Here is a 72,089-nt window from a genome sequence, read left to right on the forward strand (position 1 = left end):
TCTCCGCTGTCCGGGGCGATTTAAAAGCCCCTGGGAAGGCAGGCAGGGGGACAAATACTTTTGCCCCCCGCCAGCCTTCAGAAGAGGTCCTGGACCTCTTCTGAAGGCTGGCGGGGGCGAAAGTCTTTGCTCCCCCCCGCCTGCCTTCAAAAGCTGTCCGGCCAAGGCTGCTGCTGGCGGAGAGTTGCCGGCATGCCGAAGCCTGCGCGCGCTGACATCAGCGCGCCCAGGCTTCGCGGACCTCTCCTGCCTTCAAAAGCCGTCCGGGATAGCGGGAAGCGCTTCCCTGCTATCCCGGACTGCTTTTAAAATGCTGGCGCTGGGGAGCAAAGCCTTTCGGCCCCCGCCAGCCTTCCTGGACCTCTTCTGAAGGCCGGAGGGGGGGGAAGGCTTTGCTCCCCACCGCTAGCATTTAAAAGAGGTCCCCGGAGATTTCCCTATGGGCTTTCATCTTGCGAAGCAAGCCCATAGGGAAATTCGTTTTGCGAAGCGCCTCCAAAACGGAAAACCCTTTCGTCTAGCGGGTTTTCCGTCTTGCAAGGCGTTCGTCTTGCGGGGTACCACTGTAGCTAGCTTTCATCCAAAAGCCCAAGGCAGAGAGGACAAAATCCTGAACTGAAGCTGTGCATTAAGACTAGGTGGTACTACAATAACAGCCACTATCCATACAGAAAGTTGTGTGTTGTTGTTAGATTTGTGAGTTACTTTTTACACAAAGGTATGCAGGCTATTTACAAAGTATTAAAAAACATTAACACATTAAATACTGAAATGTTCATACAAAAACATATGCAATTCATAGCCCCACCCCTAACAGCTGCAGGAGTGGGCCCACCTACCAACAATATGCAGACCCCAGCCCCAATGCCACACACTCTCAGAGATGTATTTGAAATATTATCTCAAATATTATTTGCCATATACAAAAGATCTCTTTACACTGGCCATTGAAAGTTAATGGTATTTTTTGTGGGACTCCCCTCTTTTGCTGAATTTATACTGCTCTGTTCCATCTGCAATGGTTTGTTAATAATTTTTAGTTTTCAATTACAATCCAATAATGGCCTCATTATAACAATACCAATTTGTAATACAATTACGGTTTTACTGGTATTTCTAACTGTAACAGTAAAGTCTGTTTTTAAAACTGTAGGTTGCATTGTTGGAACCCAGCCTAGGACTTCATGGTGAAGGAGATGTATGCAATCTCCAGAATAAGAGTGACTGACTAGATTCAGCTACTTGTTGAATCATATTCCATTTAGCTGATCTTCCATGTATCATAGAATCAATTTCTGACCATGGCCTAGAATGAAAAAAAAAGAAGAGTTTGATTTCTGTTTCTTGCATAGTTCTTCGCTAGTTTTGTCTGCTTGAAAAGTCTCAATTGGAGACAACTCTGCTGCGATCAAAGGCACGAGGATGGCAATTTATCTTCATGCAAAGGGTCAAACATGACAAAAATGGTTGATAACAAAGGGTCTGATTTATCTTCATTAGTAGTAGTCAGTGATTCGTTGTGCTTCTGTTTTCATTCATGATTTTCAAAAGCTCATTATGATTATGCTGCAGTCATGGGGAAGTTAATCTAACAGGATTCCAATTCTGCAAAGGGAGGAAGGAACCATAAAATATAAGTCAATGTGAACTAATTGTTACTGTTATTGTCTCAAGCCACAAAAATGTAAAACCACCAGCTCCAGGGATTCCAAATAGATTGAACAATATTTTTAAAAAAGAAGTCCTTCACTTGTTTTATGCCAGAATAATGAGTGTAAGTGCCTCCAGGACAATCTTGAAAGGAGCTAATGAATCTTAAGAGCTGATTTCTTTTTTTCTTTTTTTTTAATCTAACAACATTTTAGCTGTAAAAGTGCCCCGATTCAAGCACTCAGGCAGGATATCTTACATAATCTACCTGTTCAGTGCATTGCTCAGCTGAAAGTGGCTGTTTAGTCTTCTGAACTGTCAGGTATATTTTCTTCTGATTTAAAAAACCCCCAAACCCTCAAACACAAGGCATGACATACACAGTGGTACCTCGGTTCTCAAATGCCTTGGTACTGAAACACCTTGGTTCCCACATGCCAAAAACCCAGAAATAAGTGTTCCGGTTTTCAAATATTTTTTGGAAGCTGAATGTCCAGTGCAGCTGTTGGCTATTGTTTCCAGGGTGCCTGCACCAATCAGAAGCTGCGCCTTGGTTTTTGAACATTTCTGAAGTCAAACGGTTCGCTTCCCCGCTCCTCCACATGCAGCTGCTGGGTGACCTTGGGCTAGTCACACTTCTCTGAAGTCTCTCAGCCTCACTCACCTCACAGAGTGTTTGTTGTGGGGGAGGAAGGGAAAGGAGAATGTTAGCTGCTTTGAGACTCCTTAGGGTAGTGATAAAGTGGGATATCAAATCCAAACTCTTCATCAAAAGTATCAAGGTACATCCACAACAGAGATGAAGCTGACAAGCCCTGGTCACTTTGGGAAGAAAGAAAGAAAACCCCTCTGAAAAATAGGATGTTCTACTTTTCTATCTCAAAACTCTGGACTTGAGGTCTGCCTTGGAACAGAATCCAACATGTCAATGGCAGAGCAAGTCAAGGCACAGATGGAATGGAACGTTGGGCTGTGGGAATTCCCCTTTCATGAACTCAAAGCAGGTTTAAATCAGGGGAGAGCAGATTTGCCACCATTGCATAGCCTTCTGGCCAGAAATATACATCTGAAAATGGGACAAACTATGCATGTGTGAGATTGCACTTGAAATATGTCTTATTATTATTATTATTGATGTTTTGTGGGGGGAATTCATATATGAAATGAACAAAGAAAGAAATTCCATCTTCACATAGTGTGGATGACTGGTAGGCAGCCAAGATCATATAATAGTCTCTATTGAGCTTAATCTTTACACACACACACACACACACACACAGCCCTCTATATGCTTCATCCACAGACACACATAATTCGCCCCATGAACCTACTAGGATAACTTACCCTTAGGGGGGAAAGTCCCTGGGAACTGTTAATATATTAACTATAACAAACTGGATGGAAAATTGTTCAGTGAAAAGCCTGCTATAGGTCTTATAGGTTTTGCAAGATATGTTATTGTATTCCAGGATGCTCTTGTATTGTAAAGAAAGATTTCTTCCTTCTCTTCCCTCACTCTTGCCATTTTTTTAATAAATAACTTTTCCCCCTCTACTTCAGCAATAAATTTTCTTGTCTCCAGATTTTTATTTATTTATTTATTTATTAAAAAATACAGTGTGTAATGTGGGGAAGTACTCTCTGAAAATAATACAAAAAGAAGTCAAACATCCTGAGAAAAGTTGCTTTGGCTGAGCCACCCCAGGCTATTCTAATCCATCATAATGTGTTGACTGTTTGATTTTTCTATATACAGGGGGAGAAGAGCTCTGCCAATGTGGAATGTGCAGAATGCATCTGCAGAAGTACAAGCCATTCTGACAGGACAATTATAGGCTTTTTCTCTCTCTTATTGGCTTCATGTTGGGTCCTCCATTGAGCCACCCCTACAGCCTACCTGTTCCTACCAATCAGGTTTGTTGGGTATAACTGTTGAATTCATCTGGAGCTCTTAATGGTGGCTTTTTTCCCCCATGGGAGGAAAGAAAAGTCAAATGTGTCTACTTCAATCTGTGTTCCACCCTGTCCAAGATGCTCAAAGTGAGTAACCTATGCACACCAGAGTTCTGGCATGTTCAGGCCTACCCACTTTTCTGAATGGAGGGGTGAGGAGATGGGCCCATTTGGAGAAGAGGGCGCACAAAAGTCATATTTGCCATGGGCCCTTCAAAACTGGAGCTGACGCAATTCACTGTAGAGCTTTTACCTCTGCTAGAGGATGCTGGAACAACGTAACAATGGTTTGTGGTTGTTTCTCTTTTAAAAATGTAGATGCATTCTATTGGCTAGATCTAGCTGAAGGAGCAAAAAATGTATATATGTGTGTGTGTGTTAATCTGAGGATCACAGGGAAGTTTACAATATATACAAAAACAAAAATACACAACAGAGGAACAAAAACAAAAACAATACCACCACAGTTTTAAAGGCTATAGATTGTTTAATTAGTCAAAGGCTTGGGAGAAGAGGAATGTTTTTGCCTGGCGCCTAAAGATATGTATCGAAGGTGCCAGGTGAGCCTCTCTGGGGAGAGCATTCCACAAATGGAGCCACTGCAGAAAAGGCCCATTCTCAGGTTGCCACCCTCTGGACCTCTTGTGGAGAAGCCAAATGAAGAAGGGCCTCAGATTATGACTGCAGGGTCTGGGTCGTTTCATATGGGAATCTTGGAATGCATTTGACTGTAAATGCCTATTAGGTTTGAAAGAGGCACCAGGCACCAGCAATAATAATAATAGTAATAGTAATATAACAACAACAACAATTTATATCCCTCCCATCTGGCTGGGTTTCTCCAGCCACTCTGGGTGGTTTACAGCATACATAAAAACACAAGAAAACATCAAACATTAAAACACCATTAAAAAAAACACCAGGATATCCTATACAGGCAACAAACAAACCAATAAATCAATAGACACCAATAACAACAATAATAAAGAGTTTACAGTTATACTCAAATTAAAATCACTGCCAACCCCAACTTAAACATTTAACCAACACCAACCTGACAAAAATAAAACAGAGGAACCAAAACCAAAGCAAGGCTTCACTGTGTCACCACCACCATTGCCCCCCCCCCCAGCCATTTAATAATAGATTGAACCTACACACACAATATGCACACAGTACATTACAAAATGGCAGTGCAGAGGAAATCGTGGCAGTGGTGGCATCAGGCTATGTACTGAGGATGGCACTTTGACTGGGGCCTGTGAAACCAACTCTCTGGGTATCAAATATGAGCACAAATCCTATTCCCAGCAGTCTTGTAAGAGCTATGCTATTGAGGCTCAGTAGAATCTTTATGAGGATGGGTTATGATTCCATTCTATCACTTCTTCTTCTTCTTCTTCTTCTTCTTCTTCTTCTTCTCCTCCTCCTCCTCCTCCTCCTCATTATTGCATTTGCATCCATATATAACTTTTCCTGTTTTCTTCTCTTTCCTTTAGAGTGTTAGAGTGTTAACCAGTCAAACTTATATTTGCTAGAAGCATTGGAAAGGAGGACACTAACTCCTTCTATCCCACCAAATTCGGACGGCAGGAAGAGATAGCCTGCCACGTGTCCTTCTTTGCCTATTTCATAAGGAGGGAGTGAAAATGAAACTGAAGGCACTTTTTATCACCTTTGGTGGACGTGCCCGAAGATTAAGGCTTTCTGGGAAATGATATATAATGAAATGAAAAAGGTACTTAAGTGTACTTTTCCTAAGAAACCAGAAGCCTTTCTTTTGGGTATGTCCGGCCAATTGGTGTTAAAGAAGGACAGGATTTTTTTTATGTATGCCACTACAGCAGCAAGAATTCTCATCGCAAAGTATTGGAAGACGCAGGATTTACCCACTCTGGAAGAATGGCAGATGAAGGTGATAGACTATATGGGTCTGGCTGAGACCAGGGGAAAGAGACGGCGGAAGAAGATTGGAAGAAATTTAAAATTTATCTTAAGAAATATTGTAAAATAAATGAATGCTAAAATGTTGACGTTTAAGAAAAAGAGGGATTACAGCGGTAAAGATTAAGTAAAAGAAAAGAATAAGGGAAAATTTGATTAAACCAAGGGGCAGGATTTGCTGAAACAAAGCTGAAACTGGGATGTAGAAAGGGGAGGTATGGGGAAGTCGGTGAAATAAGGTTTAAGAAAAAGAAGGATTTGAAATTATACATGTTTGTTTATGTGTTTTATTTGTTTGTATTGTGTATTGTCTGTGTTTACAAAAATTGTGAAAAATCAATAAAAAATTATATATATAAAAAAAGAAAATGAAATGTACAAAAAAATCCTACTAAGCTATGCATCTGATCCTTTAAACAAACAAAAAAAGTAATTTTGCCCCAAGCCTCAGTCTGCCTTTTACAAATTGGAGTGTTCTCTTCTGCATATCACAGAATCAGGTGCTGATCTAGTTGAGCCAATGCACTTCCCAGGCTGTGAGCCCATGAGCTGACAGAGACACTTGCGGCTGCAACTGAGCTCCATTAAACAAGCAGGAGATCAGGGGAGCATACTAACCAAATTTCACCTTGGTGCTTAATGAAGAAGAGCTGTCCCAGGTATCCAAGATACATGTAGCTTTTCTTTTTAATGAAATATGCTTTCCAAGTTCACTATGCTTCCTCCCAAAGGTTGACTAAGAGACAAACTGAATGCAATGCTAAACAGCTATGACAAGGTCCTATAGTGCAGGGTTGCCATATTTTGAAGAGCAACAAAAGAGGACGCTATGGTGACCCATTTTAAATACCTCTACTATATGTAGGTTATAGAAGCTGTGATACATTGCTGAGGGCAGGAGAGAAGAGAAGAGGAAAGCAAATCTACAACCACCAGTTATGTCTGTGTCTCAACCAGAAAGTATAGCCAGAGACCTTTTGGCAAAAAAAAAATCCGGACAAAGATTTTACCCCTGGAAAAAGAGGACTACATGTAGTCTCCAATCTGGACTGTTAGCCACAGCCTGAGATGACAGGAACTGGGAGCCAGAAGCTGCAGGAAGCCAGTAGCCTGGACCAAAGGACAATTAGAAATGATGGGAGATGGGATCAAGGTGCAAAAAAGGGCCAAAAAAACCCTACCAAGGATACAAGGATATTGTCAGGGACTGGGCAGAGGAGGAATGATGGGGAGGAGGAAGAGGAAGATAGTATAGATTTACAACAGTGATTTGAAGGAAGTAGCAGCTTAGAGGCAGATGAGGGGGAAAGCTGGGAAATCATGGGAGAGCTGGGACAACACCCAGCTGACACATTGTCCATAGAAAGCATTCCATACCCTCCATCTCCCAGAACCCTGTGAGCCTTAAAAGTAGGAGAGCAAAGAGCTCAAAGACAGAGGGCACATAGCAGCACCAGTTTAGAGGAGACGGTGAGAATGACGAACGAAGAAATGGGAGAGATGGGGGGGGGAGAGATTAACTTGGGACAATGCCACTATCCAAGAGGCTGGATTCTATAGCCTCTCTCTGTAAAGATCGAAATAAAGAAGGATGGTAATAAACTTTTCATTGTCTTTATACTTTCCTGGGCAACCAGCCGGGAGCTGCTGACAGCATCCTGACAGATCTACTAGAGCTCAGGAAGACCAAATTGCTCGAGCAAGGTTCAGCTGAAACAAGAAGCTTTATTTTATACTATTTCCTGCCCAGAAGGATCCAGTTGCCAGGCTGGGTGGATAGAGTCAGTCCAGGGCCTGAAGCTATGCCACTGGGAAGCTTGTGGTTGTTCACCACAGAAGGCAGCACCTCCTGACACATAGGGGAAGAGCTCTTGCATGGTTGAGGAGCACATGATTTGCATGCAAAAGGTCCCAGGAACAATCCCTGTTGTCTCCAGGGAGTGCTCAGAAAGTCTCCTAGCTGGAGAACCACTCTGGGATGCCAACAGTATTTTCTGGACCTGCCATCTTTTGACAAGAACTTCTGCTGATGTGCTTATATTGACTTAGCCTAGCTTACTCCACAGGGCTATAGCATATATAACAGCAGCAGGTGCCTACTAACCACAATAGCTATACTCTGCCTCCACAATCCATGGCAGTAGGCTTCTGAATTCTAGTTGCTGGAAACCTCAATAGGGGAGAAGGCTGTTGCGCTCAGGTCCTGTTTGTGAGCTTCTCATAGGAATGTGTGCTGCCTGAACCTTCTGTCAGTGGAGCCTCTACCTATCAGTGGGGACAATACTGAGCTAGATGGACCAATAATGCCTTGTGAGGCTATTAGCTGCTGGGGGATTTTCACCAGGGCCACAAGATGAGGGGAAGCAGTTATCGCCCTACAAAAATGCAAGTGGGAGAGTAGCTTATTAACATTTAAAAGGGGGGGACAGCACTTCAGTTGATGTATTTTGTGTCACATTTAGTCTAGCCCTTAATTGCCCACCAAGATTATGTCTAATGTTTTCCAATTTTTTTATGTGCTGTAAGCTGCCCAGAGTAGCTGGGAACACCCAGCCAGATGGGCGGGGTAGAAATAATAAAATAATTGTTGTTGTTATTATTAATAATAATAATCATGGAAAGCTCACCCAAACAGTCAGTCTCAGATTCTATCTAGAAAAAGTATTACTGTTGCCATTCAGTCTTATATAATAAACTCAAACCACCCTGTTTCCTCACTCCAGGGAGTTCATAAATGTTTAAGGGATCTCTTCACTGTGTTCTCGTTAGTACATCATATTTCCATAAATATTTGTAAGGCAGAAAGGACACAAAAACCATCTTGTCAAGCCTGCTCAGCTGAAGCCCCAAGCGAAGGCATATATTTCAGAAAGCCAGCTGACCTGTTTAATTAATGGAGTAGCCATTACTTTTCTGAGCAGTTCCTTCCACTTTCTTGAACAACCTTCCATTTTTTACCCTTAGTGATATTAATTCTTACTGAATTTATATGTGGGAAGGATACAGCTTTAGTTTCCAATTGCCTGTTAAATCCAAGAGAAGAATCCTATGCCCATAGCAAATCCATATTTGTTGTTATAAGTGCCTCCTTGCCATAATTAGATCAATAAGAGCTGTAAATAGGCAAAATTAAAATATTGCAGCTTGCCTTAAAAACATCCAAGTTGGAGCTGAAATGTTTGAGCCAAGACCTTCCAGGTTATATAGCTCATGACACCAATGCTTTTTATTCTGGGGGCACACAAGGGTAAAGGTAAAAGGTACAGGCCTTTAGGACCCCTGCAAGGTTAAGTCCAGTCAAAGGCAACTATGGGGTTGCAGCACTCATCTCACTTTTAGGCTGAGGGAGCTGGAGTTTGTCCACAGACAGCTTTCTGGGTCATGTGGCCAGCATAACTAAATCACTTCTGGTGCAATGGGACACCATGACAGAGGCCAGAGCTCTCAGAAACACCGTTTACCTTCCCACCAGAGCGGTACCTTTTTATCTACTTGCACTTTGACTTGCTTTCAAACTGCTAGGTTGGCAGGAGCTGGGACCGAGCAACAGGAGCTCACCTGGTCACAGGGATTTGAATCACCGACCTTCTGAACGGCAAGCCCAAGAGGCTCAGTGGATTAGACCACAGCGCCACCCGTGTCCCACACATGTTCTGAAGGACATGCACAGGCAGAGGAACAGGAGCACACCCACCCCCAGCTGATCTGTGCAGATCTGTTGAAGGGCAGATATCATCTTCTCCTCAGTCATCAAATGATTAATCTGAAGACCAGGGAGGGGGCAATTTGTAAGCTCAGTGCACAGGGCTGGACAGAGAGGTTTAAACCTCTCTACCACTGTGTCTACCTTACTTTGATTTCACTTCTTTCCTTTCCGATGCCACTATCAAAATCAGCAGGGCCTTAGCAGGCCAGAGAAAAAGTGATTGGGAAGCCCTGCCAGGCCCCCAATCCAATGGCCAGCCATCCCCGATACAATAGGATACCAAAAATATTAAGGCATTGTATTGTTGCCAAAAATTTTTTTTAAAAAACAACAACAGACAAACTGAACCTCCACATGTAAAAAAAAAAGCCTGTCAGAGACAAACGAGAAAGTGAGAAACACACTTTTTTAAAAAAGTTAATCAAAAGCTGAAATGATGTTACAATTATTTCATGGGGAGGAAAGCAAGCACAGCTTTGCAGAGGCAAAATAACTGGGATAGCATAGTTTAATATTCAATCTTTTGAAAGATCACATCGCCTCTTGAAGTGCAGCCTGAAAAGCTTCTCCCAACAGGGAGACACACAGCAACAAAAGAAATTGGGGAGCTCTTTCCCCCGCTTGCACTGTAGCAGGAGCTCTGAAAGCTTTTACACACAAATGAGTGTAATATTCCCAGGTAGGGTGCTGCAGTGGCAATTGCAGAGCCACAAATTAGAAACTGTATTCTTGCTGTGAGAAAGACACCACTTGGAAATGCTATTGATCAAGCAGTATATAAATGGCTATAATAAATAAAATATTGGTTAGTAGTAAATAAAACCCAGAAAATATAAAAATTTGCTGTTTTGTCCAAAGGCAAAAAAAAAAAAAAATTACATGTGAGTAAGCAACTATGTTACATTGTGCTGCTTACTGAATGCAAAATGAGCTTGGCCAGGTTTCGAAGTATGCTTGCTCTCTAGAACAACAAGCAAAGTGGGGGGGGGGCGGGAAGGGGGGAGAATCCCCAGATGAAACAAATGCCATTGTTCTGAAGATAATCATGTCCCTTTCTCTTCCCATGCAGTCAGGTGAGATCATATTCTTAGAGGCTGTTCAGAGAAGTACTGGGCTATGACCATGATTAAGCAAGACATTAAGGAGATGTGCAGAACCCAAGTAGCAGGCTTTCCCCTCTCCAATAGTCGAGTGCATATGTAGTACAGTGGTTAGAATGTTGGACTGGGACCTAGGAGACCTGGGTTCAAATTCCCACTTGGCCATGAAGCTCACTGGCTGGCAGCCACAGTGTTGTTTTGAGGATAAAATTGGAAGCTGGAGAATAGTGTATGCAACCATGGCAGAAAGGTAAGATATAAATGTATTATTATTATTATTATTATTATTATTATTATTATTATTATTATTATTATTAAATTGATTAGCCAAAGAGTTGCAAACATAAATGTACAGGAGTCACGTAGAGGGGACTAGTGCAGGGGGGTTGTTTGATTTCCTGAAGGAGCACACAGGCAAGTTTACCTTAATTGCAAAGTGAATTTAACTTCTCCCCATCCCTAGATGGAGGGAGCATGTTTGTGATTATTATCTTCAAGGTGCTGCCTTCCTCCTGCTGGAGATCTAGTTTTCTATGCCCTGTATGAAAGCACTTCAAAGGGCAAAAGGAGGAGTCTGAGACTGGCCCTGCCTATTGATTTTGATGGAGTTGGATCTGAAGATGTGGTTCTTTCTCACACAGCAACCTGTTGCAGTAGATCTCCACAAAAACCCTGCCACTTCACCCAAGTTCTGTTGCTGAACTGGGGTGATTTATAATATGCATTAACTTTATGCAATTGAATCCTGCTTTTTTATTATTTGACTGCTTTTAATATCCTAATAACTCTTCTGTAATAAATTGCACACTTTTCAAATTGTTAATATGACTTTTGATGTAGTTTGGCTTTCTATCTGAAGTGGCCAAAAGTGTATTTCAGTGGGAAGTCGCACACTTCAGAGTTCAAAATGTGATCTCCTTCTGATGGCCATTCATATTTAAAAAAAGGATATAGGTGACTGTTACAACATGTAAATATGTACAATGAGCTCCATTGCTTACTTTGTTTATACTTTGCTACCACAACCCTGTGAGATCATTGAGTGGCATGCAATGCTATGCAAAGCAATGCTAGCCCTACTCCAAGCAGACCCATTGAACTTAATGAACATGGTCCATTAAGTTCAACAGCTCTACTCTGAGCAAAATATAGTTGAATATCACCCATTATTTCTATTTTATAGATTTAAACTGAGGCTGTGTGTAAGCCATTTTCAAAGTTGTCCAATCAATATCATCCCACGCTGGCCAGGGCTGGTCTAAACCATTTTGCTGCCTGAGGTGAAGGGCAAAATGGAGATTCCCAGATGGCTGAATCTTACTTTGACACTGGGACAGCATCTTCTGCCACACCTGAAGACAGCAAGCTAACCTAGGGGGACACAGGACAAACAAGCAATGTACTACACATACTCTGGCCTCCAATGCCTCACCTCCACTGCCACCCCACAACATTTGCCGCCTGAGGCAGCCAACTCATTCTACCTAATAGTGGGGATGGCACTGGGATTTCTGCTTAGAGCTCTCCAGTGCAAGAGCTGCAGCCTATTCACAGGACCACACACCGGTTTTTGTAAACTAGCGCTTAGCAGATGGCATAAAAATCCGCTCTGAAACTGGCATATTGCCATTTTAGTTGAAGTTGCACTACTTCCAGTTCAAGGACTATTTCACTGACTTGGAAATACCCACCCCACCCCTGACCCCTGACCCATCCAAGGCTTTGTGGCTTCCACATTTTATCAAAGCTAGTGCTGGTTCCATACCACGTTTGAGCTCTGAAACAATGTCACTACCTTTAAATCATTAACAGATGGGTAGCCGTGTTGGTCTGCCATAGTCAAAATAAAAAAATTCCTTCCTGTAGCACCTTAAAGACCAACTAAGTTAGTTCTTGGTATAAGCTTTCGTGTGCATGCACACTTCTTGTATCTGAAGAAGTGTGCATGCACACGAAAGCTTATACCAAGAACTAACTTAGTTGGTCTTTAAGGTGCTACAGGAAGGAATTTTTTTATTTTAAATCATTAAGAACCTGCCCTTCTTGGCTATGGAAACAGACTGCTGACAAACTTCAGGAATTGGGCCGAATGTCCCATAGAAATCTGCACTGGAACTGGGGGAAGAACGGGATAAGTAAGGAACCACCGCCTGCATGATTCCCACTTGCAATTCTGGAATAGCACGCCGAGCTGCTGTTAGGCAACAGCAGCTGCTTTCATATGGTAATCTTCATGGAAGGCAACATTGTTTCTGGGTGAAGAACTAGCCAAGACCAAGTTCACTGAACCCAGCATACCATTCAATCAAACACTTGGGGGGAAAACAATGAGTGACACAAAAGATACTTTTATTTTGCCTCGGCAACCGAAAAGATGCCAATAGACTGTGTGTGTGTGTGTGTGTGTGTGTGTGTGTGTGTTGGGGGAGTGGGTGGAATTAACTGTTTGAAGCGGGTTTCTAATGCAGAAAAGCAGTGCATTGGGGCAGAGCTTTCTTCCAAGGTTTCTGAATGCATAATACATTTTTGTAAATGAAATAATGACGATTGGGTGTACTGGCACACAAGGTGGCAACAAAATATAAAGCGTGAGATGGGTATAATAAGAGGAACTGAAAGTGGCACTCTGCAAAGTTTCCTCTTCTCCCCTTTCCTCTTTTCAAAGGTATAGGAATCAAATGAAAGTTCCCAGGTTTCTCAACAGCAGGTGTGAAACCATACTTTTATTGCTATAGTGTCACTTACAAAATACCAGAATCTTTATTAACGCCTCGCCTTACAACTTCCCATTGCTTTCACATGCTTGTCGACTTTTCCTACAGTCTTCACATATTTTTGGTCCGCTTTTATTCTCATTTTAAACTAAAGGCAACAAAGGCTATTCTGTTTTCATGGAAATTGCCCAGTGGCAACCATTTTTAGCTTCGCTTGCCTGAGAATGATCTTCGCGTGAGCCAGAATGTTTTCAGGGGCAGCAATTTGCTAATTAATGACCAGTTAAATCCAATCTCATCCAAAGCACATGTAAATTTAAAGGCCAGGGCTCACTTATACAGCCATGGGAGAAGCTGCCTGCAGTCCAGCTGTGTGAAAATATGGAAAATATTTAACAATGTGTGAAAGTCTGGAAAATATTTGCTGCTTAAGCAGAGAAATTTATTTTGTAAATTTTCAAGACAGAGCCTAGCATTTTGGGAGAGAATGTTCAGAAGTCCCATATGTTCCCAATTTCCCAGACTACTCCCACAGTGACACTTTTGGGTTAAACAAAGGGAAACAAGCAAGAATGAATGCTTGTACTCATCATTTTTGTAGTTCAGAGGGTGTTTTCTTAGCTTGGATGCAGAGTATAAGTTTCAGTTATTTCCTTCTTTCTCACATTACTTGCCCATCCTTTCTCCAAGCGTCTCAGGGTGGTTTATGTGCGTTTCTTCCCAATACATCCTGGCAACAGTTCTGTGAAGTCAGTTAGGTCATTGGCCTTCAACTGGTGGACATCGGGTCACATTCTTGTCCAAGGTGGGCGACAAAAGCAGCACTACCACCATGCAAACATAGGGTTAAAAATCAAGAAATTAGTCCCAAAATGCATACCTGGGTTCAAGGTTTGAAGAGGTTCAAGACTACCAGGTTCATCTGAAAGATTATGGATTATCTAGAGCAGCAATGGGGCACTTGTGGCCCTCCAGATACTGTCGAACTTCCAGGGCCTAGATTGTTGCACTAGTCAGCACATTAAGTCCCACTAGCGCACCCTCTCTTCCCCTGCATGATCCTCAGATCTGCCTCGGAAGGTTGGAAAGACGCCCAGAACCGGGCAGGGGAAGAGGAGAACGGAGATCAGTCCATCTGCCAACCAAAAATGCTTACACTGAAAGAATGATCACCTTAGAACAACATTGAATTCTACTCCCAGCTCCCAATCCAGCATGGCCAATGATCAGGGAGTAACAGAATGGAAGGTAATGGAACGTAATAGTAATCACCTTCCATATCCATGTCTCAAGGTGTGATGAGAGTTGTGGTCCAACAACATCTGGAAAATGACATGTTCTCCATCTCTTTTTAAAAAAAATAATATTTATTACTTTTTCAACAATTTAAACACTACACAAAAAGAAAAAAACAATAAAAAGAACAATACAGTACAATACACAAACACTACACAGCACTCACACATTAAACTGACAAAACAAAACAAAAAACAATTTTAAAACACGTCAAACAATTTCAATATCTTATCTTTCATTCACTTATTTCAACGACCTCCTCACACCTCCCTTTTTGTATTCCACTTCTGTTAATTGTTTCAGCAATTCCTTTCCATCTTCCTCTGTTTTCTATCCTATAATTATCTTAACACATTCTAACCATATTTTTCCTTTAATATTCTATTAATCTATTTATACTTAATTCCTTATAACATTTCTACTAAAGCCATATAACTTCATTCCAACATTCTTCTAACATTCATTAATTTTACAGTATTTCTATAAATAGTCTTTAAACTTTTCCAGTCTTCTTCCATCGACTCTTCTCCCTGGTCTCGGATTTCTGCCAGTCATTTCCGCCAGTTCCATATAGTCCATCAACTTCATCTGCCATTCTTCCCGGGTGGGTAAATCTTGTGTCTCCCAATACTTCACGATGAGTATTCTTGCTGCTATTGTTGCATACGTAAAAAAAGTTCTATCCTTCTTTAACACCAATTGGCCGACCATGCCCAGGAGAAAGGCCTCTGGTTTCCTCAAAAGGGTATATTTAAATACCTTTTTCATTTTGTTATAAATCATCTCCCAGAGTGTCTTAATCCTTGGGCATGTCCACCAAAGGTGAACTCTAATCCTCAGATTCGTCTGTTTTTCTTTAAGTTCAATCATAGCAAGTGTCAACTTATGTTCATCAAATTGCCTCTGTAGGGCTGGGACTCTCTTTCTCTCCAGTTGTGTTACTTTACATTCAGCAGCGATGGCTTTCTCCCTGGCTTCCTCCGCAGCTTGCCATATCAAAGTAGATTCCTGCATCAATTTCTGGGTGGTTTCTGTATTAGTATTATTTATACTTTCTGTATTTAAGTTTATTTTAGTAGTTGAAACATCCATTTTCGCATTTATCACGTCTATTTTCTTGTTAAGCTGTTCCAGTGAATCATTTATCTTATATAATGCAGCCACTAAGGCCTCTTCTGTCAACATTCCTCTTGGTTTTGAATGTACTGGTACAAAGGCAGCAGAAGAAGAAGCAGGGGGGGCCTGATGATGAACCTCTCCTGGGTTGTTGCCAAGTCCTCCCAGACCTTAATGTTTTGTCAGCAGTTGACTGGTCTGTTTTTCCCCTTCCATTTGCCATAGCACTTAAAAGATTCAAGGTCAGTCCCAGAGTCTCACAGTTTTTTATCTTGCGGCTGGAAATTCCCCTAGCCCAGCTCTTGTAAAGCAACCAGTTTCAAAGGCTTCCACTAGGGGGAAACAGTTTCTATTTGTAATAGTCAATAATGTCCTCTTTTAAACACAATTCAAACAATCCAAAGTTAGTTTCAATTTTCAGTTACTTTTACTCCTTTTTAAAGCAGCCGGAGACAGTAGAAACAATGTATTTCTCTTATTTAGCTAGCTGTTAATGAACGCTCTAAACGCTGTCAATGAACATTCCAAAAGACGTCAGTCCTGCTAGCAGCCCGTTTCCAGGGTCAGAGCGGCAGTATTTTAGCTCTCTTCGCTCTCTCCCACAGGCATACTCGGTCCGCAACTCCCCCCCTCTTCTCCTGCCTCCAAGGGGGGGGGGTTAATGTTCTTTGCCGATGGAAATTTAGTCTTTTACAAAAGTCTTTCCAGGACTCCAGTTTGCAACCTCATTGCCTCAGTCTATTTACAAAAGGGGAAGGCGGACTTCCTGTATTGAACCTCCCCGTTACAATACCAAATTAAACGTTTAGAAATCCAATTCTCCCGCTTCAGCTCTACTCACGGGTAATTACTTTAAAGTCAAATTGTCCACAGGAAAAGGTCAGCACTCTCTGGCAACAGCTATGCGGCTTCACTCCATGGAAGAAGCAGACGATTCGAAGCACCGCGCCGCTCACCCCACGTCGCTCTGGACCCCCGAAACCGGGTTCCCCCGCGAGTAGGGGAGGCGCAAAAGGTGCCCGCCGAATCCCATGCTCACAGGCTTCTCCTGCCTGTGATTTTTTGTGGGTCTCCGCCTTCGCCGTGGCGACCAGACCCAATTCCCACGGGGCAAATTCCTCCCGGTCAGAGGAATTCCGCCATTGCCGGAGACGCCTCCCCGGAAGTCCGACATGTTCTCCATCTCTGGCCTAGAGGTCACTCATGGAGCTCATGGTTAAGCAAGAATTTGAAAGTGGGTATCTGCATCCAAGACTTTACACAACAGTGTGTGCTATCATTCCTCACCCATATGCTTTTTATCTATCACAGAAATAATTATCTCATCAATATTTTTCCCATGCTTTTATTATCAAGGAACTTCCTGAGTTGGGTAATAAAAAGAAACCCGAGGCTCTTCAAGACCTAACACTCTCATTGGTATTAATGAGCCATTTGCACACGGTCATATCTTCCACCATGCTGACAGGATTCAAATCTGGTGTGTAACTGTACTAGGGATATTCTAGATTGCTCACAGGATCTAATATGAAATATTACCGTTTTTGAAATATGACTAGTAGCCAGTCTTCCCACATTCCCAACACAACCAAGACCATAGGCTGGTTGGGAGTGATGCAAATTGGAATCCAACAACCTCTGGAAGACCACGGGACCCCTATATAAAGCAATCATTGACTTAAATGGATGCTAAGGTACTCATAACTTAATTATAAACATGAAACAACTCCAAGGTAAAGTGGAGCAGATTTTATGGGGGCAAAATAAAATAATATTTCCCCCCATATTTTGTATTATGTAAAGGCTACATAATGCATCGTGTTTCACATAATTATTAGCGGTGAGTTGAATTCCTGTTCCAAAAATGGTTCTATGTTGCAAAGGGAGCGAGAAATAAAAACAGCCATCAAAGTATAACATTTTAACAAACTTATCCTAGTAATATTTAATAAGGCCTACTGAGCTCAATTGGCCTTATTGCCTGCCATGTACGCTTAGCCTGGCTGTTTCGAATGATGTTTTCATCATTAGTGTGCAAACTGAAGAGAAAAAGTAGCACAATTATGAATAACATCATATATTCAAGGAAAGACGCAAAACTAGCTCTCTGGTTCTGCTACATAATTGATGTATATTTATAATTGAACCTAAACTGAGGTTTTCTTTTCCACCCCCAGGCAAAGCATAAAAACAGTTCTTCTTTTTTTGTTATACATTATGAATGTAAAGTCTTGTTCAAATCCACAAATATATCCTATGGTACATATTTGTAGCATAAACATCCCAGCGAGTGTGTTTTATAATTATCCCCTTGTGAACTTCCCCATCTATAAGTATCAGTGTATATAGATATTCATGATAACATACTGACAATGACAAGGGACTATTGCGGGGAATATTTGCAACTTTTCCACCCTGGTGTTCATGAAAATACCTAGACAAATTTACTAAGCAGTTGTTATTTTCTGCATTCAAAAATGGAAGCTATCAACTTCCATGAGTGCCAATTACATATGTCATCATCTGAGTCACTATACGGGTATAAGTGATGGTCGGATGAACCAGATATCCATAGCTGGTAGAATGCTGCAGCTTGTGCCATCTCTAGGGACAAGGTTATGGCTATGAGTCCTATTTTACAGAGGACCAACCTATCAGATGATCGTCCTCCAGTTTACAGACTGGGAGAACAGGGATCATGCAATTGCCCATCAGTAGTTAGCAACTGGATAGAAGACTTAGCAAGCACCCAAATCACCTGGTCACAAACTTGCCTACTATGGTGAGATGTATTCTGTCTCTATTTAAGTTATAGTAATTATTTGTAAATGAGCATATGCAAATGTTATGCAAATCTGTGTGATCTTGGTGATGCATAGGTGGCCATGCAATTGCCCAAGATTCCAAAAAAAGAGAGAGGCAATGTTGCAGATGGATCTACCGATAGCAAGTGCTCCGATAGTGAAGGTTGAGTTGTCAGGGCAAGTATTTATCTGGCAGCTTCTCACAACTGATCTGTATAAATGAGTTTCTCTTCTTCCCAATTGCTGAAATGCCCTGCTTTCTTCCAGACTCGGGTAAGGCCATATGTTCATATAGCAGCAAAAAGGTATCAAGTCGAGTGAACTCAGAAACAATGGAGGATGAGTTCCTGTAGTTCTTGACTTTCTCCATATGCCTGTTGGTGTTCAGGATTCAAGGTGCTGCTGCAATCTTCAGGCTTCAAATGGAGTCCTTCTTGCCACCCTTGTTGTCTCTGTGAGATAATGTAAAGCAAGAGGGATCAGAGAAAGTCCATCTTGCATCCGGCAGAGTGCCCTGATGTCAACAACAAAACCACATGCCAATTGGATGAAATTGCAGGGTGGGCAAAATGAGGGGGGAAAGTTGCAATAATAATAAAAAGAATAAAAATTAAACTGGTGCAAAGAAATACAGTATCAAACCTATGTAGAGGTATACTAGTATGAAGTACAGTACTAATGGTGGTGAGATTTGTATGTCCAGACTTGGAACTGTGAATTTTATCAGCTCTTTAACACTCACCTCAGAAACAAAGGCTGGTGTTACAGTATCAATATTTCTTCTATAATGTTGCATGCGACTCAGATCTCTAAGCACTGCAAGATTCCTGGTCTTCCAGGCGCTTACCCAGGGTTCATGTTTCCTTAAGAAATGAGGCATAGCAGAGACTCTAGTGTCTTTATGATAGATGGCTTATTTATACAAGTACACAACCTGAGCCTACAATGGAGGGGTTTACAACATTAATACCCCCAAAGGGGCTTGTTCCTCCCATAGCCACAGCCTCGGATTCAAGCAAAAATCAAACATTGCACTCTCTCTCTAGCTTGCTGCTTTCCCCTCTAGATCACTTCACTGCAAACTCAACTTTTCCTTCTAACTGACCATGAGTTGGGGGAAAGGCCCCACCCATTTGCCATCCCACACAGAGCCCCTTCCCTTTGTTTTGTTAATGGCCCATCACCCAGGCTATCACCTCATCAGGAACCTGGCCTGGCTTATATTTTAACACTTGCCGGATCCAGGCGTTAGAAGGGTCTTGGCATCCAGCCTACCTGGATTCCAGTCTCAGAGAGAGAAGGTCTGCCTTTTCATCTGCTTCCCACTCACATGCCTCCTTCTTAACCCCCCCCTTGCTTCTTCCTCCCATTTCACTTGCCTTTCTTGCTGCTCTGGTAAGGGCAAGGGACAGGAGGAAGGAGGAGAAGCATGACAGGAACTAGGAACCATAGTAGTCTCCCAGATATCAAAGGTGGGGGGAGAAATACTTTACCCCTCCATTTTCCAGCTGCCTCACAAGAGGAACTATGAAGGCAAATAAGTAAGAGAGTAGGAGGGAGGGGAAAGCAAGGGAAGGAAGCCTATGGATGTGTTGGAAGAGTGGGAAAGAGGAGGGCCAGGGGAGAATTGGACCCTATTGTGTGCCCACAAGGTATCTGCTTTGCATCCTCAGAGAGAGACCTCTGCCTTAAACCCTAGAGAACTTGCTTCCAGGCAGTGAGGACTGTACTGAGCTAGGTGTCCCATGGCTTCCTATGTAACACCCCACAGAATTCCTGCACAACAGACTTGATGGTATTTGGAGTACACTGGGGGTGGGGAAGCTGTGGCCTTCCATATGTAGATACACAACTCTCATCATCTCTGACCATTGGCCATGCTGCTCAGTGCTGATAGGAGCTGAAGTCCAGCAAAATCTAGAATGTCACAGGTCTTTCAACTTGTGTTGAAAGAGTTATGTGGGCCCAGCGTTCTGACTTAGTTTTACATCTTAGTCTTACATTCCTGACATCTACCTATATCTTGCAGTGAGTAAGCACCACTGTTTTGGATTAACACCCCCCACGCCATCCAGTGTGGAGCCAGTGTGGTGTAGTAGTTAGAGTGCTGAACTAAGACCTCAGAGACCAGTTTTCTAGTCCCCACTCAGCCTTAACACTCACCGGGTGTGACCTTGAGACGGTCACGATCTCTCCGCCTAACCTATCTCACGGGGTCGTTGCAAAGATAAAAGAGGGAGAGGGAAAACCATTTACACCATCTTGAACTCCTTGGAAAACATGCAGGATAAAAAAGCTATAATGGATAAATAAATAATTATCAGACTGTAAAAGCATTCAGATAACAGACAAACAAAAAGGTGGCAAGGATGGCAAAACAGAGGGCACAAAGCAAGACCATTGCCAGAGGATTTTTAAGATGCAGTAGTTATGTGAAAGACATAGAAATTTTTTCATTTCCTGTGTTATAGGGGTGCAAATATCAGTATGAAAAACCTGGCAGGAAGATTTAAGATAGAAGAAGGAGATTCCCTCCCCCCTCATGCCGCCCATCTTTTTTTTCTTTTTTTTCTTTTTTTGGTACATTGATAAGTATTTGTTCATTTCCTGACAACAAAAAAATAGAAATCTCTTCAGAAATTAAATACCCTGGCTTGTTGAAGCACTTTTGTGACGTTCTGTGGTAGACTGGCTCCCTTTCATTGGAAATCCACAGCCAGAATAATAATCACAGCATCAGTTATTATACTTGTATCAGTTCTGCGAGGCAAGCGGGTAATACAGCGTAAGGCCGAATTCTCTGACTTTTGTGTCACTTATTTTCTCTGTGGGCCAGATTTGCATTTTAATGGAAGTAGTTTATAGACTTCTTTGCTGCCTTCATAGTGCCACAAGTGGCATCATTAAGTGAGTTAAGCCGGATTAATGCTGATAGTGAAGTCAGATAATACAATAACAGAGGGCTTCATTTCCATTTGGATTAGGTGAAGAGAGCAAGGCTGTCTGGTGCTGGGCGATAATTTGTAAGCGCGATATGTTGTACTTGAGAGGATAAGATTAAATTTAGTGGGTTTAACTGTCATCCCAGTAAGTCAATTACTTCATCTTTTCAGGCTTTGAATTTCTTTTATAAATAAAATAAATGGAATATTGAGCTGCCTCCGCGGCCATTTCAAGCTTCCACGGAAAAGAATTACACATGCTGGGGCCTCTCCCCTCCCCCACCTCTCCCTTCTCTCCCAAGAATGAAAATAAAATACCAAAAAAAGAGAGAGGCTGCAATTTCTGATTCAGCTTCATAAACAAAATATAAACTCCATTCAGGTGCCAGCATAGCAGCAGCTTAGAAATAATGTCCATCTCTCATAGCACAAGCATGACAGATTCCATTGTGACTTTAGTTTATCCATAATAGGAAATATTTATGTTGTGCCTGCTCCTTTTCTAAGGGTATCTGCTCAGGTGCAGAAGGTTTACAGTAAAATGCTGGTCCTTGCAATCATTTAACCCTTTTACATTCTGATAGCTGCCAAATACTGCAAGCCTCTACTTTGGGGGGGGGCATTTTATATGAGAGATTCTAGTGTATTTTGAAACATTGAATAATAATAATAATAATAAATTGTAAACCATCATATAATTTGATCTATATGTTCCACCCTCACAGGAGAAATTCCTATGTGGCCAATTCCTGGGGCATGAAAAATTCAACGTCATGGTATTCACACACACAAAATATAGACAGACAAGCACCAATATCTTCATTTCACATTCCAAGCCCCAGGTGGAAAGCAGGCAAGCAAGGGCTATCAACGAAGGGAGTGCTGCTTACCTTGGAATGGAAACATCCCTAATTTTGAGATTCTCCCATAATGCCATTCAGGAATATCCTCTCCCTCAAGCTGCAGGGCATTTTGTGAGGGAAAGAGCTGCGTAATTCTTGGCAATATGCCAAGTGGCAAATTCCAGGAGTGCTGCATCCCTTTATGGCAGCCACAGCCACACCTCCTTCACAGCCACACAGTCTTATTAGACTATACAATAATATTAAAGGTAAAGGTAAAGGGGCCCCTGACCATTAGGTCCAGTCATGACTGACTCTGGGATTGCGGCGCTCATCTCGCTTTATTGACCAAGGGAGCCGGCGTATAGCTTCCGGGTCATGTGGCCAGCATGACTAAGCCACTTCTGGCAAACCAGAGCAGCGCACAGAAACACCGTTTGCCTTCCTGCTGGAGCAGTACCTATTTATCTACTTGCACTTTGATGTGCTTTCGAACTGCTAGGTTGGCAGGAGCAGGGACCGAGCAACGGGAGCTCACCCCGTCGCAGGTATTCGAACCGCCAACCTTCTGATCGGCAAGTCCTAGGCTCTGTGATTTAACCCACAGCGCCACCCACATCCCATTACAATAATATAATAAGATATAATATAATAATAAAAATAATTAGGGATGCATTGCAGTGATCAACAGAGATCTCCATATGTTACCTTTCAACTAGATCCAGTGGCGTAGCGTGGGGGGTGCAGGGGGGGCCGGCCGCACCGGGCGCAACATCTGGGGGTTAGGGTTAGGGGGCGCAAATCCACAGGTTAGGGGGCGCAAATTACTTGCCTTGCCCCGGGTGCTGACAACCCACGCTACGCCACTGACTAGATCTACTATTTTCTGTGCACATACACGGGCAAAAGGTTTGGAGTGTTCCAGTATCTTCTTTTGGAGTGACTTAAGTAGTGTTTTCCGTGAAGTTCCATTGTACATAACAGAACAAGCGCAAGGGCAGCCCCACATAGACTGCATTACAGTAATCCAGCCTTGAAGTCACCAACACCTGAACTACTGTGGTTAACCTTTCCCTGTCCAGAAATGGTGATAACTGTATTTTAGCTGGTAAAAGGTGCTTCTTGCCACTGTGGGTTCCTGGGCTTCGAGTGACAAAGTTGGATCCAGAAACATCCCCAGATGTCTTCTGTTTGAAATGTACACAAATATCATTGAAGTTGGTTATTTCACACCCAAAGAATAAGAGCATGTTTGAGTCACTCTTGCACTGGTTGTGCATATGTGCAAATGTTACTAATGTGAGACAGAAACCATCAAAGAACTATTTGGAAATCAAAGATAAATTCTAGCAAGCGTAGATACTGCATTCCAATCACAGTGTGGCACATACAATATCTGGTTCAAGTATTGCAGGGAGAGTGACCAATCCTCAAGCTCAACCAGAATTGTCAGAAATTGAACCAACTTCCTCTAGAGATGCACACCACAGCTCCAGCTCTGAACTTTCACAAACTCAGAAGAAACCAGACTTCAGTTATCAGTTATCTTGACTTTGGTGAGGAACTATTACCATGAAGCATTTTCAAAGACATTTTGTCTAGCTGTTAAATAATACAGCATGTGCTGGAATATGATTCAGAACAGCCAGATAATAAGAAGGCTGGAGTCTGTCCTCTATACTATAACTCTGGAATTGCTAATATTTTTAAATTAAAGTTGGTCTCAATTCCCTTAGTGTTGTCCATTCACAACTCAGTTATTCCTGTCCATCATAATGCATCTTGCCCTAGTTTTGCCCTTCCCATTCAACCAACCTGCCAGGAAACAAGATGTCGGCTAAGATTACGAGAGCCAGTGTAACTGTATGGCACAGTGATTAGCATTTTGGACTATGTTCTGAGGGACCCAACTTCAAAATCACATTCAGGCTCACTGTCTCTCAGCTAACCTATCTCACAGGGATGTGATAATAAAATTGGGAGGAGAAGGACCATGTGTGCTGCCCTAAACACCTTGTTGGAAAGTTGGGATACAAATGTTGTAAATAAATAAAATATAAAACTAATGAAGCCTACACTCCTATGCACACTTACCTGTGAGTAAGAAGTATTGAACACAGTTGGACTTGCTTCTGAATAAACATGGATTGGACTGCACATCATTATATAACTAGATAATATACAGTACAAAATAACTACCATGCTAGAAAATTTACATGACTGTGACATCTAAGTTTCACCAATACACACGGACAATTGGTACCTAGAAACCAACAGTGAATCTGCCCTCTTTACAGAACTGCATAATGTGAAACAAAACAGAAAAGTATTAAATTGTCCTGTTTCTTTCTTAAAAAAAAATCAATGCAAAATTACAACAAAAATTTCAAACATAAAATCCAAAACAAACAAAAGTGAAGCAAAACAAACAAGAACCAAGAAAACACAAAAAACACATACCTACAAAGAAAGTCATGCCAGCATAATATTTTATACGTACATATACACATATTGACTTCCTTCATCTGTTTTGAGACCTCAAAATTTTTAATTTGTCTGAATTGTTGTGTCTACTGTAAATTACCTCTATCTTTATACATTTTGCACCATTTTTCAACTTCTTTAACCCTGCAAAGCTTCATTCGTTACATACCAATATGTACATACTCCAGAACAATGTTTTTTTCATATATTCTTTAACATAATCCCATTCTTTTGCTAGTTTTTGGTCCGATTATGCCCTTAAGAATGCTATTAATCTTGCCAAATTTATATATTCACAATTTGCCATTCTTTTATTGATGGGATCTTTCCCCCTTTCCAGTTTTTTGCTATGAGCATCCTGGCAGCTGTTGTCGCATAGAGGAATACTTTCCTTTGATTGCCAGGAATATCATTTGTAATTATACCTAAAAGGAATGCCTCTGGTTTTTTACTAAAAGATATTTTAAACATCTTTTTGATTTCTTCATATATTTCATTCCAAAATTATTTAATAGGTCGGCATTCCCACCACTTGTGAAACATTGTTCCTATTTCTTTCTTTCATCTCCAATAGGTGTTTGATTTTGATTTATAAATTTTTGCCAATTTTACCAGAGTTGTCCTGTTTCTTTCTTAGCTTTAGAATTTCTTTCTGGCATAAAGGGTAAACGGTAAACTCACTACCAGCACCAGCACTGCCACAACCACAGATTCACAGTCAATCAATAAGACCTGAGTCAAATGTTATGTTATGCCTCCATGGGCAAAAGCTGGGTTATGGTTGCAAGTAGCCTACTTAAAGCTTTCAGAGCTTTTGACATTTACATTTTATGATCTCTCATTCATGGCAAATATGTATACGCTAATAATAACAATACCCTTTAAATGCTGATACAGTGGTACCTCGGGTTACATATGCTTCAGGTTACATACGCTTCAGGTTACAGACTCCGCTAACCCAGAAATAGTGCTTCAGGTTAAGAACTTTGCTTCAGGATGAGAACAGAAATCGTGCTCCTGCAGCGCGGCAGCAGCAGGAGGCCCCATTAGCTAAAGTGGTGCTTCAGGTTAAGAACAGTTTCAGGTTAAGTATGGACCTCCAGAACGAATTAAGTACTTAACCCAAGGTACCACTGTATGCATGTCATCTGATCAAACCTACTAAACCTGAGTACTATTATCAGTATTGGGGGAGAACTATGTATGCCATCTTGAGCAGAATTCTGGGGCTTACTCTGTTTCTTACTCTGAGTCTTTCATCTCATCCTCCAAAGAAGGGGAATCTTCCCTCTGAGGTTCCTGCCCATTGGATCGTCCTTGGGACAATGATATGGATAACTCAGTAATATTAACTATCCCCACATACATATTTTTTCAAAATCCATAAAGTCAGAAAAATAGTGTCAACTATTTGGACCAGCTGGTTGTAAAATGTAGCATGTGAGCTTTCAAATTTCCCTTCAGCAATATGGCCACAAGATGGTGGGAAGAGCTGGATTTTCATGTGTTTGGGGATTTTGTATTGAAATGTGCAACTTTGTTGAAGGGGGAAATGTTTCCTGGAATAACTAAGCAAATTATGCCAAAGTTAGATATCCAACAGAACACCATTAATATGAATGGCCTAATAAACATTTCAGTTGCTATCAATTTATTGTAAAGAGAGAGCAGTATGGCTGGACAGGTGGGAGGAAAATAGCTAGGTGGTTGCAGTAGCTGAGAGCAGTTACTAGGAACAGGTAACAGAGCCTCTGGTGCTATCACCAGAGTAGGGGTTTGATCTCTGTTTCAGTAGTATTACTGCCCCTGTATTCTGTTTTCAATATTGGGTTTCAGGTGATGAAAGAAATTGTTGGGAGCAGGGGCCTTAATGAAGCCCCACTCTTTGACCCCCCCTCCCAATTTCATTTTATTTCATAATTTTTAATAGTGCTTGATTGTTAAAAAGCAAAACTCAGAGCGGTTTACAAAAAAGAGTGCAACAATACAATTACAGTTAATAAAAACTATTTTAAACATTCAAATAAAAATATGAATCGGTGTTTAACTAAACACAGATTAAAACACAGGTAAACATTGTACATATCTGTATAGGCTTAGTCTAGACAAGAATGTTTTTAGCATTCTTTTATGCCTTTTTGTTTGGTTAGTTTTAACCGAAAAGAGTACAGTGAAGACGCCTGCCTGATGTCAATATGCAAGGAGTATAGGCACTGCAACACTTTTAGCCAAAACATGTCCACCCCTACCCCCACCCTGGAACCTTCTAAACATTAGTTATGGAAGCTGTTAAAAAATTAAGGTCTTCTCTGTCCCACCTCTTACAACTGTAACAATGAGTAAAAGGTAAAGGTAAAAGGACCCCTGAGACCCCTGACCATTAGGTCCAGTCGTGACCGACTCTGGGGTTGCGGCGCTCATCTTGCTTTATTGGCTGAGGGAGCAGGCGTACATGTGGCCAGCATGACTAAGCCACTTCTGGCAAACCAGAGCAGCACATGGAAACGTCATTTACCTTCCCACTGGAGCGGTACCTATTCATCTACTTGCACTTTGACATGCTTTCGAACTGCTAGGTTGGCAGGAGCAGGGACCGAGCAACGGGAGCTCACCCCGTCGCAGGGGTTCGAACCGCCAACCTTCTTTTTTTTTCTTTCAACCAACCTTCTGATCGGCAAGTCCTAGGCTCTGTGGTTTAACCCACAGCTCCACCCACATCCCATGAAACAATGAGTACTATTAGTTAATTGCCTGCATCAACATTCATTGTTATTTATTTGATTTCTTCCATCATGGAACTCAAGGATGTGCATATGTGGTTCCTAGGCGGTCTCCTATGCTGGTACCATGCAGCCCCAGGCCTGTGTAGAAGCAGCAATGTGGTAGACTAGTGTGCCTTCACACTGTACTCTTTCTACAGATGCCTCTAAGGAAATTGTATGAATTGCTAACTTCAAGTAAGGTTACCAGATTTTTTTCATTGAATCCGGGGACACTTTTCAACTTCAATGGATTTTGTATGGGGACTGATTTGTAAATCCGGGGACTGTCCCCAGGAAACAGGGAGTCTGGTAAGCTTAACTTAAAGCACCTTTAAGTAATGGTTTGTCACAGAAGGGTACCCCAAAATGCTATGTTCCAGGGGTCAACATTTGAGTACGGGGGGGGGGGGGAGAGAGAGAGAAATTCTTCAATGCCATGTGACTGTTACATAAACCCCTTCTTCTTCTTTTTAGTACAGGAGACAAAAGTAATTTACTTGCCATGTTTATCATATATGGAGTCATTGAAATAATGAGCACCTTAAAATTAAATTTACCATTGTCTCTATTGGTGTGAAGGTTACATTCATAAGCTTTGTTTATTTTAATAGGTTTGTTGTACAGTTGCAGACATATGCTATTATGGTGCAATGGATATGCTTTGGATATTTTTGTAATTGTGGGTAGTATAAAAGTCATTTTCTGTTAGATTGCACAAATCCATTACATTATGAGAAAGATACATTATAGTAATAGGATTAATGTGCAACTCATAAACATGATCAGTAATATTCTTTGTGATAAATTATCTCATTTTAATCACTTGGAATGTGGAGAGATTTAAGGAGAGTCCCAGCTTTGATTTGCATAATTGTGTTACAGACAGACAAATTGCATTATATTCTTCATTAACAATAGATGGCTTGTATAACTATTGTATTTTTGAAGGTACTGCTTTTATGTTCATCCTGCAATTTGTCATTTGTTGACATTGCTGTGTAGTACACTTTGGAGAGAATGGAAACTAAAAGATTACTTGATTTTAGCTGAGTTCAGTAATATCTTTGCATTCAATTGTAGAGCAGTAAGCTATTGTTTGTTTTAACAAATTATAATCCAACAGCTCGAAATAATTTAAAATAAAATATTGTCCCATTTGTAGTACATTGCCTTCTTATGGCTTTTCCTGGAAAAGTGTCAGAATTCATAAATGAGCCTCAAATAGAAAAACACACAAGAAAATTAAATTCTAAACATGGGGGGGGGGAGGCGGGAGTCATTTAGCTAATGCGAAGTTCCCTCTCTCTTTCTCTCACCCCACCCACCCACGATCACACTACCATGAAATTCTCTGAGAAATTCCAAAGACATTGAAGAGGAGGTGATCGCACACCCCTTCAAAACATTTTTGTGGCTGTTTTGGGCTCTAGTTAAAATTCCAAATCTGCTGTCCAATTCATAATGTATGCAGAAGCATTTCCATTGAAAGTGAAGGGGCTTACTGCCACAAAACTATTAAAAACCCAAAACACCATCCATGGGCTCTGACAAACCCACAGTACTCCATGTGAGCAGGACTTGTGCTTTTCCCATCACTGTTCAGAAATGCTGTGCACATGTAGAATGTTCCCAGACACTGAAGAGAGCAAAAGCTTCTCCATATTACATCAGTGTTCCTGCATGTGCCCCAATGTAACAGGATCAGGGTGAATATGTTTTGGGCTGGAATGTAACAATCCTATCTTTAAGGAAATGGACCCTTTTAAGGAATAGGGTACAACTACAAGGAAAAATACTCATAGGCTGGTTTCCACATTAATGCCTTTAGGCTTTCCGCCCTGACACGCCACATTTTCAAACCCATTCCACATGGCCACGAAGAGTGGATTCAAACTGAATAAACTCAACCAAGTTCCAGTGAGGGTGGATAATATTTATGCACCATCAGGATGATCTTCTTAATTGCATTGATTCCCTTGTATTCTTTTGTTTTCTGAAGTTATTTTGTGGTTGCCTCTAGAGGAGAACAAACGGGGGGGGGGGGGAATGGATATTGGATCAGAGCTTTTGAGCTGCTTCTGTTGGATGAAGGAATATGTATTATGAGCTTCTCTTTGGGGAACTGAGAGAGCAATCCTAACACTCAGTTGGGCTTAATGGAGTGGTGGAACTAGTGTTGCATCTGAAATCTGCTGCTCATGCTGGCAAGGACAGAAAGGTAGGCAGTAAAGCTGCCAATTTTTGGTGTGTCAGCTCCAAGTTGGTTCAAGAGAAAGAGAGGCCTGGACTGGATATGTCACAAGTAGCTGGACCAGCTAAGGCCCCAGCAGATCCTTGACTCAGCTGGCTTTGTTGTCTCCCCAGAAATACCTTATTTGAGGGAGTTGCAGTGGCTACCACCAGTGGGGATACTCACATACCACCACCACCAGAACCCAGCAGAGGAATACATCCATCTTATCCAAGGCCCCTTCAGCATAACATATTGCTTTCATTTCTAGTGTTTATAAACTGATGGCGCACAATTTGAAAGATCAACTCATCTATTGTGTCCATGGAATGGGAACTTATGAAATAACAAGCCATTCCACCAGATTTTGTTGATCCAGTTCCATGCCACATCTCTCTCTTCCCTTGAAACAGAGTGGTGTGATAAGAACAGTGACTGATAAAAAAATATACTTAAACATACCTGGGCTAAATTGGAAGTGCAACATCTTTCCCACTGATGCTTGTAAAGACGCCACAGTCGATACTAACTTACTAACTTGCCATTGCAATTTATGTTTCTCTTCATCTTACAAATTGACAAGAAGATTGCTGTGAAGGCTGCCCCTCTAGAAAGAAAAGCATATGCATTCAATAAAGAAAAGTCCTCTCTCTTATTTTATTGGAATGTCCCACTGTGGAACCTTGACTAAAACCTATGTTTGTGTGTGTTCTGAAATATGAGTACAACTGAATGAAAGTATTATGTGGAAATGTGCCCAAATCAAGGAAGTGGGGAAAGTTTTTTTTTTTTAATACAGTGAGCATCAAGACACAGTTAATTTGCTCATATAAAATTATTAATGGGTAACATAATATTATTCAATATAAAAACTTTGATCCGTAACTGGGCATCTTCTCTGGGAGACTGGTCACAGGCATTCCACTGCTGCTCAGCCTGTATAAGTGGCCTTAAGATTTAACCTCCCCTGACTTAGAAGAACCAGTTGGGACCACAGAATGAATGAAGAACCAGCGGCCTTTCAAAGGGGTGGCTGGAAGTTCCGAAACTTGCCCTAGGCGTAGGCAAGGGACAAGTTTCAACATCTAGGGGTTGTCTATCAGCTGCCATCAGACACATTACAAAAGGACCACTTTCTCCCTCTTTGTAGGTCCCAATAGCAGTACAAGCAATGACCGTTTTAGGCACATCCAACTGACACGCGACCATGCACATGTGCATTGCACTGATCCCAGAATTGGCCAGGAAAGGGGGTGGAATGGGGCAGAACAGGGCAGAGCACTCCGCTGACACAGCGGTCAGGAATGGTCATGCAAAATGTTCTTTGCCCACACACACAAAGTCAATTATAATGCTTCTACACTGGTCACCACCCCAGATGGTAAACAAAAACATTGCCTTTTCAGTTGTAGCACCCTGATTATGAAGCGTCCTTTCTCAAATCTAAACCCTTTCCTTTTCTTTTTTTAAAAAAACTTTTTTTAGTTCTTAGCTGTGTCCTCTGCTTTTATTATTTTCTGGATCGCAGTTGATTTTCTTGATGGTATTGTTTTCATGTAAGCCATGCTGAGGACCTTGCCAACTGAAGAGTAGGATAAAATATCTAAAATAAATTTAATTACCGGCGTAAATCAGGAAAGAATGGCATTCCTTCAACTTGGTTTGCCATGTCAGTCCCCCTTTCAAAAATGGCCACACATGAAATCAAAATGTCAGGGAATATTTTGGCGCATTCATAGTAGATCACCATCTGTAGATTAATCCATCGTCTACAGATCAGCAACAATGTATGAGGACATAACACAGAGACCTCAATCAGCTCTCTTATTGTGAGGGCTGCCACAAATAATATGATGAAGGTGGGTGAAAGTTCAAGATGATGGGCATGTTGCACATTCACATTTCAATTTCAATTCACATTTATGTGTACTCCTTTGATGCATTCTTTTTTTCCCCTCATTCAGGGGGCCACTACTGGTTTGCATCTCCAGCTTACTGGAATTTGAATATGCTGTATGTTGACCCCAAAGTATGGGAATAACTAGCACAGATCCTTCATTATCTTGGTTTTATCTCTATGTAACATTCATTACTTTTAAAATACACAATATTTTCCAAGATACATACCCACATCACATTGTGGCTGTAATATTAAATTTAACTGGCATGTTAAATGTTGGTCTAAAGAAGTCCCTCTAAAATAATATCTATCACAGTAACCACAACTTCAGGGCATAAAATATTTCAGGCCCAGCCAAAATTACAATAGTAAACATGAGAAGTAAAAGCAAACACATGTGACTCTCTCTTTCTCTCTGCCTTCAGAAAATTAAAAAGGTCCCAGAATTCTGCCATCTAGTGATGAGAGTCTTGTCTATGCTTGCACAATCAATCACAGCCCTTAGCATTACTGGGCAAAATTAACTTAAATGTCTACTTTTCTAGATTCAGGAAATGGGCAGACAGGCTGGTAACACATAAGCTCATATCTGTTGGTGTGACAATGACAGTGATAGGTTTGCTTCATCAATTGGAGAAAGAGACAGGTCCCCCAAAAGCTTTGATTTTAACAGAAACAGGAATGAAAGGTCAAGGGATTAAAAGGGGTAGGAATTCTTGTTTGCTTTCTCCCAAGTCATAGAATGGTTGCTGCATCTTGTGGGTTTTCCCAAAGCCTGATGGAAACAGACTTGCTACATGAAAGTGAGTGGACTCCTAGACCCAAAACAAAAACATGACCTTGTAAAAGAAAGCATCCCAATGCTGATTGTGATTTATGATGATTGTAATGATATAATCACTGCTCCAACAATGGTCATGACTATCACCACTGGCACTGCTTTCTGGATGCAATCATGAAACCAGGATGGGTCCTAAAACAAACATTTCCTAAAAGTAAAGGTAAAGATGGTCAGCAAAGGATCAGAAATTGCATATGTACTAGACCAGTGTATTCCTTCCACTGCCATCTTTTCATTGGAACTGTGATAGGAAGATAGAGATGCAGGACATTTTGTGATGGCTGCTCCCATAGGAATGGTTTATAACTAGCTCCCACCCCCAGGCCCCGAATTTGAAAAATGTATTTGTGGGTGACAGTGACACATTCCAGCAAAATTCTAGTCTCAGCAAGCCACACAGAATAGACCAATATGCATTATAGTTCAATGGATCTACAATAAATGTCCTGTGTTTGGAACTCCAGCTTGAAACTGGACAGGAACAGAGGGATTCCACAAAGCATGCTTAGTGAGCTCTATATGCCTTGCCATGTCACAGTTTGGCAAGGACAGATCCTGAAGCTGAGGCTCCAATACTTTGGCCACCTCATGAGAAGAGAAGATTCCCTGGAAAAGACCCTGATGTTGGGAAAGATTGAGGGCACAAGGAGAAGGGGACGACAGAGGACAAGATGGTTGGACAGTGTTCTCAAAGCTACCAGCATGAGTCTGACAAAACTGCGGGAAGAAGTGGAGGACAGGAGTGCCTGGCGTGCTCTGGTCCATGGGGCCACGAAGAGTTGGACACGACTAAACAACAACAACAAATGTCCTGCCCTGTGCCTAAACCTACCAATATTTGGTTCCATGTTCTGTTTGGGGAGGGTGTTCCGAAGAGTTACATATACCTCAAAATAAAATACTTCATTTTGGTTCCCACACATGCCCACAACATCATTCCTCAATTTCCCCTCATGTTTTCTTGTGACTCAGTGAAGGAGGCACATGCTGCCACATTGCCTTTATTGCAAGCAAAACCTCTTTGGGAAATTAATAAGATTAAGTTACACCTCAGTGCGAAATCAGTGCACATAAATTAATGAAAATTTATTGCCCACTCTGGTGAAGAAAGTTGCTCATTGTACTAGTGAGCTCATCCAAAAAACATTTCTGTACAGCTGCAAAGCTTTATTGAGCAAGTATTACAAATGTCCATTTTTAGATGCTGGGGGAGATTGGGTCAAACTCTGTATGGACGACAAAATGTTGCCCGCTGGTGGGTAACTCTTACCCCAGGCCCCAAAATACATCCTCCTTAGAATTATTTTTAGGGTGTCAATTGCTAATACTCATAATGGCCTAGGAAATATGTTTCTGAATGACAGCTGCTTGAGAACGACCGTGGGAGAGGGATACTACTCATGGGAGGAATTCAACATGGCACTATTTTGATTGTTCCATCAGCACATGCCTTTCCTCTTGCTAGACAGAACAAGCTCCCCTCTTGTGCTGTTCTTGGGGTTCTTCTGACCCCCCCCAGCTTATTTGGGAGGGGTGCACTGAACATGTGGGGAGAAGGGGAAGCCCCATTGTGCTAGTGAAGCCTAACTGCACTAGCTCCCCCTAGCACAACTGTTTAACTGAATCTTGGCCCTGGTGTCCTGCTCGTGGGAGACAGGGTATTGGACTAGATAAGGTTTTTGGTCTTATCTCTGTATGTTCTTATTTAGGAGATAAATAGACATAAGCATGGGCATATGTTTGATGGTAATTTGTTCATGCAGAATGTGCTCTCTTCCTACACACACTCAAACATATTAAATCCAGACAACAGTACCTGAAGACCAAATAGCTTCAGACAAACGTAAGGAAGAGAGCCAAAATGTTACTGCTCCCTACTCCTTCAGAGGTAGGCAAGGAGCAACAACTCAGTGGTAGGCTACTTGCTTTGCTTGCAAAAGCTCTGTGGTTCAATCTCAAATGTAGGGCTGGGGGAAAGGCTCCTGTCTGGAACTCTAGAGACTCACTGACCGACAGTATTGACGTTACAGCTCTGGCTCAGTAAAAGTCTTAAGGCAGGGATCTGAGATATTTAACCTGGGTGAATTCTTCGGTGATCCCAACTCTAGGTCAGCCTAGGGTGTAATCAAAACCCATCATGAGGTTCACACTTCCTGGTCTGTGTGTGTGTGTGTGTGTGTGTCTGACAAAAATCACGTACTGCAGTAAAGAGGCACAAGCTTTTGCACAACTGTAATTTGGCTTACTTGGATGATTGGGATTATTGCTGGCAATCTTTGGGTAGGGGTTTGATAAGTTGAACTAGAAAACCTGTAGCCTCTTCACACACTGTGATTCTCACCCCTTGTTTGTTATTGGATCATATCTCTCTTTGTATGATAAATGATAAACACCAAGGTTGCCAGGGCATCCATTCACTCTAATTTATATCAGAAAAAAGCTGAATCTGCCTATTGTCTGACCATACCATTGGTTCCCACCAATGCCACTTTCTTCACAAACATTAACATTAGGAGGGTGTATGTGGGTGATGGCGCACAAATTCAGTATTTATGAAGGAAACGAACTATAATATCCTCCTGCCATATGAGGAGAAGGAAACATGCAATGATTACTCATCATAAAATTGAGAGAAAATTAAACATGCCTAGAACAATGGTCTGAACACACTCCTAGAGCACATAACACCGTCTTGAAAGACCTGCATTGGCCTCGGCCCACTATACCTGAAGGAGCGTCTCCACCCCCATTGTTCTGCCCGGATAATGAGGTCCAGCGCTGAGAGCCTTCTGGCTGTTCCCTCACTGCGAGAAGCGAAGTTACAAGAAACCAGGCAGAGGGTCTTCTCGGTAGTGGCACCCACCCTGTGGAACGCCCTCCCATCAGATGTCAAAGAAATAAACAACTATCTGACGTTTAGAAGACATCTGAAGGCAGCCCTGTTTAGGGAAGTTTTTAATGACTGGTGTTTTAATGTATTTTTAATCTTTTGTTGGAAGCCGCCCAGAGTGGCTGGGGAAACCCAGCCAGATGGTAAATATATTATTATTATTATTATTATTATTATTATTATTATTATTATTATACCTACATGTTTGAAATAGCAGTCACAGCTCAAACACTATAGACTGAGGTAGGGAAGCTTTGGCCCTCCAGATGTTAATGAACTACAACTCCCATCAGCCCCAGCTAGCATGGTCCTTGGCAAGAGATGATGGGAGTTGTAGTTTCGCACCAATGGGAAAGCCAATGGTTCCTCCAGACCTGGCCTATAGACGATGAGCATGGAACATTTTTTCTGTCAAAAGCTTCTTCTCTCAAGGGAAATCTATTTAGGGGTGTATGATAGTGGGGCAGGGTGGGGTCAGAGCCACACATGGGTGGCATGGCCAGAGGTGAGAGTGGGTGAAGAACCCATTTTCTCTCTTTCTGCCACCTCCATTTCCTCCATTTCTCCCTCTTTGCTACCAACATGGGTTAGGCTGCGAAATTAGACCATGGGCATTCCAGTCACATGGTATTACTTTAAAGTTAACACACAGTACCTTTCAACTGAGACAGTCCACCTATTTTATATCTTCAGCATCAAATCAGAGAGTGATCAGTCACTGAACGATGTGATAATGAGCAACATGCATATGCAATGTGTGAATGAAGTTTAATGGACTGGGTGGGGAGTGTTTCCAAACTCTAGCACGATATCACCTATTCTTAATTTATTCTCATTAATCTTTGTTAGGAGTAAGCAAAAATGGCTAAATATTCAAATTTTCACCAAACATGTATTTCAGCACTGACAGCCTAATCAAACCGTTTCAGGATCAATCAGCAGTAATAACAGGATGTTATTTCTAGTATCCTGTAGCATTCAAGCTCCTATAAAAGTACCATAAATGTACCATAAAGAAATGAAGGCAATCATTTATTTACTTATGGCAATGTCTGCCACAGTTGCAGGGTGCTTGAGTATTGTGGAAGTAGCTAGAGGAAATTAATGTTCCATAAACCACATTTTCCCCATTTAAAAAAAAACTTTGTAAAAGTATATCCTACAATGCTATGGTGATTAGGATGGAGAAGGATTAATTTCAGTTCATATTTAAATGTGGACTTGCCTAATTTTCACTTTCTGAAACAATATGCAAACAGAACCACAACCACCCTTTGAAATTCACAATTCTCTGAATTTTGCAATGCCATTCTCCAGCCAAGTATGTGTACAAAATGCTTATACTAGGGTAAAGCATGCATAAGAAGACACAAGTAAGTGAAACTAACATACAAAAACCCCAAACATTATATTAAGGGAAGCTGCTTTGCAAAAATGTATACATTAGGGGAAATTGCATGCAAAATTGTGTATATTTAGGAGAAATTCACAGTAAAACGCTGATAATTTTCATGAGAATGGTAGATAGATATAGATAGATTAGATAGATAGATAGATGATAGATAGATAGATAGATAGATAGATAGATGATAGATGATGATAGATGATAGATAGATGATGATAGATAGATGATAGATAGATAGATAATGATAGATAGATAGATAGATAGATAGATAGATAGATAGATAGATAGATAGATGATAGATAGATAGATGATAGATAGATAGATAGATAGATAGATGATAGATAGGTAGATAGATAGATAGATAGATAGATAGATAGATAGATAGATAGATGATAGATGATAGATTGATAGATGATAGATAGATAGATATAGATATAGATAGATGATAGATATAGATAGATGATAGATAATATACAGAGGAGAGAGAGAATTGAAAACTGATGTAGAAATGTGAAGAACTGAACTTATGATTGGAAAAAGGATAAACTGCGAGAAACTGAAACTCACACCATCCCTAATGGTGACATATTATTAAGTCTTGCAAAAGTATTTCCATCAATGAGAGGAGAGTCCCTGATTCAAGTAAGCTGGGATTCAGTGCCCCTTTTTGCATGATGAAATTCATGAGCCATGTAACCTATATTCAAAGCATCTCTGGCTATCTTGACATTCCCTCCCATCGTAAGAATATCTGAATAGCAGTCGCTAAGGATCTGAAGAGCAGTCGCTAAAGTGGTGCAGTTTCACTCAGATCCTGCTTGTGAGTTTCCTATAGTCATCTGGTCAAACAGTGCAGGTAGGCATTAGTCAAAAACTGGCCAAGCTCAATGGAACGAAGTTTTAATTTCTCTAGAAACTGAGTGTTAGGGCTCAGAGCATTTTTCATTAAAACAAAGGGAGAGAAATGTCATCAATAATTCTGACTTTGCTCGTGGCGTCTTAGGATCTAATAACAGTTGGAGATGAAACTTAAGTGTGCAGAAGAAGTTAGCTTGTTCTCAGCCTAAACAAAATGAAAGGTGTTAAGCTTCAAATAACCCTGTTATTACTCTTTTGTGTGTTTACATGTGCCACTTCTCTTGAACTGTCCTTGGAGAAATTATTCTTATACCTATGGCTCTCTTTTCCTAAGAACTCTACTTTCCACACTAGGGCCACATTCCCTCATGGGCAGCATCTCAGGGGCCACTTACAAATGTGGGGTGTGAGAGACAAAAATGGACACAGAAACAGAGGAGACTCTCACCTTTGTACAGTAGACCACATTCTCACCCTACAGAAATCAGAGGTTTCTACTCATGCTCATCTCTCCATCCATGCATCATCAGCCATGCAAAAACACTTGAGGAGAGTGCAGAGTGGGGTCTCTGAGTGACATAGCCAGGAAATGAGAGGTTCATGGCCTGCGAAGGTCCTGGGGGTCAGATAGAGAAGCCCAGTTCCTCCAAGTGTCCCTATTGACCAGGGACAGTCCCAGATTTAGAGGAGCTATCCCAGTTTCTGATTTGATCCTGGAATGTCCTGATTTTCTTTAGGATGTCCCTATTTTTATCGGAGAAATGTTGGAGGGAATAGAGTTAGGCAATTCCTGAGCCAAGGAGATAAGTAACCATCCAATCTTTAGAAGACATCTGAAGGCAGCTCTGTATAGGGAAGTTTTTAAATGTTTAATGTTTTATTATGTTTTTGTATATGTTGGAAGCCTCTCAGAGTGGCTGGGGAAACCTAGTCAGATGGGTGGGGTATATATAATAAAATTATCATCATCATCATCATCATCATCATGGAATAGGATGTCCCCATTTTCCTCAGAGAAATGTGGAAGCCCAGAAAGCCACATGTGGCCCCTGGGCCTACTATACCCTTTGGAAGAAAATGCATTCTCTGGCTTGTAATGGGGGGGGGGAGCCACGTAAACCTGCTATTAAGGGTTTCCTGTGTTTATTACAGAGCTCTGATTAAAGCTTTTTTCCAGATTTTATTCTGCCTCTTGAAGAAAAGCACCAGCTTAAAGCACTTATGGCACCCAATTCCCTAATAAACAATTGAGACAGAACCTGCAGCTTTCCCTTTGACTTCCTGTCGCTAAACTCCCACTACTTGGAAACTGAGAAGCATTATATTCCACTGAAGGGATAACTTTCTTTATTCATACTTTAAATACTGTAACTTTCTTTGTAACTCACATGGGAGTAATCTTTAGATATAGATAATTTGAGGTATTTATACTCAAGCTTTCAGGAGTCAGACACACATAGGATTTTTGCCTTAACTTTAATGATCAAAAATTAGATTATCCTTAGGCTTTTAAGCAATAGCCTTATTTCAAATAACTGTAAAGTCTTTTTGAAGGTCAATATGTTCGTTTTCCTCCAGCTATACAGTTTCAATAGCAAACCAGGCATGAAGACTGCTAAGCCTTTGGAATTGTCTATCGGTTCTTGGAATTATAGATTTTTAACCCATAGATATATGTGTATCACCCACAAAATGGGAGATCAGTTAACAAAAAGGAGAAGTAAAACATAAAATTGCCTAGGTTTGAACTGGCAATTTAAAACTGAAGCATTGTGATATGCTACTGGCAAAGAAAACGGAAGAGTCTGCCAGTCAAAACACTAGTTTTCTATGAGAAAATTTTGCTATGAAAATACCTTGAGACAACCTGAAGATATATATAGTATGTATAAATAAATAAATAAATAAAGCAATGCTATTCTTTGCTCCTTCCTCCAAAATCAATGGGGATAAGGAAAACTGACAATTGATACTTAAACCACTTAATAAAGTGGACAAATTCTAAGCATTATGTGGTATCATGCTACTATTTTTATTTGTAATTACAACAGTCATGACATTTTGCATGTTTTGCTGTGTGTGATTGGAGAACGCTCATTTAATTTGACACCAGTAGCAGGCCTAAGCAAACTTCCAAAAAAAGAAAGTTTGTCAACAATATGTGGATAGATTCTTTTTGTTTTCCAATGTATTTCTTATCAATTAAAGATTCAGTGTGGCGCAAGCAAATTTTTAATCTGAAAAAGTGGCCCAGAGAAAAAAGTTGGAGAACCACTGTGTTGGGCAGAGTTGGAGAAGTGGGTGCTTAATCCAAGTGCCCCTTACATAACTCCCACCAGTTACTGTCCTGGGCTTCCCTTTGCAACCACAAATGCACCAGTGGGTGCCATGATCTCTGCAGAACATTGTTGTCTGGCTTGTGTTTGCCTGTGTATATGTGTGTGAATTTCTTTTACCTGTACTTTGCTTGTTATGTTTTACTGATCAGCTGACTAAGACCTCCTGATTTATTCATTGACTCTATGTGTGTGTGCGTGTGCACATATAACTTGCATCATTAGTATTACCCAGAAATGGAATTTGTGATCCCAGTTCAGGAGCCTAAAGTCTTGTAAAAGGTGAGGCAGAGAATATATAGTTGTGAGTTTGGGGGAGGGTGTAGTTTGTATGCCTGAGTTCCTTTTGATTTCTGGACCCAACACAGATCCAATTGCTGGAATAGCCAGACGTGTTTCTCAGTAATGGCCCCCTAAGCATAGGTCATTATAAGGTAACAAAGGGAGTGACTCTGTGCCAAAGGGCAAATGGGTACACTCCCCTCCCTCAAATGTCTGATAGTTAGAAAGACAAAGGCCAGAGTCAAGGTGTGTAAGCTAAAAGTTGGAAGCAGGATGGGCAGACAGAGCTATGCCTGATCTCTTGTGAAATCCAAGGCTGTGGCAATGGGATAAGCAAGGTCTTGTTGAGGTGTTAATGCTGTGAGCTCCTCCATCATACGCTCAGATTGTGTGTGTGTGTGTGTGTGTGTGTGTGTGTAGTAAATAAACCATATATTCTAACCACAGTCTCCACTGCCCCTCATTCCAAGGAAACCAGGAATCCCTGGAATCCTGCACCACTCAAAGATTAGGGTGACATGCAACAATATATATCTGTACGTATGTATTCCTAAGATTCTCAACAGGTTTTTCAAAAGAATAATTAGAATCCTAAATTAGCTTATTCATTTTTATCACCTGATGAGCATAATTAGCAAACAGTGCATAATGACAGCAAATAATTGTTCCTTTTCCCACTCATTAGAGAAGCTTAACGACTATATTCCCATGCATAGGCTAAAGCTACATTGTATTGTATACCGTATTTTTCCATCTATAAGACACCCCCATGTTTTTGGAGACTCAGATTTAAGAAAATGCGGGGAGCTGGCCCAGAGTATAAGACGCCCCCTAATTTTTGACAATATTTTAAGGGGGAAAACCTAGTCTTATACACGGAAAAATACGGTAGTTACCTGGAATATGGTGTGTCTGTCAACATCAAAGTAACAAAATGTTTAAGCAGGGTGCATAATGGTTCTAAAAGCAGACAGCATTGCCTCTCCTCACTACTTTGTCTAATCATCACTACTGCCTTCCTAGAGCACATTTATGATGTGCTTCTTTCCACTATGAATATACATGTGTGCCCTAAAGCAACTGTATGAGAAGCATGAGAATAGGGTTGCATTCGAGAATTGCAAGAAGCCGACATAATACCTTACTGCCCACTCTCAAGATCCGGGCACCTTCATGCATAAATGGGGCTCTCGCCACTCCTCTGCAAGCAAAAGTGCTGTTTATTCATTTCACCAAATGAAGCCAAAGGTCCATGCATACTAAAGAATGTTGATGTGGTCCTATGAACCAGTGAGGTGCCTTCAGCTGAGCCAGATCATTTACTCGTATCTGCGACTCTGAGATCATGGTCTTTCCCACTTCTGCTATCTAAGAGCCTTTTACTTGGAGACGCCAAGCATTAAGCCTGAAAAGTAGGAGAAGTAGGAGGAACAGATGTAAATTTTACATTAGTACAATCTAGCTTCTACACACACTCACACACTCCTTTCTATCTTCCATCCAGGCAAGCAAGAGACACAACTGAAGTTGAAGGACATATATCAGCCAGCAAAAACTGTGTGACGAAGACCCAGAGAGTGGTGTGACTTGGAGAGAAGGTGTGTGGTCTGTGGAGGGTTCTGGGGGCCACAAAGAGAAGCTTGGAAGGGCACATTGAACATTAACCCATCCCTTGGGTTCTCTTGTTGGGAAACTTAAAAGTCCCATTTGTCTGTACATAAAATATAATTTTATGGCCTCGGTCCAGTATATTTGAAGGAGCGTCTCCACCCCATCATTCTACCTGGACACTGAGGGCCTTCTGGCGGTTCCCTCACTGCGAGAAGCCAAGTTACAGGGAACCAGGCAGAGGGCCTTCTCGGTAGTGGCGCCCTCCCTGTGGAATGCCTGTGGAATGCCCTCCCACCAGATGTCAAAGAGAACAACAACTACCAGACTTTTAGAAGACATCTGAAGGCAGCCCTGTTTAGGGAAGCTTTTAATGTTTGATGTATTACAGTATTTTAATATATTTTTGGAAGCCGCCCAGAGTGGCTGGGGAAGCCCAGCCAGATGGGAGGGGTATAAATAATTATTATTATTATTATTATTATTATTATTATTATTATTATTATTATTATTAGCACTTGTATGGCAGTGCCTAAGCACAGTGTGCTCTACAGCTGATATATACGTAGCCATTATGGGCAGGAGAACTCAGAGCATCCACATCCATGAGAGGTGGGTTGGGCAATCCATCCCCTCTTTCTCACAGCTCCAAAACTGGCCTGCCTTCCCTACGAGGGGCAAAGTAAGTAAGCAGTATGCTTGTGAGATGAAATGAACACCAGCTAGAACGATTAGCCACCCTCAGCAGTGTTTCTCAGACTGAAGTGTCACAACCCAAAGAAGATCACTGACACTTATATCCTGCCTTACTTCCGTCACTGAACTCAAGCAGGCGTCCCTGAGGCTCCCAATCCATTTCCTATCCAGGCACTGACACAGGAAACCTAGACCTGCTCAGCTACGGCAAGGCCACTGCAACATGTGCCTTCAGACAGTGCCTTGGAAGTTTCCCTTCATTCAACAGAGAGATTAAATAGCACAAGCTGAAAAGGAGACCTGGAACTGCCACAGCTCAATGATAAAACATGTGTTTTGTATGAAGAATATACTGCATCCATCCCCCAGTATCAACAGTCAATTTTATAAATTAGCAAGACTTCCTCCTTTGAACTTTGAGGTTTAAGATCATCATGGCTTACATAGTGCTGCCTGCTATTGTCTGCACAGATTTGATTTCAAATTGTATTGGCAAAAATGGGTCATCTGGAGTCATAGTGATGTCTGGTGATTGGCAAGTGGGTGGTCCCATTCACTTTGGTCCCTGGGGGATGCCTTAGATAGAGATGTTGCCATCAGATGGACCACTGATGGGAGCAAATGGACACAGGTGGGGAATGAGGAGTTGGGTTGGGTGAATGAAGCAATTCAGACACAATATAGAAACTGATTGGTAGAGGATAAGCAGTATGTAGTGTAAGGGGATGGGCTGGGTGCCAAGAAGATCTGTCCAGTGTCATTTGGGAATGGGATTGCAAAACAACTTGTAAGTAAGAAAGGAGGCAATCTCATAAACTCTGAGAAGCTTTGTACTGCACAGGAAATCTCAGGCCCATCAAAATATATACTGATATTCTGAAAGTTGTAAAATATGCTGGCATTTATTCAAGACATCAGAGAATTTGCATTATTTTAATCATTTTTCCCATTGAAGGAAAAAATTCTGCATGTATAATTAAATGATTGCATTGTATTGTACAAATAACCATGTAATGATATCATTAGAAATTCTTGGTTTTTTCATGGTAAGACCAAACTTAATTGCCATGTAATCTGAAGAAAGCAAGCAAGGTTGTGATTATTCTGTAATCCAATTTAATTACAGGGTAACAGATTGGTTAGTTGTTCCTGGTACAAAATACACATTCAGGAAAGAGGAGTCAGTAGAGAAAAGATTAATTTACCTTTGGAGAAATGTATTTAATTTTTTTTAATGGTTGGATGACACTCATATTTTGAGGGGAGCAGGCAAATCCAATGTGACGGATTCTCAGTTGAGGAAATAGGGCATGTTATCTACAATAACCAATAAAGTTGCATAAATTCTCCTAGGCCAGTAATTCCCAAACAGTGTGCTATATAGTACATTACTGCATCACAAGACAAGTGATAGTATGTCCCCCAGAAGTAATTAAGTAATTAAGTAAGTAAAGGATAGGGGTTTCTCAAGATTTGAGAGGGCTTGTGGCATAGCGTTGGCCCACCTCTTTTGTGAGTGCCACAATTCAGTATGGAATAAGAAAGAATTTTTGACCCATTCTAAACAAATTGTTGTTTCCCCTTTGCATTTAGTGAAATGAGGACTCCATCTTAAATATTACTGTCTGATGAAAATTTAGTTCAATGCTGATTTCTCCGTTTTAAAGAACAAATTGTATATCTATCACTTCAATGGCAAGGGATAAGTGGTTTTGGTTCATTCAGATATCAGATTTAACAACATTCAGACAGGGGCATAATATTCTTTCTTTCCTAAATATATCTAATCTCTCACTCAGCTATCAAGTCTTACATCAGGGACCAACTATTTTACAGCGCAGTTTCCTTTAACAAGAGCAAAACTGTTTCTCTCTATCAATGCCAATAGAAAAAGTAAGTGTTTAAGAGTAATCAGCATCACAGATGGGCAGAAGCACGAAACTGTATTTTATGCAATTTTAGGTGATTATGTGTTATATTCACTATCCTCTAAATGTTGCCATGTGTTAGTAGTATTTTTAGGAAGCCTGCACATGCCAGGAGAAAGCAGAGGAAAGGAAACATCATCTGGGGTGCTGATCTCAGCAGAAAAGATGTATTAGTGTAAGGTTATTAAAACACCTAGTCTTTAGCCTCTAATACATAAATCCAGTTTGCACAATGCTTTAAGTGTGATGCGAAGCAAGATCACCCCTACTTTGAGTATACGGTTCCACATTTCAAGCCTCCTGAAATCAGAATTTCCTCTGCAATGCTAAAGTAGAGCCATTGCACACAGATGTGAAGGTTTCATCCATTCAGTTATTACAGGTCAAAATTAGGAATTAGAAATTGTGCAGATCAGGCCTGCACACAATGAAACCTCCATGGCACACCCTGCTTGAGTGTTATGGCTGATGTGTAGGTGCCAGACAGGCTGAGTCAGCAGGCTGGGTTGAGTGAGCAGGATCCTTCTCCCTTACCACTACTGGGCTGCATTCAGACAGTGGTGCATTCCATTTCCCCAGCATTTCCTTACTTGATACAGTGGTACCTCGGGTTAAGAACTTAATTTGTTCTGGAGGTCCGTTCTTAACCTGAAACTGTTCTTAACCTGAAGCACCACTTTAGCTAATGGGGCCTCCCACTTCCACCGTGCCACCGCCACGCGATTTCTGTTCTCATCCTGAAGCAAAGTTCTTAACCTGAGGTACAATTTCTGGGTTAGCGGAGTCTGTAACCTGAAGCGTCTGTAACCTGAAGCATCTGCAACCTGAGATACCACTGTAATTTCCATGTTTTATGCAATCTTTTCAGATGATGTAAAAGTCACTTCTAGAAATCTAGCATAATCGAGTAGAAGATTAGTGCTCATTTCTGTGTTAATTGCTTTGGAGGGGGGATTCATTTGCAACCCCACTAACCCAGAAAATCACAGGCGTTTTGTGCTATAATTTTCGGCAAGAAAGGTCAAGGCCAAGCTTCCAGTACATTGAAGTACTGGGAAGCTTGATTTTGAGCTTTCCTGCATACTCATTAAGGGTAAGGAGAAGTGTACCACTACAGATTGAGGAATGTGAAGTGAAAATTAAGCAAGCACAACATGAAGCACTTCCTTGAAGATGTATTTCCCATTTTGGAAAAGGGTAGTTCGAATTGCCACGATTCCCTTGACATAGGTCAGTCTTCCTGTGCCAGTCCTGCAAACCATTTTGTGTGAAACCATGCTAATGTATAATCCTGTGTGTGACAGTCAAGGCAGACCAGTGAAATGGGTATCAACCTAAACCAGGCTTCCTCAAACTCGGCCCTCCAAATGTTTTTGGACTACAACTCCCATGATCCCTAGCTAGCAGGACCAGTTGTCAGGGATGATGGGAATGGTAGTCTCAAAACATCTGGAGGGCCGAGTCTGAGGAAGCCTGACCTAAACTGATCTAGGATCTGGATTTTTGAAAACCCCCAATTCCACCTCCTTTATTATTGGAGTCATCTAAGATGCTAAATGTGCACTATTGAATCTCTGTGTCCTGTTCACTAAACCATTCTAGCAGATGCTCAACCTGGCCATCTCATGGTTCCATCTTGTGGTTCACAATCCTAGCTTGCAGTTCACAAAGCGCAGCTTTTTCAAAACAAATGCACAAAATCTACTGGATTTTTTAATGCGAGTAAATAGACAAGATCAAGATTTAGGAGGATTTAGACATTCCAGCATCCAACCTCACGAGGATGAAGCGGCAAATGTAGCACGGGAAGGAAATGTTTTTGGGACACGGAGGGATCAAAGCAAAAAGAAATTCAGCCCCAAGTTTCTTTTGTACTTTTGGCTTCCTCTGGCTTAGGTAACATTTCCAAGCTGCACATGCAGATGCCAAGAGACTGCAGCTTCTCTCCTGCAATCTTCTATAGCCAGATCCCACTTGCTTTCTGAAAGAGCCTTTATTTCAGGCAGACCTTTATGTTTATCAGTTCAATTCATACTAACACGTTTTGCCTTAAGGAAATATTTCAGAAGCACATAGTTAAAACATGTCACAAGAACAATGCTAATTAAACCAAATTATGGCAGCGGTGCTAGTTGTATTTAATAGCTCTATGGTATCTCAACTATTCCAGAAGTAGTGAGTGGGAAAGCATTCAGGATTTCAAAGTTCTGGCATTTCCTTTCTTAAACATAGGGAAGGAGGAATGAAACATAATTGCAAGATGTAAATTTCTTTTCTGATACAAATATCGGGCGACTAGTGGCAAAGCTATCACTTTGCGCACAATAAGGGACTTCTAATGAATCTATTCAATCTGATCTTCATAATCATGGTTATCTCTAAAGTAGAAAATTAATTGGATGAAGTTAAATATCCCCTTTACATGTCAACAAAATTGGTTTTTCTAGGGATTAAAGGATTAATGTGGTGTTAAGTCCCTAAAGAGGTTAAAACACTTTATTATTCATTACAAAGCTCATAGATTGGGCTGTTATTATGTCACCACTCTTCATTATGTTAAAAATGAGGGCGAGATCAACATTAACATTTTTAAAGCAATAGGTATAACTAAAATCCTTGGGTTAATTTTTTAACTTTATGAGTTTTAAATATATATACTGTATATATAAAGAACACATCTAATAGATAATACATCATAACCTTAGCTTCAGTTTCTTTGTTTTATATCTTCTTGTAATAGGGTTATATATTGTGCTACTATACTTTTTATGCAAAGCCCCTTGCTTTTATTTTGCAAATGGGTGGAATTCCCTGATTCAATTTCTCTCCCCTTTCCCGACATCAGAAAATTAGTTTTTAAAAAGGTCCTTATGTACTCTGATAAACCTTTCCTCATTACATGCACTTGGACTGTTTTGTTGATTCTATTAATTGATTTTAAAATATTAGCTGCTATTGATGTAACTGGCACAGAGGTGAAGCCTTGCCGAGAATGGACCTATTAGTCCTGTATCACATTTGTTAGGATGGGTGTGGGGAAGCTTTGTACCTCCGTAGGTCACTGAACTGCAACTCCCATCGTCCCTGGCCATTGGCCATACTTGCTGGGGCTGATGGGAGTTGTAGTTCGGAAACATCTGGAGGGCTCCCCACGTAAGACTCCTCTGAACCAGAACAATGGTCCACCTTTGGATCATGTTCTAATCTCTGCTTCTCTGTTGCGCTTCTACAGACCATTATGCATCACCATAGAAGAGACAGCTTTATTTGTTGTTTTAAAAGTATGTATGTATAGATGGAAATATAGAAATACTTGCTATCCTTTAAACTGAAGTACAAAAATCTCACCATGCTGGGGAGGACTGTGACCAGGTGGCATGTGCCTGATCAATCTGCTGTCAATCTGCTGTTGGTCAGATCCTGCTTTCCCTTTTTGTGGTTAAATATAAAGAACTACAGTGGCACCTCATTTTTTGAGCGTCTCAGAAGCTGAACGTTTCGGATTTTGAACGCCGAAAACCCGGAAGTAAATGCTTCCATTTTTTAAACACACGTCGGAAGTCGAACGGATTCTGCTGCATGTTTTTCAGTTTTCTCAATTGAACTTGCAGCCAGCCCTTTGCGTCTTGGTTTTTGAATGTTTCGGAAGTCAAACCGTCTTCCGGAACAGATTGCGTTCGAAAACTGAGGTACCACTGTATTAGGAAAGATAAAGGTAAACTTTGGGCTTGGATGCCCCATGGCTCTTCCTATTTTGACTCGGATCCTGGCCACAGTTAGCAAGTGGCTCCAAGGTGGTTGTCCATAAAGGAAATGCAAACCACCATCTATCTGATCGAGGTTTCCCCACGGGTGGGGAAAAAACCAGTTTACCAACCATGTCCCCACTATCTGGTGGAGATCTGGTGGGGATAGTATTTAATTTGCAGACATGCAAACATTTTAAAAACACTTGTACAACTATAAAAATGAAAGAATTAATCTTCTCTTTTGACCTGTTTTCTGAATTTCTAATCCCAGAATTCAGGCTGAGGAGCAAATGTGTTGGAGAAGAAGAAGCAGGTGAGTTCTGGAGTCCATTCTTCAGTTTTCTTGTTCATGAGAGTTCTTGCAAAATATATAGCCCAGTACAAATCTAGAAGGATATGTGATACGATATCTCTTAGTTACTTCTTCCTGGCTTTACAGCCTATAAATTTAATTATGTGCAATTTGGGGGGATTGCAAAAGAAGAATGGAGCTTTCCCATCTAATGTATGCAGAATCAGTGTCCAGCCACCTGGACATCCGCCAGTGGATAAGGTTACACCCTCTGGTATGCAGCAGGGTGTTTGGAGAAGAGGGAATGTGTGTGAACCTGCACAATGAGACAGGGAATGCAAATGACTGAAATATGGGGATTGAGTTATTAAGTGGCATGAATTCAGCAACAGTGTGCATAGGAAATCTGGGAAGGGGAGACAGATTTGTGCCCTGCAGAGTTTTAAATTGCAGCATTGGCATTTGCCCAACAAATAACACCGTATGTCACTGGCTTTACCAGCATCCTGGGATGATCTTTATGAAAATACAACCATGCCCTTCTTGCTCCTCATGCTGCTTGCAACCTAAAGCTCACTCCATGGCAGTATCTCAAAACCAAATCTGTCCTGAATCGCTCCAGAAATGTGGAGTGTGTCAGACATAAAAGTGAACATAATACTAAGCCAGATCAACCTTTCTGCATAACGTTCACATAATTATTGAGGGGCTCAGAGCAGCATATATGGGCTCTGTGTCCCCTTCCACAAACATTCCATGGAAAATTTCTGAATGTACTTAGTTCCTTAATATGCTCCAATAATGAGATTGAGTTACATGGTATCCAGACTTCAGGAATTACACGATGTACTTACTTTGCCCTTATTTTTTGCCCTATGTTGTAAAGACATGACCAAGTCCTCATTCACACTTACTGTCTGTAACATTCCCCCACTAAGACATACATTTGCTAGAATTATAAATGATCTAACCAGCCCTAGCCTGAACTCCCCTGTGGTGAAACTCCTTTTCTTCCCTTAGTTTTGCTCTTTGAACTGATGTCAAGGAGAGCACTGTCTCTGTCTCTAAGGGTCATAACGCCATTCATGGAGCATCCTCCTTCATCCTTGGCTGGTTGGTGCTTATTTCACACCAAAGGGCAAACCATGGCTTCTTCTGCCTCCAGGAGCCAGGCTCTTTAAGATATCCCATACATATTTTCACATGCAGCTAGCCTTAGATTGAAGTCCCATGATTATGTTTCCAACATACCACCCAAAAAGAATGCCATTTATTTTCAAGATCTACTCTTGGCTCCCGGCAGATAGCCATTCATAATGGAAGTCTGGTCCCCAAATTTCTTCTACACAAGAGCATCTTCAGCAACAGTCCCAGGGACAGTTAGCTGGAGCAAGTCCCCTGAACAGTGTAAATCAGCGCAGAATGCAGTTGCACTCTCTTGATAATTTGGGGGGTATGCCATCCATCACTCTCCCTGAGTGCTCAGGAGTTAGCAGTTGCTAGCAGGGCTTTTTACCAGCTTCAGCTGATATACCAGCTTTCCAAGAGAAGGTAGATTTGGCTTCAGCCACTAAGGCTTCAGTTACCTCCAGAGTGGATTATTGTGTGTACTCTAGGTAAGGTTGGCTATTTTAAAAAGAAAAAGCAGTCCAGAAGCTTCAATCAGCCTAAAATGTGGTTACTAGACTTTTGGCTGGCATTTGCAGGTCAGAACATTTAACTCCAATCTGACATCAGCTTTGTTTGCTTCCTGTTTGCCTCTGAGCTCAATTCAAAAGGTTGATTCTAGTCTTTAAATCCCTAAGTGACACAGAAACGGGTGCCTGGTGGACCCCATTCCCATATATTCCTGCCTTGGGAACTGAGATCAAACGTAGTTATCATTCAGTGTCATCTTGGGAGATTCAGCGACTGAGTGTGAGAGAGGTGGCCTTTGCTTTGGAAGCGCTACAGCTCTGGGATGCCCCAACACACTCACACAACTGAAATCCATCTGTCTCCCTCTTCATTCGTATCAGAATTTGAAGACATTTTTGCTTTTCATTTTATGGGCGCCAAATTTAATAAATCAGTTACTAATTTATCCTTGCTGTTCTTTTCAAGTATTTGTTGTGTTCTGTTATATATATTTTTTAAAAATTGTTTGTTATATATGTAACTTTTAACGATTGATTGTTTTGGTTTTTCTATATTACATTGTATGTCATGCAGGGTACTGTTAGCAGAAGACGGGGATATGAAAGTCATTGTCATTGGGGTGCACAATTTAACAAAGGGGGGAGGAAAAATAAAACGATTATAATTTAAATTTTAAAACTGAAAGAAAGAAATATAAATAATATATTAATAATAATACTCACTGTGGTCTAAGGATCAGTTCTAGGGGGGCACAATCCAAAACATTTATGAAGTTCCTTTGCCAGCAGTCCTTTGTCCATTTCTCCCTCATCCTTGCACATTTCTCTCCATTGAAATGAATAAACATGCACAAGAAGCTTTTTAACAGCTCCCAGTGGACATACACACGTGGACAGGGATGATGTGTGTACACTTCCACAGCTTTGATGTGTGCAGAATCAAGGTAGTTTTCAAAGGCCAACTTTTAGCCCAAGACACAATTATAATCAAACTCCCCCTACCCAAGGCTCTTGCAAATTTCAAAGGAAGGCGCTTGCCATGGAAATGTTGATGGATCTGAACTTTGGCAAGACAAGTGGTATTGCTGTAATAGTTGATATGAAAAGTGGGTGGCGGGGAGTGGATGCGTGAGGAACCTGAAAACCAGCCAAGCCTATTACCAAACATTTCTTCGTGAGTTCTTTGCAACTGACAATAAATCTAAAGTGGGAACTTTATAATTAAGTGACTTTCCCTTCAGATTCCTGCTCAAGAAGGGCTGTTAATAATTATGAATGTGTTTTATAAAGATGGTAATAATAGTCCTTAATCTGGTTTTAAAGCCTCTGGGTCAGGTGAAACCCTGATGCAATAAAGAAGTTATTCCAAGACTGCTTGGACACCCTGCTGATACTATAAAATAAGTGATGACTCAGCTCATCATCTTCAATATAGTCTTATGAAATGCAGGTCACTAACATGGGTGAGGATGACAAGACAAAGCCTTTCACTGTAAATCCTCAGGATGGAGAGGGTTTGGGGGGGGATTTATTCTGAAAAGTTTGTAAATTTTGCCTGACACCTAAAGGTAAAGGGACCCCTGACCATTAGGTCCAGTCGTGGCCGACTCTGGGGTTGTGGCGCTCATCTCGCTTTATTGGCCGAGGGAGCCGGCATACAGCTTCCAGGTCATGTGGCCAGCAGGACTAAGCCACTTCTGGAGAACCAGAGCAGCGCACGGAAACGCTGTTTACCTTCCCGCTGGAGCGGTACCTATTTATCTACTTGCACTTTGACGTGCTTTCGAACTGCTAGGTTGGCCTGACACCTAACCTTACTTAATTCCTCCCAGATACTCATACTTCTGAACCCCCAATTGAAATTTGACATGGTCACAGGCAACACATATTCACATGTAAGCACTTCATGTAGCTGGTGTTCAGTTTAAAGGACATTTACCCTCAGTGCTCCCACCTTTATATACATGCAGAATTTGTACCCATCAATTTACAACCCTGCTGAATGATGAGTCGGCATGCAGGCTTTGCCTTTTAAATGTGACAGTATGTGACAAGCACTTTGCCAAGGGATTCAACTCATTCATAAGAGTGTTAGTGGGTCAGATAACTCCCATGAGATTTATGTTGCTGACTTCACCTAAAGAGTTATGGAGGGTCTTTGATTTTATGCAGTTTTCTCTCATAACCCTCCTCCCAAATTTAGGGCAATTAATGGTACTTTTTTAAAAAAGGCATAGTTGCATGCAGAGTTCCACCTCAACTTCCTTGCAACTAACGTTAAGTTGGCAACGTCATTCATGTTTGTTCGAAGTTCATATTTGCATCCCCCCCTTATGGTCAATATTTTAGCCTCATCTCAGCCATGTGAGTTTGTCTAGTCTAAGAAACTGTGGCTTCCCCATGGCCAACCAGGCATAGATGAGCAGGGATTTGAACCTAGATCTCCTTGCCCAGCCTTTCAGCCATCATACTACACTGATGGTACCCTAGCATACGCCTTTTATCCAAAAAATTTCAGTCATCTTGTCTTGAGAACTGTTTGTTCATGTAATTATGTAAGAGTTTTTATTTCACTGTTCTAAAAAAAAAATCTCACCTCTGCATATCACTCAAAGCAGCCTACAATATAAAGCTCACAATTTCACAATAAAACCCCAATAGCAAGACAAAATACAGCTACATGTACAATGCAACATACTAAAATTCAATCGAAGGTGGCCCAGATAACACAATCCTTTTAGGTAAAAATCTTCACTATTTCTCACCAAGGCAAAATTTCGCCAAAATAAAATGGGGAGAAAGGTCTTCATGGGACAAGGTGGTTGCAGCTACTGAGCAGGCCATCACTCTCATTATAGTCTAACAAATTTGCACCATAGATGAAAAAAAGAGAAGGGCTTCTCCCCTAGATATTAGGTAATGGGCAGGCTGGCCAAGAAGAAAGTGATACCTTTGGTATATTGAACCCAAACACTTTAGGACAGGGGTAGAGAACCCGTAGCCTACAAGCTGCTGTTGAACTCCATCTCCCACCAGTCCTAGCCAACATGTCCTATGACCAGGAATTGTGGGAGTTGGAGTCCAACAACATCTGGAGGTCCACAGGTTCCCCACCCCTGATTTACAGCTTGTTTCATCTAACAGCAAAGGAAACCATATGTTTAAGGCCCAATTATTTTGGTGTTGGGATGGACAAGAAATATATTGCTCTTTTCAGAAAGCCTATTATAGTTGTCTCATGTTTCTCTTACAGCTGCATTTTAATTTTAGAATCCCAAATTAAATCATAACTTTAAAGCTCTGCGTTGCCACCTTTCAAACATTCCCACTCACAGGCCTCAAATATAAAACGGATGCTGAAATTCTGGTCATATTTAGCTCATTCTTTACAAAGGAAATGTTCTTCTCCAGCTAGGAATGGCCCAGACAAAAGAAGTTTCAGCCAGCAGAAAAAGAAAGCACACAAAGGTTATGAGAATGTGTTTGCAACTACAAATAATAAAAAACAGCACCAAAACCACATAAAGAATGCCTTTACCAGCATTATAAAAGTCCACAAGCCCATATCAGGAGTGTTCTTTCATTTTTCACATTTTGGAAGTTCCATAATGACATGTTTATCTGTAATGGCATCCAGGCAGGAAGCAATAAGAAAGTACATCATAGGATAGGATGGATGAGAAACAATGACCTCTTTGGGTGGAGAAAGTGTGAAAATACCAAGAGGACACTATCCAATGTTTTGGTATCCTCGCCAGTGCTGGATCTCGTGAGCTTTCATGACTCATTTGGGCTCCACCTAGGCATTGGTAGTGTAACAGATTTTTTTTTAAAAAGGGTTTGTATATACAAACACAGCTCCCTAACAGAGCTCTAAAACCAGACACATAGGGTTTCTTCTAGACCAAGACAAGGAAGGCTGAAAACTGGGCTGTACTTTAGGAGATGAGACATAGTTAATTCATTGTTCCTGGACATAACTCACTATCCAAATCTCTCTTTGTTTTATTTAAATAAGCCAACCAATGAAGATACAGGGAAGCAGGCAGAGGGCCTTCTTGGTAGTGGTGCCTGCCCTGTGGAATGCCCTCCCACCAGATGTCAAAGGAAAAAACAACTACCAGACTTTTAGAAGACATCTGAAGGCAGCCCTGTTTAGGGAAGCTTTTAATATCTGAAGGACTATTGTATTTTAATATTTTGTTGGAAGCCACCCAAAGTGGCTGGGGAAACCCAGCCAGATAGGCGGGGTATAAATTATTATTATTATTATTATTATTATTATTATTATTATTATTATTATTATTATTATTAAATCAGCAAACTATAATCAGCCACAATAGTCCATTTGGGTATCATTTATCCACAACCTGCTTTCCCCTATCACTTTCCTAATTGTAAAAATTCTGGTTTGTTCTTTTTAAGTGAATTTCTTGCATTAGTGCAACAGGGTGTTTAACTCCAGTTATTTGTGCAAACCTAATTTTCTGGTGTGCATTAGAATTCCTCTTGCATAATAGTGATAGTCTGGAGGCACCCTTAAAGTATTTTTGTGTAGCATGCACTAAGGACAGGGAAGAAATTTGACTGAGTTCACATTTAAAGACAAATCTACTTAACTGGCACTTTTTGAGACCACACATGGCCCTCCTTCAAGATTCTTACTTCTCTGGATTTTGCGGTGCAGTTTTACAGTCGTCATGTGTACAAAAATGCACATACTAAGGTAAAAGCTTGCATAAAAATGCATATATTAGTGAGAATGGCATACCCAAAAATGCATTAGGGAATATATAAATATCATGGAAAATATGATTTGCAAAAATCAGCATTAAAAGAGTGTATATAAGGAGAAACTTTCACTAAAATGCTGATGAATTTTCAAGAGGACTTTTAAAACAGCAAACTGATATGGAAATGTGGAGAACTTATGTTAAGACTGGATAAATGAGTAACTCTGAGAGAAACTGAAACAGTCCTATTCTTCCATCCCTAGCCTACATGCAGCCTTGCAAGAGTACAGCTCGATCCTAAAAACAAGAGTTCAGTGGGATTAACTCTCTGGTAAGGAAGCTGGGGATTGTGCCAGCCTTAAATCAGGAAACAATAAAGTTGGTAACTTGTGTGCTAATGTTCCCGCACAGGTTTGTGCTCTAGGCACTGGAAGCAGCTGCGCCAAGTTGGAAAGTCAATGGATTTTATTTTTATTTTTTTTGCCACTAACTCCGGTATGAGCAGAATTGTGCCTCTGTTGGATTGTCAATTCAAAGGGGAGTATATATATCAAGGCATTTTCGGTGGTGTTCATAGTTGGACTCCAAAGGCATTAATGAATTACATCTCATGCCAAGGTCGAGGGAGGGCAATTCTCATCTCCAGGGTACCAAATGGGAAGCAGAGGCCCAAGGAGATTAAAATCTGAGCGCTCAGAAAGTATTTGTGTTTCAGCACACCATCTTTTCTCCAGCTCGGCTTCCTCCTTTGCAGAAACACAGGCCAGATTTCTGACATTTCAGAAGTATTACATGATATTGTTCCCAGGACTGCTGAAGTTAAACCTTGAATGCATGTTTTATTAATAGCTCCCAAACCAAACATTTTCAGCAGAGCCTGGAATGCTCTAAAATAATTCTTTAAACAGAAGCTACTGAGTAATAAAACAAACTACCAATGTAGCCTTTAATGTGCACAGATGTTCAAATATATTTTTTTTCCTCATTGCCTGTATATAAATACGCAATCTGCCAAACCCAGGATCTCACTATAATGTTAAGCCTTCCTTCGATTTTGCTCAGGGTGAAAATGTCTGTCTATATCACAGCTAACAGTCATGCACAGCCTAAGTTATCTACAGAACCGGTTATTTATAGCTAGTGCAAAGCAAATAGTACAATTGTAATCAAAAGCCCTTGTGTGCTCTAACTTCCACAGGGATGTCTGCACCACAGAACCTAGTTCCCTAACCAGAAGGTAAAAAGGACTAGGCAGGGGAAATGAAATTTAGCATCCAAGAGATGTTCTGCTGACACAAAGGAGTAGTATGCGGGCAAAGGGGTGGTCATTACAACTGAATAATGTAGTTACCATTTCTCCCATTCCTCTTGACCAGGATCTTCCACATGTTTTTTAGACTGCAACTCCCAGCATCCCTGGCCATTTGGTGATCCTACTTAGAGCTGATGGGAGTTTGAATCCAACAACATCTTGACTCTAGGGGCAGTGTTCAGCTTTTGAGTCCCATCAGTGCAAGGAGTTCTAATTGCACAACAGCACTGTCCCACCCCATCTCCTCACATGCATCCTGTGCACAAACCCTGAGAACAGTTTTAGGCAGGGTGCAGAGAGAGGGGGGGAGCATTCTGCCAAGCAACTCATAAGAAGGATGGGGGAGAGAAAGAGAATGGCCTTTGTATGCAATTGTGTGTGCAGATGTAGCTGTCTGTGTTAAGGGTGTTTGATTGTGTGGTGGTCCGACTGTACCCACTACTGGTATGGGCTCCTGACAGCTTTCCACTAGGACAATGCAGCCCACAGCCTCAAAAGGTTTTCTACTCATGCTCTAATGCTTCATTTCAGAATGGGTTTTCTGCACCCCATCCCCGGGTTTTGCAAATCATTTCAGCTATATCCTTTTGCCATCAGGATACAATTTTCATCATTGGTGTAGTGAAGTATGAAAGTTACTCTCAACAAAAGCACCTGCAAGAACCCGGCCTTGTTATAGATCTTCCTCTCATGCGACCTTTCTCCCCAAAGACATACAATCAATGGAAGGATTTGCACAAGGTTATAGAACTCTGCCTCCTATATGCTTCCTAATTAAGACAGGAGCTCAATGGAATCATTTGCCCAGTCATCAAATGGGGTTGCCATAAATTGTGGAGAGAGAAAAAATCCCATTCAAATGAAATATCCCATGAAATATTTCACAATAAGGTTTTTTTTTGGGGGGGGAACCCCTAACAACTAAAGGATGGAGATGACATCAACAAAACAACATGCAGGTGGGAAGCTCAGCCAGCACTCAAGTACAGCCATTTTGTTCATCATCATCATCACATATTCTGCTCATGGCTGTGCATTGAAGGAAGTGGGTTGGTTCCATAATAGCTGATATTCTGCTGTGGTCATTCAATATTCTCCATAGAGCATCTTCCTCTTGGTCTTATTTAATTTTTAATTATTGGATTTGATTATTTTATTTCTATACCACTTGATATATTAAAAAATATCTCTAAGCAGTGTACAAAAAACTCAAGCAACAACAGACAACTTAAACAAAATATTGCAGAAGTACATACTTACATATAAAAATGTTACATTAATACAGAGTTACTAACATATATAAAAAGCAATATCAGTTCATTTTTCTTCTGGCACACCCTCCTTTTTAGTCTTCAGGTTCTCTCTCAGGGTCAAACAAATTCTCAGCCCACCCACAAAAGTCTCAAAACAAGAAAAGTTCCTGGAAACAGTGAACATCACCCTAGTCTCTCACGCTAGGCTGGCTTTTTATGGGCAGGCGCAAGGTAGGTGGTACACCAAAATGGATGGTACATCCTCAGGCTGCCCAAAACTGTGCCCCATTCAGCTGCATTCTCCACACCCAGCACGAAGATGCCAGGCATGGTGAGCTGTGTTGAACTGTGGCAAACAAGTGTATCATGCAGGTCTGAGCTGGAACTTCTAATTAAATCAACACTTGCAGTGTGGTGGACATACTTACCAAGCAGAGAGACTTGAGCAGGTAACTCTCAGCATCAAATCATAATATGCCTAGTCTTTGTTTTTGTTTTGCCTGTCTGCACACCTTAAAGGTGCACCAAGGAAGCCCAGTCAGTCACAACATATTCAAGCAGGGATAGGGGATCTGTAGCCCTCCTGATGTTGTTGGACACCAACTTCCATGAGCCCCAGGCAGCATGGTTAGGGGTAACAACATGTCTGGGACTGGGCAGAGGAGGAATGGTGGAGACCGCCTCCCCAGCCTGACCCTTCCAGGGAGGAGGAAGACAGTATAGATTGAGAACAATGGTTTGCGGCAGAAGAGGGGGACAGTTGGGAAATAAGGGGAGAGGAGGAGGAGGAGGTGGCAGAACCGGAGCAGCAGCTGACATGTTGTCACTAGAAAGCATACCAGGCCCACCATCTCCCAGAACCTGGCAAGCCTTAAAAGTAGGAGAGCAAAGAGCTCAAAGACAGAGAGCACTTAGCGGCCATAGAGGAGATGATGATGACAAATGAGGAAATGGGAGAGAGGGGGGGTGGAGATTCACTCGGGACAATGCCATTATCCAAGAGGCTGGGTTCTATAACCTCTCTCTGTAAAGTTGGAAATAAAAAAGGAATGAAGGAAACTTTTCCTTGTCTTTATACTTTCCTGGGCAACCAGCCAGGAGCCGCTGACAGCACCCTGACACAGGAATTGCCCAGGGCACGAAAAAAGGATGCAATGCCCCTGCCATCCAGCACCCATGTTTTTATTTCTGCCCTGGCAATTTGATGATAGGCGATGGGTAGATTTTCTTCTCCCTCTGCTATTGAACATTGTCCTTATAGCTTTTGGAATGTTGTGAACTTTCTGTTTATTTATTGTAACCTACCTCAAAAGTGTAGAGGGCAGGATTAGAATATTTCATATAAATAAAAAAAGCGCATACCACACCTCAGTCCTATCCTTCAATGTCATACCAGTTTCCTAAATCCACTGCCTTTCACAAATCTAATTTCTTAGGGTTTGGCAGTCACATTATTTCAGCAAGAGTGGAGATCTCTTAAGATATATTATGCAAAGTAAGCTTTTCCTCATCCATTTTCTGAACTTGCTCATATACTTTGTCTGCATTTATTTATTCACATAGTTTACTTGTTTCAAGAGAGTATGGGATTGTGGTCACTTGGTTTATTCAGTCATTTGTGTGCAGAATCATTAATAATTCTAGCAGTTCTCACCATTATTTGTTGTCCAGTTAATTGCCAAACCTCACTTAAACAACAGCAGCAAAAAAATGTTAGAATGATGGGATGAGCTTGCATGGCATACATCTCAGTACTTCCCAAATGCCTGAAGTATCCACCTTGAAATACTCTTGATAATTTAAGATAAAGTGAAAAGTCATCATCTTTATAAGTCTTATTTCTATACAAAAAGGTGAAATGTTCTCCATTTAATTAGGGAAGTCATTGCAACATGCACTGCACTACCTCTATTTCCCATTCTTAGCAAAACATAATACTGTGCTTAGATATGAAATTGAGATCCTGCACAGTTCCATAGAACTTTTCATTCTTCTAGCAGGAATGGAGAGAACCTGGACCTGCAAAGTTTGCAGCAGTTCTTCAAATGACAACTCTGATGTCTCCTGTAGAGCTTGAGATGAAGAGCACTGGTATTTCCAGTTACTTAAATATCCATAGTTCAGCATTGCCTTAATAAAGGACTGACAAAAAGATTGCAAAGTAATGTGAAAGGGTCAGGCTCCACATAATATACATCAGGCTATAGGCTGCACAAAATTCTGGGATGAAGAAGCTGACACAAAAGGTATGCTTGATTAGGGGCCAAATAAAACAAATCAGGTTCTGTTCAGTATGGTTTAATTTTATTCAGTTGACATTAGACAGGAGGAGTTTCAAAAAGTTCTTCACGCAGCACGTAAACTATGGATCTCTCTTGAAGGAGGAGGTAGTGATGGCCACCAACTTGGATGGATTTAAAAGAGGATTAGACAAATCCACAGAGAACAATGCTAACAACTACCAGCCATAATGGCTATGTTCTACCTCCACTGTCAGAGGTGTTATGCCTCGGAACTCCAGTTCAGAGGAATCACCTCTGCTGGGAATTGCTGGTGCACTCACATCCTGCTTTCAGGCTTGCCACAGGCATCTGGTTGGCCACTGTGAGAATAGGATGATGGACTAGATGGGCCATTGGCCTGATCCAGCTTGTCTCAAGCTCTTATGTTACCTGCTCCATATGCACTCTTGTGGAATTTATAGTAGAGCCAGTTCATTATTCCAGATGGTGTGTTAGAAAATGAGGCATAAATGTCATATGTGGTGAATATGTGGAGACAAATTCATAAATAATGGTTGGGTTGGCTTGGCTTTGCATCTTAAAACCCATTGCTTTGCTTTCTATGTTCTATTTTGTACTTCCATATTTTTGAAGATTTCATTTAAAATTATTTTTTATTCCCTCTTAAAAACACACACACACACAAAAGATGCAGTGGCTGATTCCTATCTTTGAAAACTTCAGGCTAGGTTGATTGTTAATCTAACTTTCCAGTATGCAGTTTAATCCTGCTTGCAAAATAGTGGCAGTCTGTAGGCATCCTGAGACTTAACTTCTCCGTAAACAAGCACAGGAAAGATGGCACACTCTTTTCTCTCTCCCCCCTTTCTTTTCTTTCTTTCCCATCATCCTCTGGGAGTTAGGGATGGAGAGAAATTCATGTCAGTTTTCCTTTAAAGGCAAACCTATCTAACTCACACTTCCTGAAAAAATACAGTAACTGAAGGGCAACCCTATTTATGTTAGGGAAACTTGATTTGCCAAAATGTGCACATTAGGCAAAATTGCATGAAAAAAAAATGGAGAAATTTTCACTAAAATGCTGGTGAATTTTCATACGGACTAAAAAATAATAATCACAAACTCATATGAAAATGTGGAGAACTGAACTTAAGATTGGAAAACTGAGACAAGTCGAAATTGACAGATTTTCTCATTCCTACTGGAAGACAGAATAGGATTGTCAAGTGTCCCGCACTAGAGGGCATGACCTTAATTCAAACCCCCATTACTGCTGAATGGGATAATTAGCTTTTCACTCCTTACAAGCTCCCTGAGCTGGGTCCCCAGTTGCCAGAAACACAGAGACACATTTAAGAACCATGACATTCAACTCAGTAAGAATTCCAACAGTAAAATGCTACTGCTTCTTTGAAATACTAATCTGCTAACCTAACCAAACCAAACCAAACCAAACCAAACCAAACCAAACCAAACCAAACCAAACACAACACTCTCTCTGGCACTTTTTTCATGAAGATAAAAAAATAACCAAAGCACCATGAGGAGTAAAGAACTGGGCAAGAGAAAGGAGGAAGACTTCTAATGTCATATTTTCTTTCTTTCTATAAAATCTGAAGACCAGACCCTCCGGTCAGGAAGTTAGCAAGGATCCATCATGCAAGTGATAGCTTTGCTCTTTGTTCATCTTGTGATGAGATGCACCTTTGGGAAGTGGGTTTGTTGGGGGGGTTTGTTGGGGGTGGACAACTGGGGTTTTTTTGCCCCTAATGCAGGATTCATCAGGAAAATTCCATCTTTCAGTTCAGCTGATAAATAGCAAAAGATCTTTCCATTACATGCCATATAACTGGCATGTTTATTTATAACCAACTGGATTCATATTCGCTTAGGACTTAGATCTCCTCTTCATATCTCCATTGAACCTGGTGTTTCATTGTTCTGCAAACCGTATGGAAAAACTGGAACAGCAGGCTGCCCTTGTCCTTGCTGATGCATGGCTGCAATTCTGTACATTTCCCAGCTATTAACTCTGGTGCTTAAAAGCTTGCACTGGCTGCCCATGTTACCGGGCGAAGTTCAAGGTGCTTGTATTAATTTACAAGGCCCTTAAGAACTTGAGTCCAGGAAAGCATAAGGACTGCCTGATTCCTTTTATCCCTGCCCCGTCACTGAGATCTTTGGGGGAGTCTCCATTAGTAGTCCCACATGGCTCATAGACACCAGAAGCCGTGCATTCAGTATTGCAGACCCATTTATGTGGAACTCCCTGCCAGTTGCGATCAGGCAGGGGCCTCCTCCCTGCTGAACTTCAGGCATGTGACTAAAAACCATTGTATCCCAGCAGGCATTTTAATAAAAGTTTCTGTTTTTGTTATTGATTTTAATTGATTTAATCCACTGTATGCTTTTTGAAATTTTTACATACACCACTTGGAAACTTGGGTGAGTCTATTGAATCCAAATTATAATAAATTATAAGCATTAAAAATCAACACCTACATTTAATGAGAACATGCTACGAAGTACTTGAATGAATCTCGTGGGCACTTGTGTTCCTCAGATCATAGTTTGGAAATGCCCATCCTCGGGCACTTTTTCACATAGAAGACTATAATAAGTGCATGTGGTTAGTCCCTCTGCCTCCCATGCAACTCCCAGGCTAAGGGTGGCAGTGCAGCATGTCAATAGCAGCTGTGAGAACTGCTCTCTCTCTCCCTCTCCCCCTCTCTCTCTCTGCCCCCCTTCTCTGTCTAATCTATTTCACATGGTTTCACTCACCAGCCCTACACAGATAGAAGCATTTTGTAAGTCAAAAGCTGGTCATCCTAGTGGTCACTGAGTATAGCTGGCAGACTCTTCTTGCACTGCAAGAAAGCAGTAATATGAAAGTATGTTAATTCAATGCAAATCAGCAGCTACAAGACAACAGAGCTAACAGACCACACATTATATGCCATTCACACCAGCTGCACGGTTTTGATGGTTAACTGGGGGGAATGGGACTAGAGGGAGAGAAAGGAAAGCAAGTCTCTCTCTCTCTCTCTCTCTCTCTCTCTCTCTCTCTCTCTCTCTCTCTCTCACACACACACACACACACACACACCCCAGTTCTAGTCTGAATAGATTTAATCCCTAAAGTGGATAATGTTTTAGCAAATTGTCCTCAAGCTTATAAGGACCATGGGGGGGGGGCTGATTTTAGGGGAAAGAACCAAGTCTGCTTCACATTTTCCAGTGGTCAGGTCATAAGAAAGGCAAACAAAAATCAGATTAGGGAGGGCAAAAAAAATTTAGTGACTTCAACAGGTTGAAGTGATGTTGTGGTCGCAACAGGATCACATCAGCAGCCAGTTCTAGACCTGACCCTCCAAGTGTCCCTATTTTCCAGGGATGTCCCTAATTTAGAGAAGCTGTCCTCGTTTCTGATTTGATCTAGGAATATCCTGCTTTTCCTTAGGACATCCCTATTTTCATTAATCACCTATTTTCCTATCTTGGACTGCAGCTCTGTCCTTTCATCATTTATCCTGTTGACAGACCAAACCCAAACAGGGCTCACTAATGCATCTGATAGTGAGTTGGACTGTAGTCCACAAAAGTAGTCCATCCCATAATAAATATTCCACTCGTTATGGAGCCACAGCTCTTTATTGTTTTTGCTCTTACAGGCTAAACTGGCTACATCTCTGGAAATTGCCCACATACTAAAGTATGTTTTTCTCCTAAAACCTGACAAAAACAGCACTGTTTAGAATTACAACCATACAACTCTGGAGAGTGACTCTGTGCTGGGTGTTGGTTACACAGCAAATCTATGTCAGTTTGAGAAATGGTATGTGGTTGGGTGTGGGCAATTAGTGTGGAGGAATCCAGGAACTGCTTTGCCAACATATCTCAGTTTGTCACCAGAACTACTTAGGGTACCCTGTTTTCAGTACAAAGAGTCAACCTGGTGTTGAAAGAGTGAAGTAACAGTACAGACAAGTTTAACTCTGAGCATGTGCAAGATTAATTTCACTCACAAGCCTTCCATCACTCATCTAGGGGGAAAACAAGACAGAAATGGTCCTTCTCTGTCCCATCCCTTCCCCCCAGTACAACGGTTTGTTGGTCCCCATTATTTTGTCCTAAAAGTTCACTGTGATGCTATCCATAGCTGCCAACCTTCCCTTTTTTTGCAGGAAATTCCCTTATTTCAGCGCCGTTTCCCGCTGCTTCCCGCTGCTATCCCGGATTGTTAGATATCCGGTAGACTGTCTCCGGGACAGGTGAGGCTGCTGATCCCTTATTTTCAAATCTGAAAGTTGACAGCTATGATGCTATCTAAGAACCAGAATCTGCTAACATATTTCATGGTCCATGCAGACCCTCTCAAAAGAGATGATCCTGTATGATTTGATTTTCCATTTATACCGCTTTTCATTCAAATGAATTCCAAAGTGGCTTACAAACATTAAATAATAATAGCATGATAGAACATAATAGAGCATCACAAATACAATGAATCAATTACTATCTATAAAACACTGTTAACAAAGCAATGATTAAAAAATAAGCTAAACCTCACAATTAAAGCAAATACCATATTATAATCAATACAGCATTTATAATCTATAAAACAAAATGAACAGCATTAACAAAATAGCAATCAAAAGACAAACTAAGCACTGTTAAATTCATACACACACTCCCATGACTCAATCTTTCACCCCACTCAGCTCATTAAAATACACATAGACATAATGACCATGACAGCAACTCCTTTCTGAAGGTTCCTCAGGCTGGAGGTTGACCAGTATAGGCAAAACCATCAGCCTCCTGATGGCAAACAGAGTCTCTCTCCTCTCACAGTTCTCCTCTAGAAACAGCTCCCTTATGAAGGCTCTTAGGGCTGAAGGGTGAGGTGAGGCGGGTGAAAAAACCATTGACTAATGGCCAACACAGTCTCTCTCCCCTCAGGAAATGGCTGTGGGGCATTTAAATGAATTTATCCCAGGACAGTAGATCCTACAACAGTTTTCTCAGGGGTGGGGCTCACCTTAGTCAAGACAGTAGCACTGGTTGTTTCCCCCCGCCTTGGTTTTTCACCCTTAAATCACAAGTGGAAACAACTACTTTGTGGGTTGCATGGCTACCATTTTCATCTTCTACAATTCATCAGATCTGGCAACATTCCAGGAAGGAAGAAATGATGAAGAAAATGCAGAGAAAATTCTGCAAATTGGCATTCTTTTTCCAAGGGGGAAGAAAGAAAATTCTAAAAGAATCTTCTGATAAATTTCACCTGAGCTTTAGATGTAATAAAGCTAATCATATAAAGCAGATAGTCAGATCTGGCCCTTGAAAGCATGCAGGTTCTTCCAAGAAACAAATGATCAAAGACACTGTTCTTTGAACTATAATTTATATGTGCCAGAAAGATCATATATAGAGACGCTCTTGGTTCCTGCTCCGTGACTGTGGGATTACTTTTCCATGATAATATGCCAAGACCTGAGCTTGTGGCTCAGTCAAAAGAATTGTTAGTTTCGTTTTGGCCTGGCTTTTTAATGACAGGGACTACATCATTTAATAGGTGGGCTGTCATTGGGCAGGAGGGTTGTCATGTGTAGATATTCCTTACTTATTTTTAAATACCTCGGTGGTGCAACTCCACACACACTCCAAAACAAGGTGAGGTAGAAATTTTCAGTTAAAACAGATAATTAAATAAAGCAGTTCTTGTGGAGCCTGATCCCATGCTGTCAGGTATGCCTAAGCCATCCTATCCAAGTATTTAATTAAGAATATTTATATCACACCTCATCCTACAATGAGGGTGACTTCCAGTCATAAGTAAAACCACAACCAGAGCCAAAAACGGGGCGGGGGGGAATATTGGGAGGAAATCACTAAAAAAATGCAAGCTCCCAAATGGTAGTGATTAAGCATGCAGCTCAACTGATGCCAGCCCTAAAATCCTTTTCTGAGTAAGAAACTTTTGCCTTCCTTTCTATAGCCACTGAAGATGTGCTTCAGGAAACTTCCCCCAAGAGGCCAATGGGACATATTACTCTGTTTAGTATCAGCGTGTTAAAGGGTTCCGGCAGCCTTGCCTACAGCTTTAAAAACAATGATCTTAAATGGCTTCTATATTTCGCAATAAGTTCATTTTGTTTGTAGCTCTTTTACTTAGTTCCATACATTTCCTTCTCCTTTATTCTTCTTAATGAGCTCTACTTTATTTATGTACATCGGAAATTTGCCAAAGCCATGTTCTCAAGTTCAACCCGAAACAAAACATTCCTTCCCCTCTTCTCCCCCCCCCCACTACAAATTCATAAAACACCACTCTCCCCCTTTCCCTTTATTATGTTAAAAAAAAATGTTTTGTGTGGAAATTATCAGGCCGTTTTGCATGAGTCGCTTGGCTAGGATCGAGGCAGTGTGTGCCGCCGCTGCCAGATTTCAGAAAGATGAGTAAACTTCTGAATCTGATAGCGTGTGCAGCAGAATACCAAAAAGGGGGCCTCTTTGTTCTCCATAAACAGAGTATTTACTTTGATCTGGTCAAATGAATTAATGAAAGGAAATGACACACATTCAAATTTTGTGTGTGTTCAGGCGCATGAGACGGAAATGAGTTTAATTTATCGTAGTTGGGTGTTTGGTTTGGGGCGTTTTGTCCTTTTCCAAACGGGGGGCAGGGGAAAGGCATCTACCTCCCCTCTCCCGAAAATATGGCCTCATGCGCCATAAAGCAGATCTTTTCTCCGCTTAAAAGCCACCTCATAACACTGTATATTGCCATGTATATGCAAGCAGTTCAGAGTTATTACAAATCTCAGATAGGGAACTATTCACTTGATCTTTGCCTCAATCCTATTAGGACCCCCCTGGAGTTCTGAATGGATACCAGACTGTCACAGCACTGTTGCTGTGACTACCTAGTCTTTATAGAACAAGAACAAGAAGTGATAGTGATTGACAGACCTTCCTTGCCCTACTATGTAACACAAAGGGAAACAAAATGAAGAGGAAGTGAGGCTCTTATTATAGGTTTGATGCTTCTTAACCTTACAGAACCTTACACCCGGTAAATGTCACCATCTGAACGCAAAGCTTCCAAAGGCTAGAGTAATGTTTTGGTGTCAACTGGGGGGGGGGGCGCGAAGGAAGGAATCACCCAAGCCAGAAACAGATTATTAGCATTTACTTAGAACTGATTGGAATGCAGAAATGCTGACTTGTATATGACTGAGCAAGAGTGGGGAAAAGACCTTAGGGCTTAAAAAAAACTCCACCTATTTTGCCTCACACACATGAGGACTCCTGCTGAAGTTAGGAGCGCTGATCTTTGGGTAAGATGAGCAGGGTTTGGCCCCTGGTGTAAATGAATGAGAGGCTAGCAAAGAGGGGAATTGTATACGGCCCTATTTGCCCTGCATGAGAAAGGGAAGGAATTTGATAAATCCCACCATATGGTGCCATACTGTATCTTGATGGCTATAAATAATAGCCTTTCTGTTTCAGATTTGCTTTTGTTTTTCTTGGTAGCAGTGACAGATTTCTAGCAGTGGTGGTTACGAGAAGCACAAAATGTAGTTTGTTGGCTTTCCTCACTGTTTTTGGTGCAACATCTAAAGACATGTGAGCTGAAGTAAATAGGATGGGAAACTTTGTATTCTCTGAGCAGTAAGAATTTGGAAATCTAGATGAGAGAGAGAGAGAGAGAGAGAGAGAGAGAGAGAGGTCAGTAGTTTTGTCATGTTTGAATTAATTTGAATTAATCTTGCTTACGAAAGATTGAGAGAAAATGGCTTTAGGATACTGGATTACTGATCTCAAAAGAAGCAGCAAATTTCATGTGGCATTATCGTAAATGCTGGTTTGATGCGATGAAAGACTCCAAACCATGGGACACAGCTTTTTTTGCATCAGCTTAGAAGATGGATCAAATCTTGCTTCTTTTTCACTTTAATGTTTATTTTGTGTTGTACAGAGGGGTAGAAACTTCACAACTCCTCTTAATAATAAACTTTCAAGTTGAAATTCTTATGCAGTCATTTACTTACTTTCCAGCACTGAGTTTCAAAAATGTTTGATCAAATATTCATATAGAATCCAATATGCCAGGGTGTTGGTGTAAGGAATATTCTGGGTGTTACCTCAAAAAAAAATGTAACAAAAAGTTACAGTAAGAAATAGTTGCTATGTAATGACAGTATCTAAAGGGAATCTTTAAGGTAAAAAATGGTATAAGACAGTGAGATCTTACTACACTTCTAGGAGATCAGCAGTTGATTGTTAGGAGTGCTTACAAAAGATTTAAGTTATAACTTTTTAGACAAATGGCTTTTTGAAATAAGAATTAAAGAAGTTTTTCGTTACTGCAGTTTTCTTCTTTTGCAATTCTCAGCCAAAAGTCAGAATAATAGGCTAAATACACATCCAGAATGATGCATATTAGTAATACATTAATAACGTGAAAGAAATGTGCTTCTTTTCACCAATCCAATGCTCTCCCCCTGTAAGTGCAATTTCAGAAATGTAATAAAACTGTCTCCACAACTATTTAGATAACTTCCGTAAGATTTTTGCGTTTAAATTCCTCTTTCTTCTCTCTACTCTCACTGCCCCTCCTCAAGTACATTGTGAAATAAAATACCCAATGCATGTTATTCAACAACCAAAAATGAACCCGGTGGTTCTTAACCATAATATATTTTAATAGGCAATCTCTGCATCCTTTCCATATCATTCTTTATAAACTTAATATAATGTGATGCTTTTATGAGCTTAGAAACAAAAGAGATTATGTACTCGCTTCAGATCCTGTTACAATTGTCTTACAACAAAAGACAAACCATAGGAGAAAAATATTCATGAAATGTATAAGACAAGCTGTGTTGGGTAAAAGAAGAAAAACAAAACTAGAGACTGATAAAATGTACTGTTAGTATTAACTATTTGACAAATTGTTATAGAATGTTCTTTCCTCAGGAATGAAAGGCACACAGACCTTGCAACCTTATTAAAACCACAAGCCAGAAATTTAAAGTACTAATTGTTCATTAACATTTCATTCATATTTACTGCAGTTTATAAACTTTTTGGCAATAGAGGCATTGTCTTTAATCAGTGTGTATTGGACTCCAGATGTATCTCCCTCATCATTAAATAATAAAAGATAAAATAGGCCCTTTGTGAACAAGTTTTAAAAGAGAACAAAAATGCTTAAGAGGGTTTTTGTTTGTTTCCTTTGAAAACAATTCAAGGTAATTTGAGGTAATTCTACAATACTTCTTGCTAGAACTGATGAACTGAGTTTAGATAAAATTTAAATAACAAGGAAACTTTTTATTTCCAAAAAATAGTAATAATAAGTAGGTTTCTTATATTTGAAAGCTCTGTATTTCTTTGTCAGATTTTTGATAGGAATGTGTGTGTGTGTGTGTGCGCGCGCGCGTGTGTATGAATTTACAAAATGGTTTATTCTTCTTTCAAACAATTCACAGGAACTATTATAATTACTTGATCACAGATTTAAAATATATTTCTTTCCATTTTGTCCTCGTTTACCTCATACCTTTTATTTTGGACATTTTACTTTTCTACTGTGTGCTATTTCAGTTTCCCAGGATATATGGTCAGCAGAAGTTTCCCTATTCTGTCTATGTACATCTTTTTAAAGCATTTGTTTCAAAGAACAAAAGTACTGATATAATGTAGTAAAGAAAAACTAAGTTAGTTAATATTCTGTCAGTTCAGTGCTAATAATAAACCTCTTCCTGTCTTCAAAACATAATAATAAGATAATGGCTCTTTAAAAAAATTGTTATTACACTTCGGAATTCTTCTCTTGCATTAAAGCAACATCATTAAAGCTGTGACATTTCCACTCCGTTTAGCTATCTTATCTCTCACTCTTTGTTCTCAGGGAATTTGCTCTGTTTTTGTGGGGGTTATGGAAACTATTAAGGTTAAAACTTGCCATGTCTGGTGTCTGCCCCCACCACCCACCCCAGATCACTTTTCAGGCCTAGAGAAGCTTATTGGAAAGCCGAAAGCAAGCAGGTTCTCCTTTTGAAATGAGCAGTGAGTTTGCACCACCTTCTGGCACAATGAGATACTACTACAGCTGATTTTTCAACATGGAGCTGTGTTGTTACCGTCTTAAGCAAAAAACGGTAAGGTAAATTTTTTAGAGCTGTAAGGCCGATGTTATATTCCCAGTATGTTTCTGAACGTCAGTTGCTGGGAAACACAAATGGAGAGGGTTGATCACAGGTCCTGCTTCCAGGCTTCATAGGCATCCAGTTAACCACTGTGAGAACAGGATGCTGGACAAAATGAGCCAGCAGGACTCCCCTTATATTATTTTCTTCTCCTAGAGATCATGCCTATTAGAGAAAACAGCCCCCAAAAATTATCCGCCATTTTTGAAGGCAGTGAAATTGGGAGTACCCTTCTGCCAAATATTCCCTGAAGGGAGAATAAATTCTCCAGATTTGGGAAGTGGGCACGAGTTATATTTGCAACCATCATCAAAGCGACTGACAACAATAAGGTGCAACTTAGAACTGCATGCTCGTTTTCCGCTTGTGTGGACGGTTCCCCCCATCCCCTCAGTGTAGGTAGCAGTTAAAGACAGCATCCTCTCCCTGAAATTTGAAGTCATACAATCCATTCTACAGCTTCCCAACAAATCTTCCACGGCCTCATTCTGCTACATGTGTAGAAGACGCCTCCACTGAAACAGAGCTGAATGCATTGGATTTCCTATTTTCCCTTGCCTCCATTTTCCTATGCCCTTTTCTTGTCCCCTCTCAGCTGAATTTTGAAATGTAAGCTTCCTAGGGCAGATGTGGGGAACCTCAGGCCTCAGGGCCAAATCCAATCTTCCAGGTGCTTCTATCTGACCCTTGGGACTCTCCCCAGGACACCCCCCTTACTGGCCCTCCTTTGCACCCTACTTAAAGTGTTCTCACTGGAATATGCCCTTGAGGTCTGTTAATGCTTCTTGCTTGCCTTGATGGAACATGAGCGTGTGTGTGTGTGTGTGTGTGTGTGTGTGTGTGTGTGTGTAAACTAGCCTACTTCAGAAAGGTAAAATTCCCATCTGCTTCTCTGTCCATGTTTGCTTATGTCCCATCCTTCAATGGCATGTGGCCCCTTCAGCCTAAAAAAGATTCCCCATCCCTTCTCTGGGAAAAAGGCCTGTCCCCTTGTTACTTTGCAGAATTAAAACACCATGCACATTGGTGGTGCGCTCTCTCTCTCTCTCTCTTTCTACACACACACACACACAGTATTTTTCCATTTATATCTAGCAACCTGTAGCATTATTCAGCTCTGGTTTGTCAAGGTGTTTTTTTTTTAAAAAAAAGTTCAGCTCTTTACTTAGGTTCTCATGCAACATTAATAGCAATGAACACAAGCAGAATAAACTTTGCAAGAGCGGAATTGCTGGTTCAAAATAGAGTTCAGCTCCACTCCAGGCTCATTCCCAGAAGTTAGAGAACCAAAAGCAAAAATGGTTTTTAGAAGCATACTAGAATTTGCAAATGTAAGTCAACAGAAGATCTTGCATTGAACCTTAAAATGTGGCAGTGAGGTGTTATTGTTTTGCTTGGGCTTTAACTTTGAGGAGGCAACTCTGATTGAACCTTGGTATCTAAATGCCTCGCCTGATTTTATTCACCATGAGCCAGGAAGAAGAGGGCCACTTCACAGGAGACTGCCACCGTGTGGCAGTGGCAGATCTTGGAGTCTCAAATTTCAGTGGTGCTGCTCTTTTCAGGAAACATATACTCTTTCTGTCACAGTGGCCACACACCTCTGCTGTTCACCGGCTGGTAGGGAATCAAATTCATGTGTACAATATATTAATATTTACTACATTTAGGGCTCTCTGTACCTGTCTGTTCCAAGGTGTGGGGAGCTGGCTTTGGTTGCTCAGTGGTGTAAGAAATGCACTTCACACATGGTCAGAGGTACTATTACTGTTTTGCAAGCTTCAGAAACTGACCATCGCTCTACAAACAGGGCCTTGGGCCTGATCCAGAAACTCCAGCTGGTGCAAAATACTATAGCGAGACTGTTGATGGGGACAGACTGCCACCAGCACATAATTCTGGTGCTTAAAGGCTTGCACTGGCTGCCCATATGCTACCTGGCCAGGTTCAAGGTCCTTGTATTGATGTACAAGACTCCAAACAGCTTGGGTCCAGGCTGCTTTAAGGACCGCCTGATACCTTATAGCCCTGCCCAATCTCTGATGTCTTTGGGAGAGTTGCTGTTAATGAACTGGCAGGCATTTCAAGTTTTTATGATGTTATGGTTAATCTGAACCAATTAATTTAAGCTGTACCCTTCGGTACCCACCCTGTATCTCTACCGAACATGGCATAGGAACTGTCATATTAAGCAGTATATTTAAACAAACAATGTTTAAGCCAATTCCCAGTGAAGCTTAGCACAAATGAAGGCCTGATCAGGGGCATCTTGGCTGTAAATATTGACAATGACAACAACAACAACAGCAACACAATAATAACAAGAACAATAAAAGCACTATTTCTGATTTAGAATGTCAAGT

The sequence above is a fragment of the Podarcis liolepis genome, assembly GCF_965112155.1.
Source record: "Podarcis liolepis genome assembly, chromosome: 1".
Classification (NCBI taxonomy): Eukaryota; Metazoa; Chordata; class Lepidosauria; order Squamata; family Lacertidae; genus Podarcis; species Podarcis liolepis.